Raw genomic sequence first — 67,000 nt, 5'->3', positions numbered from 1 at the left:
TGTTACAGTGCCCCCTCTCCTTTATACCCGATTCTCGGGTTCTGGAGGGGGCACGCTCCATTGCCTTGTCCCTGGGCACCCAGGGGCAAATTCCACTATCCTGCCAGACGCGAAAAATTCGCGTCTGGCAGGTGAGAGAGGTGCCTGGCAGGGTGCGTCCGCACCCTGCCAGTCGTACCTCTCTCCTTTCTTTTTTCATTTCATTTTTTTTTTCATTTTTTCATTATTATTATTTTTTTAAAATTTTATTATATATATATTTTTTACTCCATTTTTTTATTTGTAATTTAGTGTCTACATTCCCTGTTACAGGTTTACCTCTGTATGCAGCACAATTGATTGGTAAGACCACCTTTATAAAACAGAAAAACTCGTACATATGCACATCATTATCTCTATATTATTGTTAAAATTGTCTATTGAGTCCAAAAGAGAAATAAAAATATCAAAACACAGTAAGTACATTTGAAAGACAAAGCTAAAAAGGAGACAAAGAAAATGAAAGCTCCTCTTCGTCTAGCTTATAATATGACATTGATCATTGGTCTGAAGCACATTTATGTTTGTCAGTATCTTCATTACTTTGTTACGCATACAGGCTGATGACTTTACGATTAAGTGGAAATGCAAGTAAGCTAATTTCCGGATCTTATATGCTATGCTTTGCATATTTATATAACTGTTAGGGTTATTGAAATTATCAATAACTGTATGTAGGAGTTAAGGCAAAATTAGATTTAAGGCTGTGCTCTTCCTTCTGGATCTTCTCTTTTAGACGGCTTTTAATCGGTAAAATTCATTGTAGTAGGACTAGGAGTGAAGAGGGGATATAGTCATATTTATATGAAACCCTAATAGGACTACCCATCAAGGCTTCTCTTGATAAGATCTACTTGTACCTCCTAATCACCATGACCCAAATTAGATGTGCAAAATCCATAATATTGAATATAAGAGTATTTGGAGAAAAAGAAATGAATAGTTTAATTAATGGCTGTCCATATTTACACAAAATTTCAAAAACTGGAGGGTCAATATAAGTGTAAAATAGGTGGGTGACAGACTTAATTATAATTGTATTTGCAGAAAATGAAATGAATAGTTTTAGTGAGACATTGTATATTACCAACACACTATCAGGGAATAAATGTTGTCACTTCATTAATAAATAAATTTAAAAATTAAAAATATTTAAAAATAAATTCTCATAATTTTTAAAATATTTATTGTGGAGAACATTTAACTTTTTATCTTTACACATTTATAAACAGACACTTTGTAATTAAGTGACAGTACATAGGCATGACAATACACCAAATATAAATCCTTTGAAAAAATCTAAGAAAAAGAAGTGAATGGTATTAGTGAGGTATTTGGGTATGTGGACAATATTGTAGATGAAGAATGAAGAATTACTATGCTATAATTTTTATTTTCTTCAAACTAGGAAATCCAAATGAATTTCTAGATTGATAAATTTATTTATGACTAAAAGTTACAACTTTTAGGGTAAAATTAGTACTTGTTGACACGTCCCATGTGGATACTTGTTCTTTTATTTTGTTTTAACAATTATATATAAACACAAGTGAGCACAAAGTTTGAAATATAAATAATTAAAATTTTATAATATTAATCTATAATTATTTAATATTATTAGATTTAATAAAAATATTTTTTAATGAAAGTCATTTCAATACAATTAAAGTTTTTATTTAGGAAATGGATAAATCTTATAGATATTTATAATAAAAATATTTACAATGGTAATTTAAAAATATAATGAGTAAAAATACCCCATATTTATCATAAAATATTTTTCTAATATTCCTACTTTTATATATCTTATAGATTATAGATAAATGAAACATAAAAAAGATAGAGTAAAATATGCATTAATAATTTTTAAACTTATAAATATGTTTATTTCGGACACATTAATTCAAAAAATTTCAACTTCAACTTCTACCATTTTTACTTCAAAAACCAAATCAGAATCTTCAAACTTACTAAAATATAACCAGGAAAATGATCCCCAAGGGAATATGTATTTGTTAGAACATAGAACTTTGAGGCTTCAGTTGGAGGTTTTAGATTTGAGTCTTGGCATTAGAAGGGTTCAACGAGCCAGTTTTGGTCCACCCAGCCTCGCTCTGTAATAGCCAAAAACTAAACTTGACTTGTCTCATCCATTTACCAACTATTTTGTTATTATAATAACAAATTATTACTTTATATTAATATCTTAAAATATATTTTAAAATTAAAATTAAATAAAAATATATCAGTTAAAATAAAATTAAGTTAGGCATACAAAAATTATGCCCAAGCTCGCCAGCCTGGACAGGTAGCCCAATCCTTAGACACATCTACTTAAAATCAGAAGGGTAAAGATTTTATGAAATAAAAGAAAATTACCTTTAAAGTCCTATGTACACAAGAACAAAAATATAAATAATTAGAGTACCAAAAAAAGAAGAAGAATAAACTACATGAATAATCACTTAAATTTGTTAAATATGTGTTTTGGTCACTAAAATATGAAATTTTAAATTTTGATCACTAATGTTAGCTGGAGTATTTTCCAAGTGTTTGTTAGTCTATATTAACACTATGAAACAACAGCTTATCAAAAAAGAAAAAAACACCATGAAACAACAAATTTTCACAATATAAATATGGCAACAAATGATCAGATCAAAGTTACTTTTATAATAAAATAAATTGAGAGATGCATAACATAACATTCTTTTTCTGTTTGATCAACATCAGAAAGACTTCAATTCTATACCTTTTGTTTTCGCATTATCTTCTATAAAAGATTAATTATAATCCTTTCTTTTACATACCCATTTTCTTTACTTGGATTGTAGAGTTAAAGCCCAAATTATGAGATTTTGGTTTGTTATTAATTAAAAATTTATATATATATATATATATATATTATATTTTCAAAAAAAAGGTTAGTTTGAAGTTTGACAAAATAGCTAGAAGCACTATCCTACCAGCGTAACCAAATATCTAACATAAGATCAACAAACACCAATTACTACAATACTTTAAAGCAAAATATCCATACACTTGTAGTGCATATATGAGAAAACTAAAATTAAACAAATTATAATAAATTATTATGGAGAAGTTCGTCCTTCAAAATTTGTTCTCATTGCCAAAACCCCACACATATTTGAGCTCTCATGTTATATGTCGTTTCCTGCAAATGGTAATGTTTTACTATATTTAAATGCAGTCCTACTAATGTTTGCTGAAAGATTATGTGGGCTACCATTGGTGATTGCATTCTTAATATATAAATGGCGAAGAAGACATTTATCAATGTTTGACATGGTGGAAGATTTTCTTCAAAGTCAGAACAATCTCACGCCTATCAAGTACTCATTTTCAGAAATCAAGAAAATGACTAATGGGTTCAAGAATAAGTTAGGTGAAGGTGGTTACGGCTCTGTTTATAAAGGAAAGCTTCGAAGCGGCTGTATGGTAGCCGTAAAGATATTGGGCAAGTCCAAATGTAATGGACAAGAATTCATCAATGAGGTTGCTACCATCGGGAGGATTCATCATGTCAATGTAGTTCAATTAATTGGATTTTGTGCTGAAAGGTCTAAGCGTGCTCTTGTATACGAATTCATGGCCAACGGGTCTCTTGAAAAGTATATATTCTCAAATGAAAGCAGTACCTCCTTGAGTTGCAAGAAAATGTACGAGATTTCTATTGGCGTGGCTCGTGGGATTGAATATCTACATAAAGGTTGCGACATGCAGATCTTACATTTTGATATCAAACCACACAACATACTTCTGGATGAAAATTTCACTCCCAAGGTGTCGGATTTTGGACTTGCAAAATTATATCCAATAGAAGACAGTATGGTTCCTCAGACAGCGGCACGAGGTACAATGGGTTATATGGCTCCTGAGTTATTCTATAAAAACATTGGAGGTATTTCTTACAAAGCTGATGTCTATAGTTTCGGAATGTTGTTGATGGAAATGGTTGGTAGAAGAAAGAATTTAAATGCTTTTGCAGAGCATTCAAGTCAAATTTACTTCCCTTCTTGGGTTTTTGACCAATTGACTTTGGGAAAAGAAATTGAAATTGGAGAAATCACGGATGAGGAGAAGGAGATAGTGAAGAAGATGGTGATAGTATCCTTGTGGTGCATACAAATGAAGCCTAGTAATCGTCCTTCCATGAACAAAGTTGTTGAGATGCTACAAAATGAAGCTGAATGCTTACAAATGCCTCCAGCGCCATTCAATCTGGTGTAAATGGTATCATTAATTTATTTTGATTTTGTAGGGCATATTTGGTTTATGGAATAGAAAAGAATTGAATAGAATAGGTATTTTGTAGTAATAGAATACGGTAGGAATAAAATGAAAATGTTATTATATAGTTTGATTGACGGATTGAAAAAAGGTAGAATTGCTATTATAACTTATTACAATGCTTAGTTAGTAGAAATAATTTTAGAATAATAAAGAAATAAATGAAAACAAGACAACAACACCTTTTATTATAATATATGATTATTTATTTTTATATTATTTTCTTTTTTAAATATTAATAATTTATAATATAATTAAAATATTAATAATTTATTTATAATTTATATATTATTATGATCAAAATTTTAATAATTTTAATTAATTTTAAAATTTAAAATATTAATTTTTATAATATATAATTAAAAACTTAAACTCTTTATTGAAATCAGATTTATTTTCATGTAAAACAAAAATACTCTTTATACAAATTTAGAACAATTTTTACCAAAAGACAAAATTAAGTAAATTTTTTTAATAATTTAATTTTTATTTTCATTAAAATTTTGAAAATTTAATAATTTATTATTAAAGTATTAGTATATTTTTTATTTTTCTCTATTTGCATTTTTCATTTTTTGATTTATATTTTCATTTAATAACTTAAATATTAATATTTTATATATAATTTAAACATTATTATGATTAAAATGTTAATAATTTTTTATTTTTAGTTTAAAATAGGTTAAATACCCAAATAAGCCCCTGAACCATGTAAAAAAAAAAAACAATTCAACCCCTATCGTTTTATTACATTCAAGTAAGCCCCTAAATTTTTATTTCGAGTCATATAAGCCATTTTTCCTAACTGTTGACTAACTTCCATTAGTCAATGGTACATGTTGCACTTTTATATCATATCATCTGCCACATAGATTTGTGTGCTTTTCGTCATTTTTGGTTGTGGTGTGGTGCATGGACGATGGTGAGTGGGTTGTTGAAGGTGGGAGAGGGTAGGTTCACTAGTGGCAGTTTATTTTTAGGATTTTGGTATATAATTTTTTTTGAAAAGTACACATTTTATTGCTTGGTGTCAAAGCCAAAATAAGTTTTGGACTTTATGACCACAAATAAAAATAAAATAAAAACCCTAATAACTAAATATTCAAATTTGGGAACATTTGGATATATTAATGTAGATCGCACCCTTCATGCCATGCCCTTCGAAAATAATTCACTAGTGTATGAGCTATACTCCCCTTATTCATCCTAGAATGTTGTCAAATTCAGGCATTATTTTAAATGATATCCGAAACCAAACCATGCTCTTATCAGTTGTCCTAATCCAAACCATGCTCTTATCAGTTGTCCTAATCCAAACCATGCTCTTATCAGTTGTCCTAATCCAAACCGCACTATTCAAGCCACAAATAATTATGTCTGAATCGAATTAAACATCTTTAACTGTCGTAACGTGCGGGTCCGGGAACCCGTCTGTCAGACGCGGGCGAAAATTAAGATGGTTTAGGAGTCGCCACCAATCTTTTTTATCTAGGTGTGATTGGTCACCTATTAACCCGATTCTAATCGACGAAGTCCTAAATTAATTTTAGGTCCGTCGAAAGAACGAGAACTAGCCCACGTTTTTTAGAGATGGGTTCGGGAGTGCGGTCATGCACGGAGATGGGTTAGCACCTCCGTGGCGCCCGTTCCACGAACAGTACCATTTAATCTTAAGTTATCTTAATATAGCCTACTTTTAATTTAATCCCTTAAATTTTTATTAAATTGGTTGACTGAGAGTTTTTATTTGGTTTTACGTATGCACATGATGTAAGAATAAAATGATGTCATGACTTGTTTATTTTAAATGATGGAGTCGGTAATCTTTTATTGAAAAATTATTCGAAGACCATTCCAACGCTTTGGTGAAGTCTCGAAATTCTCCTCACCTAGAGATATCTCCGGAAGAACTCGTCTCTACAAGCTCTTCGGGGAAATCCCATTATCAGGACTCCCGCACCATTTGCAAGATAAATATGACAAGCTATGACAGAATAAAATGATGATATCTACATGCACGCGTTTATTGATTTTGGTGATTTATAATTCACCCAATTATATGTTTAATGAAAATTTTTGGATTATTTATTATTTTTTTATATATATTTTTTATTTTTTTGGTTTTCTATTTAAATCCATATCCTTTATTTAACGTTGTTGGTTAATTTTTTACTTGATTACAAAGCTTATCAAATAAATAATTAATTAATTTTTAAACGATTAAATTAACTTTATTTAGTAATATTTATTTAAGCTCATTAACCAATTACATTAATTCGAATGCAACAAAATTTTCTTACATATATTATTTTTTAACAACGACTATTAGACTTAACGGGTTTTGAAGTTTAGAGTTCAGATTTATCTCGACGCTTCGGTGAAAATTCGTCTCGAACTTCGCACCCGAAAAACATCCACCCGAAAGAGGCAACTCTTTGCCCCTTTTAGGTAGTAATACTCAAATAATTGTTCCAATTATATTATTTATTTTTTATATTTTTTTTATTTTTCTTATTTTTTAAAAATATATATATTTGTATCATGAATTATTATTATTATTATTATTTTATTATTTGCAAGCCTCAAATATATTTATAATATAAATATTTCTTTATTCACTTATTATTGTTATTGTTATTATTTATATATTATTATTTTTTATATATTTTTTTATTTTTATTTAAGCTAAGCAAATAATTAAATAAACTAGATAAGCCCAAAATAACAAGCCCAAATCCACAATAAACGGGTAAGGCCTCACCTTGCTTGGGCTAGAATGATGGCCCAAGTTGTTTGGGCTGCACAGAGGCATCCCAAGCCTGCTCCCTTGGTTCGTCTGGCTTGCCCCTAAACGCACCGTTTTGGGGCTCCGGGGACTCCCTCAAACGACGTCGTTTAGGCGTTGATCCCTTTAATTCCCCACCCCACTGAAACGGCGTCGTTTAGACCCTAAACTTGGGTATATAAATCCCATTTTTGGCCTTTCCTTTTATTTTCAGATTCTATTTTCTCTCTATAGTCGACTACCCTCTGCCTTCTCTCTAAAAACCCTTTCCTCTTCCCGTCGACGTCGGCGTACTACCCTTTTTGCTTCCCTCCGACCGGCGGCCCAAATGTTCCTATGTCTCTCCCTCAAAGCCCTCTTCCCTTCCGATCGATGGATGTAATTATGTCTGAATCGAATTAAACATCTTTAACTGCACGTTTAGTACAGGGTATAGCTAAATTATTCCTTATCTATTCACATGGTTTTGCTTTACCTCCGTTTGGTACAACAATGCCACAAGGAATAACTATTATCTAATAATAGCTATTCTTTAAAATGGAGTAAAACTCAGGCATAACTACACCCGAGCTTTCCTATTAGCATGTTTGGTTTACTAAAAAGAATAGAATGAGAATAGAATAGTCATTCCAAGAGAATAGAATAGAGAAAGAATAACTATTATATAGATTGATTCATGAGAATGGAATAGAATAAGAATTGTTATTATTACGTATTTCATTATTTGGTTGACAGGAATTATTTTAAGAATAGTTAAGGAACAATGGGTAAATGATAAAAATACCCTTTATTAAAATTTAAAAATTTTTTAATTAAAAAACAAAAAAACTATGATGAAAAAAAATACTCTTTATTAAAATTAAAGAATTTATTTTGTTAAAAGATAAAAATATTCTGAGCAATAATTAAATAATATTTTCACCAGAATACAAACATATTTTTATTATAATTTAATAATATTTTGTATTAAAAGCTAATTAAACATTTTATTACAATTAAATAATATTTAATATTAAAAGATAAAATATATTCTTCATTAAATTTAAATAATACTAAATAATATTCTTTATTACATTTATTATATTCAAATAATAATATTAAATAATATGCTTTATAATATTTATTATAGTTAAATAATATTAATATATTAAATAATATTTAATATATTTTCATTTCCTTTTTTTTGAAAATGAAGTAAAAAAAATTTTTTTTTGTGCTTTAAAGAGAGAAGGAGTGAGGAAGAGAGAGAAAAAAAATAGGTTTAGTATTTTTTATAAGGTAATTTTTTAAATTGTAAAAAGATATATTTGTCTAATTAATTTTTTTTCTTATTCCTAACAATTTGGAATAGCCATTACCAAGGGGGGCCTTGGTAATGGCTATTCAGGCTTCTCTTGGAATAGCTATTCTTCAGAATAGCCATTCCATTGAACCAAATGCAATTTTATCTTAAGAATGAGAATAGAGGAGAAATAGTTATTCCATTCCCCTCAACCAAGCATGCCCTATGGGTTTTGCTATTCCATGATTGAGGGAATAGCTCTAAAATGTGATAAGACTAAAATGCCCCTTATAACTTAAAAATATTACAATCCTAAACCTATAAATACTTTTTTTCTTCTCATTTTTCCTTTTTTTTTTCTCTCTCTTCTCACGTTCTTTCCTCTCTCATTCTCTCTTTAATTGGCACTTAATATCGAAGATGATGTTGGTGGCGGCGAAGACGGCGACAGTAGCGTCGGCGACAACGGTGTCACTACCGAATATGGTCAAAAAGCATCGATCTAGTCATTTTCGACAAGATTCAATCGAGATCTAGCCAGATCTGGCACTCAACTGCCAAATCTGGTTGCGGGAAACACCAGATTTGGTGCTTCCCGACCAAATCCCACGGTTAGATCTGACACTCCACGGCCAGATCCAGCTTGGGGGAAGCGTCGATCTGGAGTCATAGTGGCCAGATTCGGCCACCTGGTGTGCCAAATTGGAGTTATTACACCGATCGCCTTTCCGGTGACCAACCTATGAAGAAGAAAAAAAAGAAAAAAGGAAAAAAATAGAATAAAAAAGAAAAAATTATTTGTAAAATTTAAAATATTAATATTTTATATATGATTTAAACATTATTAATATTAATATGATTAAAATATTAAAATATTAATATTTTAAACTATTAATGTTTTATTTATTAAATTTTAAATGAGTATAAATAAAAAATAAAAATATTAATATTTTAATCATAATAATATTAAATTATAAATAAAAATATTATTAATTAAAATATTATTAATTAAACTATACTAAAATATTGATATTTAAATTATTAATTATTAATATTTAAAATATAAAATAAAAATAAATAATTATATATAAATAAATGGTATTTTTCTCTTTTTATTTTTTATTTTTTTCTTATTCTAAAGTTATTGCTACCAACCAAACACTGTAATAAGTCATAATAATTATTCCTACTCTAATCCATTTATCATACCAAATTACGTAATATTTATTTTATTCTATTCTCACCTTATTCTATTCCTATGTAATAACTATTCTATTCTATTCTTATCTATTCCGTGAACCAAATGTGCCCTAAGTGCCAATTAGCTAAGGAATTTGGTATATACTTGATATGGTGTTTGTTGATAAAGGACCGGATAAAATCTAATTCCAAGTTTTTACCAAGATTTCTCCTTAATTTGATTCTTAATCAAAAAACAATACAGCAATTTTGGTTAATTGATGGAGAGGATTAGGGTTGACTTTGTAAGAACATGCTAGTTTGTGTAGGATTTTGGGGTTGCAGGGTAACTGAGGATGTGTCTTCTCTTGAGGAAGGGCCCAACATAGGTAGGCTCAAAACGAAATTGCAATAGGGCCCAAGATTATCCAAATTATAAAAGCACAAGTTATGTTCAAAAATATATAAAAAATGACAATAAATTTACAACTTTTTTTTTTTGGAAAGAACTTTGATTTATAGTTTCATCTAAAAGCTAAAATAGTCTGCTTTTTAATAAAAAAAAAAATCTTTCGTAAACTGAGCCAATTACCCACAAAACTCCATATATAAAACATATTATTTCATTTTTTTCTTCTTCTTATTTTTTATTCTTAATAAATTACAAAATATATAATTCTAATAGATGAATAACAATTTAAAAGTAAAAATTGAAGTTGTGTCACAAATTGACGAAATATGCTCTTAAATAATTTAATTATTAATTAATATTGATAAAATCCGACTCCACATGAAAAATATTTACATATTCACTCCACAAGTTGAATTGAATCAATCTAATATTTCAAGCAAATCAACCTCGAAATTACTAAAATCGAAAATGACACGTGTACAAATAACCCGAGCCAATGCGACGTAATGTGAACAAAAGATGATTACCGAACCGGACCGTCCAATCGGCTTTTTGTGCACTTTGCCGCTGCCGCAAAATTCGTTATCAGTAATAAAAAGAAAGTCAGCATCGAAATCCCCGTTCATTTTAAAAATATTAAAAAGAAAAATAAAAAAAGGGGGAAAGGTGAGGGTCCGACTTTCTCAGCGACTCTCAGGCTTTTCATATGCAATAAAAACTACTCTGTTTCTCTTCTCACAAATTTTAGAAGAGAAGATCTTCGCTCTTCGAAGGATCTCTCTCTCAGATCTCATTGATTCACAAATGAACTCTACGATCCCGCCGAAGCGCCCTTCAGATCCCACTCCCATCTCTCAGACCTCTCTTCTTTGACTTAGATCCTTCTCTTTTCCCTTTTCATTTTCTCTTCTTTTTTGTCCGATAAAATCTCCAGATCCCCCAAATTTTCTCTCCCCACTATTTTCGTAAAATGGGTTCCACTTCCATTCGCTTTCTCTTCATTGCTACTTTTTTCTTCTTTGCTCTCTCTTCCATTTCTTTAGCTCAGGTTTTGTTTCCCTCTATTTTACTTTGCTTATCTTTTTTTTGAAGCTTATTCTTTCAAATTTATGTAAATAAAGTGATGGGCTTTTTTTTTTTGTCCTTTTATGATTTATTAGGAGTCTGGACTTGAAGCTGAGAAGGAGGAATCTGGTGGGTCAATTAAAGATCTCGGCCGCCGTGGCATGGTCAGCTTTTTTTTTTTTTTCTTTCTTCCCGGTTTGACTATTGAGACACTTAGAATTTATAGAGGTCATGTGGTTTTGTAATAGTTATTTGGAGGAGAAACAGTCATTAACTTCTTTTCAGCTGGTTAGTTATTAACCCTTGGTTTTTTGTTTTTGCTGCTTGCTTATTGTTTTCAGAAGCACGTTTTGATACATTATCAAACCATGTATTGTAAGAATTAAAAATGGTCAAAATGTAATTTTTTTTTGGATAAAAAATGCATGATTTTACTTTAAAATTGAACAATAATGTTAGAATTGGTATTACATTTTACTTGTTTTTAATCAATTATGGTTCTGTTTTCCAGAAACTGTTTACGAAATAGGGAGTAAGTAGTAATAGAAACAAGGAAGCAGAACGTTGTTAAAATCACATTAAAGTGTAATATTAGCTCTGCCTTTACATTTAATTTCTTAATTTGCAACCTACAATATTATGTAACTTTTTGATGCTTGAAGCTATGTATTTTATGGTTCATTAAAAATGTAATTTGTGTTGGTATTTTGGATTATGTTGATGAATGGACTTTCTGGTTACAGATCGTTGCAAAGAATTTTCAGAATGGTGCTCTAGACGAGAACGCTGATCTTGATTCCATGGGTCTTAATTTCGGTTTTGATTCAGCTGGTCTTGGCATTTTCGATGCATTCCTCACAAGTTTGTCCATGATACTTATCAGTGAGGTTTGTACATTCAATTTTATTTGTTTGTTACAACTTTACGTTTGACATTTTGAAATGATAATGGTTTTCCACATATCTTACTGTTATGTGCTTTTCAAGGTAGTTTCGTTTATTGCTAAGAAACGTGTCATCTGGCTACTTTGTTACAAACTATTTTGCTTCTTCAATTCATCGCGTAGTTTCTATTAGTAATTCTGATTAGAGGAAATGCGTAATTGGTGTGTTGTGAATGCAATGATAGATTGGAGATGAGACGTTTATAATAGCAGCTCTTATGGCAATGCGGCACCCAAAATCAACTGTTTTATCTGGTGCGCTTACTGCCCTGATTGTTATGACAGTAAGTTAGCCATTTTTTATTGTTTTTATATTTAAAGTCTTTTCTTTGACCTATGCAATGTGTTAGGCCCCTGCTCTTATTTGTTCCTACAATATAATGCAATTTGCATGGTGTTGTGATGAAATGCTTTTGGCAGAACATATACTGCCCAAGGCATTTTTGCTTATTCTTAATGTTATGAAGGTTTGAATTTCTTTACTTGTCAATTAGGTACTTTCCACTGGACTAGGTAGGATTGTGCCGAATCTGATATCAAGGAAGCACACCAATAGTGCGGCTACTGGTATATATAACGACTCTCTTTTTCATGTACTTTCTTCATGTTTCTATACGATAATTTCATATCAGGTTTTGTTGTTCATTTTGTTTTTCGCTCATCACACAGCCATTTCTTTTTCTGACTTCATTTATGGTCATTCAGTTGTGGATCCTTTGTTGGAGTGTCTTCGAAGTGATTGTGTCATTCCATGTGCATGGTTTTGGATTTGCTAAAACCTATTTGAATTTGGTATTTGGCATATAATTCTCGATTTAAATTCTGGTGTATGCTGGTGAATTCATGTCCTTACATTTTGCCCTTTTATCCTTGGTGCTAGTTTTAGAAGTGAGAATTGCCAATGATTGAGCTTCATACTGCCAGCGTAATTTGACTGTTTTTATTGTTTGGTGCCTTTAGAGTGTAGAAATTAGAAACCTATCTCTTTGATTGGTAAATCCATAAGTTGTAGAAGGGATTATATATTAGTTTCTTTGTAAATAGATGCTACATTGTATACATGCCTTTGGATGGTACACCGAAGGTGTAGTTAGAACTAGGATCAGTTATCTCATGTGTAGAAATATAGACAGTGAAAATTCACTTTTAAATAGTAGAAACTTTGGAAAAGGGTTCCTCGTTAATAGCAAAATAGTTTCTTGGTTGCTGATTCTGATTTAAGCATCTGAGATTGAATTGTCCACCTGTTTCTTTGCTTTTTCCTTATGTTATGCTTTTCTATTAAAGTTATCAAATACAAAGAGCAAGTTTGCTTTTGAGGCTAAAATGACCTAAGTGCTGTGTTTTTCCCTGATATACAGTTCTCTATGCATTTTTTGGGCTTCGGTTACTTTACATTGCGTGGAGATCAGATTCAAAGGCATCTCAGAAAAAGGAAATTGAGGAAGTATGTCTCCCTGGCGCTCAATTTGAGTTTCACATTTGCTTCTATACATCCATTTTAGCATATTTGGTTACGAGAGATGCTTCTCGCAACATAAAAGAACTGAAACAGATTATATCTTGAGGCAGTTTTAACTGGTTATTCTTGAAAATTTAGTGAGTTGGATGAGGACTCTCCTTTCTCTGTTTTCTACATTGTAAACAGTTGAAAAAGTGCCTTTTCCTTTTCAGTGAAGTGCATAATTTCTTTAAAAGGATCTTGAACTTTTCTAATCCATGTGTAAATGTATGTGGATTCTTGCACATAACTATTCTTTGAATTGTAACCTATCCAGTATCAAGCAGTTAAACTATATTTAAAGAATTGCATCATATAGCATCTGAAGCTCTTTCATATTTTTTTTTATTGCCAAAATTTTCACATCACCTTCATACTGAATTTGCTTTTGGTTATCTCACATGTTTAGGTAGAAGAGAAACTTGAGACTGGGCAAGGGAAAACATCTTATCGGCGCATCTTCTCCAGATTTTGTACACCAATATTTTTGGAGGTTTCATTTTACTTCCTCATTGCCACTCATCTTAATTATATATATGTAGTTGACTTTCACGCATTATTTAAATAATCTATTATCAGTAAGGTGTTTTTGTTTTTGTTTTTTTCTTTCCTTGCAGTCATTTATTTTAACATTTCTAGCGGAGTGGGGGGATCGAAGTCAGATTGCTACAATTGCTGTAAGATGATTCTACCATTGACCTTAAGTTATCTCTATGATTCAAATTTGTCTCTTCGTTTGTGATGGTTGGGTTCTTTTACTTGTGAAGAAGTTTGTAAGAAACAACAGCTTACATGTTTTCTTCTCTCAAAATGCAATTCATCCTGTTGCAATGAAAGAATGCATGAACCTCCCTGATCTTAATCGGTTAGGTGAAAACGTCCTGCTGTTAGCGTACAACCTAAGGCTGATATCTTATTAAGAGGAACAGAAAAGACAATCATTTGCAACAGATACTGAGAGGAACTGATAACTCTCATATGAATGATGGTAATATTAATAATCACCATTAAAAATGAGGGGGAAATGATTAAAGGTAGATGTTTGAGGGCAGTGGCTGTAATTGCTGCAGTACCATGGCTGGTTTTTGGTATTCCTGAGTGTCCTCCTTAAAACTAATCCAGCCATGTAAAATAGCCTTTTGGCTCTATCTTATCATTTTCTCGGCAGGTTGGAAGTGGGAATTATTGTGTTTGTCTCATTTTTTACATGTTACCACCCTGTATAGCATGAATTTATTTGTTTTTATGTTTATTTGTGAAACTTTGCTTAAAATTGAGTAAGAATAATTTCACTTAACTGCCTCTTTTGTTCAATGCACCAGCCATAAAGATGAGATTGTTGTTGAGTTTGCTTATTTCCCATTCACATTTGCATTTGCTCCTTAATAAGGAGATTGGACGTTTTCCCAAGTCTGACATGACTTTTGTAACTGAAGTGTGCTTATATCAATCGTTAAATTTCTTTATCTGTTTGTGTGACACTTATCTGCAACAGTTGTATTTGACGTGGCATCACATTGTTTATTTTCCTTTCATTGACAAATTTGATTATGATGAATTTGCATGAATGATATGCAACTGACTTGGGCTTTGTTTATTCGACTATAATACTGTGGTTGAAAATCTTTCCTTCTGTTAAATCAAATATCAGTTTGAGCTAATAATTTTGAATTGTTTGGTATTGTGGCTGATTTAAACTACAGTTTTGCAACCCAACTACAATGCCAAATTCAGCCTTAGATTTAGATTTGTGTTGGTCTGCGAAAACTCTTTGCGTACAAAATTCAATACCAAGTATAACTTCAAATTTTAGAAGTCTTAGTTTTCTAAACAATGGTTTCTGATGCTGCAGCTGGCAACTCATAAAAATGCACTTGGAGTAGCTGTAGGAGCAACATTAGGGCACACCATCTGTACATCATTGGCTGTGGTGGGAGGAAGCATGCTAGCAGCCAAGATTTCGCAACGAACTGTTGCTACAATTGGAGGCGTGCTCTTCCTTGGCTTTTCACTGTCTTCATATTTCTATCCTCCCCTATGATTGTAGGCTAACATGATTCTTTTGGAGCACTAGTGCTCTTCACTTCAATCTTTCTCTTTTGTTTTTCCTTTTGGTTATTTGAACACTGAAAAGGGTTATCATACTAACTGGTTGAACGCCAGATAGTTGTGCTTATTCTTTTGTATACATAACTTTGTTATATATAAGTGCTTTCTTTGCCTTGGACTTTACTCTTGCAGATATTGGAAAATGGTTTTGAAAGCAAAACGTCATGGTGGCTCATTCTTTATTTTGTTGGTTTAATGGTTTCTTTTCCATTCCTTTATTCACAAAGAACTGTTACTTAGATCAGCATTCCATCACATAGTATCCCTCTTATGTTCACAGGGAGAAAGAGGAGTAAAGGGGCTTCTAAGCGTTTGATTGGTTAGGGGTTAAGGGCAAACCCAATCTTCGCCATGAAAGGAACGAAGCCAAAACTAAATTTGTATAGCTATGTTCATTTGATGACTTCCAACATCCCCTTTGTGAGCTTCCTTTATCTTTTCTGTTCAACCAGATGCCAACAATTACGCCTCTAACAATGCAAACTCTACCACGGGCAGCAGTAATAAAATGTGTTCCAAAATCCCCACAAATCTCCTGCCTCTTAAAGAAATTACCTCCCTTCAATTTTCATCAATGCAAATTCTACTCCCGCCAACCATTGCTTCTATCCGCTAATGATTCCCTTCTTCACGCTAAGGCCATAAAAAATGGTTCCTTTCAAAACTTAGACGTGGCTAGCTACCTTTTACGTTTGTACGGGAAGTCTAAATGTTTAAGCGATGCACGTAAAGTGTTTGATGAAATGTCCCAGCGAGATGTACGGACCTGGACAATACTAGTTTCTTCTTTTGCACGTGCTGGTTCTAATGGGATTGTGTTGGAACTTTTTAGGGACATGCAAAATGAGACTGTTAAACCAAATCAATTCACTTTGTCAATAGTTTTGAAGTGTTGTTCTAGTTTGAGTGAGCTTAGGATAGGCAAAGGAGTTCATGGGTGGATTTTAAGGAATGGGGTTGTTTTTGATGTTGTTTTGGGGAATTCCCTTCTTGATTTTTATGTCAAATGTGAGGATTTTGGATCTGCCAAATGGTTGTTTGAGTTAATGGAAGAGAGAAATAGTGTGTCTTGGAATATAATGATTGGTGCACATTTGAATATTGGAGATGTGGAGAAGGCTGTTGATATGTTTAGAAGGTTGAGTTCTAAGGATGTTGCCAGTTGGAATACAATTATAGATGGTTTAATGCGAAATGGGCCCAAACGAATGGCTTTGGAACTACTGTATGAGATGGTTAAGAATGGAACTGTGCTTGATGAAGTCACTTTTTCTATTTCTTTGGTTTTGGTTTCATCGTTTATGGATATAGAATTAGGGAAACAGATTCATGGCAGGGTGTTGAGGTTGGGATTTCATGTTGACGGGTTCATAAGGGCTTCACTTATTGATATGTATTGCAAATGTGGGAAAATGGAAATGGCACTGGAAGTTTTCAAGAGAATGAATAGCGATTTTGGGAGGAAAGAAAATTCCATTGAAGAAATTGTTTCTTGGAGTTCGATTGTTTCTGGCTTTGTTCTGAACGGTGAGATTGAAGATGCCTTTAAAACATTTACCTCTATGATTTCTAAAGAAATTGAAGTTGATAGATTTACTGTTACAAGCATTGTTTCTGCTTGTGCTAATTCTGGAGTGTTGGAACTTGGTCAGCAGGTTCATGCCCTTATTCAGAAAATTGGGCATAGAGTAGATGCTCACTTGGGATCCTCATTAATTGACATGTATAGTAAATGTGGAAGCTTAGATGATGCTCAGATGGTGTTCAAGCAAACTAATGATAAGAATGTTGTGTTGTGGACTTCAATGATATCTTGTTGCGCTTTACATGGTCAAGGGAGGGAGGCTGTCCGGCTATTTGAGTTCATGATGAGTGAGGGAATTAAACCAAATGTGGTAACTTTCATTGGGGTTTTAACTGCATGCAGCCATGCAGGGCTGATTGAAGAAGGTTGTAGATATTTCAGGCTGATGAAAGAAGTATATGGTATCAAGCCTGGAGTTGACCATTACAGTTGCATGGTTGATTTATATGGGCGAGCTGGTCAGTTGAATGAGACAAAGAATTTTATTCATGAAAATGGTATCGATCACATGAGTGCGGTATGGAGGTCGTTTCTATCTTCTTGTCGACTTCACAGAGATATTAAGATGGCGGAATGGGTTTCTGAAAAGCTACTGCATCTGGAACCACCTGATGCTGGAACTTATATCTTGCTGTCGAATATCTATGCCACAAAACAAAGATGGGAGGAGGCTGCAGAAGTGAGAAGCTTGATGCAAAGCAGAGGGGTTAAAAAGCATCCTGGTCAATCTTGGATCCAGATCAAGAATCAGGTTCACACTTTTGTCATGGGAGATAGATCCCATCCACAAATAGACAAGATTTATGCATATTTGGACAAGCTAATTGGAAGATTGAGGGAAATCGGGTACTCATCTGATACCAAACTGGTGATGCAGGATGTGGAAGAAGAGCAAGGAGAAATGCTACTTGGTTTCCACAGTGAAAAACTTGCCACTGCTTACGGCATCATTAGCATGACATCTCAAAAACCAATACGGATAATGAAGAACCTTCGAGTTTGCAATGACTGTCATACCTTTATGAAATATACTTCTCAGCTTCTGGATAGGGAAATAATTGTGAGAGATATTCGCCGATTTCATCATTTTAAGCGTGGTTGCTGCTCTTGTGGAGATTACTGGTGATTGAACAGGTGCTTGTCAGTAGTTGAAATTATTTCACTGGTGTAAAGAATCCAGTAGCCTTAACCGGTCAGATTTCCTCAAACAAGCTTCCTGAATGGAAGTTGAAGATTTTGTCAATCCCATGTAGCGCAGCCAAGGGGATTAGCATGTCATGAATACCCATGTTCAAAACTCTTAGGCTTCTCTTATCATACTGTAGGGATATGCTGAAGTGAAAATACAGGTATGTTCTATTTGGCAAAAACTCTTCTTTATCTTTACTCTGTTTTCAAATTTATGCATTGATTAGTTGATTTATTGGAGTTTAAGTACAGCCAAGAAAGTTGCATTCACCTGGAAGACATCTGTTAAGGATCTTTACCACTTTATACCTGCAATGTTTAGCTAAGGTTTTTGTTTTTCTTTTAGATGCAAATTTGCTTCAGTGGCACTTCTTCATGGTTGTGTGCGATTGGAATTAGCTTTGAAATAGCACTCATCTGTGAGACATATTATGCCTGCAACTTGCAGCTGGTCGCAGGTTTATAGGATATCATGTATTTCATGACTTCTATTGTTTTCCTGGAACTTAAAAAAATATTTTGTGGTTGCTAAAATTTAATAGCCAATGTACCTACAAACTTTACAACATCGTTCTTTTGTCTTCAGTTTCTTCTTCTGAGAGTTGGATCGAGCACTTCATGATTGAGCGGCAGTACATAAATAGGATTGGGATGTCATTTAGACATGTGCTAATGTTCTCATACAATTTAACTTTCAAACTCTACTGCATTCTATTCTATCTGTATGATTAAAAGAGATTAGTTATCTGATAGATAAATGCTTAACTTATTCTACAAGTTCATCTCAAGGCTGTTCCTATTTGTCATCATCTTACATTTTCTCCTGACTGCACTTGGGCAACTGATAGAAGCGCTTTGCACTTTACTTCAAGTTTTACCAAGCTTTGCTTTTCAGCAATACCTTTTTTTTTTCTTTTGTTTCTGTAAAGCATTTTCTTTGGGGAAAATTCTCCTCATTCTGATGTTTATCTGCAGGTGGTCGTTGCACAAATATCTCCCCTTTGCACTAAATCTAATGCTACCTTAACTATTTTTTCATTCATAGTTTAATAAGAATGTTATATTTATAATTCATTTATAAATATTGGAATTGTCTTTTACTCCATGTAATATATATTATAGCAACAATGTACTAGTCTTAACTCTTTAATATTAATGCACATCTTATGTAACATACTGTACATATTCTTGTGTTAAAAGTTCTACCATGTGCTGGTTTACTTCCGTTTGATGTGTAATTTTGTTTGGTTTATTGTTTGTTTGCTTCATTTGATTATAATTGTAAGTTTTAATTTCAAGTTTAAGTCTCATCGTATGCGAGCTTATTCTCACTATATATTAATTTTGTTTGATTTATTTGGTTTATTTATTGATTTCTTTCGTGAATGAATTAAGTCATACATATTGAAAAATATTTATGCGAAAAGGACAGCTCGAGTTCTCTATATAACATATATAAGTAATTATTATAAAGATTTTTAGAGCAAGAAGAATATCATGAGATTCTGCTGGGTTTCAAACTCAGCAATGAGTAAATGTACTTTACACACAAAAATTGAAAGAACAAGACATATGAATGACAGATTAACAGATCAATGCCTTCTTTGTTTGGTGTTTGATTTGAGGGCAGAATGTTGGTCGAGCTTAATTTATAAAGTTGATTTAGGCCTAATTAGGTAGGTGGGTTCAATATCTTCCTATCTTTAAATTTGACCATATTTATTGAACCAATCCAACAACAAAAACCATATACCAAAATTAAAATAAAATAAAAAAGAAAAATTCTAGTATTAAACTGCAAAATTTCTTGAGCATTTAGGTGTAAAATTCCGATAAAATTATCAAAAAATTAATTAATTTTTATTCCCCAAAAATTCAATCCTCAATCATTTTATTCTCCTTTAAAATCAAGAAACACCCATTTGGTATCCATCACCAAGAGCTTGGTGTTTTGGACGCTAAAGATCACTTGTGATGCACTTCTTCAGAGGTAGAGTCCAAATTAAGTAAACAAAAGAGAAAAAATTTCTACTATTAAAAATATTTTGGGGCTGAAAAATTCACAATGGAAAAGAAATACATATTAGAAAAATGGTAGCTTATTGTATAAGAGAGGCAAGTGAGGGTGGAGAAGGAGCCCACTATGGGAGACTTAACACAGTAAAAAGTTTTTTAGGGAAAGCGACAGAAAGTTAGAGATGGGTTCATTTTGGGGTTTGTAGCACCCTAAACATAGAAATTTCACCTACTTTAGGTTAATGCATGACCAGAAAAGAAAGATGGATACGTTGGGTTAGGCCTGTTTTTAGGCTTAAGCTTCAAAATATATCCTGTTACTATTAATTGATACACGTCCGAATGTACCTATCAGATCAGTTGGTATTTTCAGGCATTTCTTTTTCTCTACCAAACTAAACTCGAATGTATCTTGACCTTTTTTATACAATAGAATTATTGTAACTTGATAACAAAGCCATAGCCACCCAATATAACAAAGCAATTACACTTCCATGGGTTGCATTTCCTCAACAACCGATTTACTTTGGGTGTCTCACTTTTCCACTCACTCACTCACCTTTTTTTTTTTGTTTTTTTCTCTTATTCTATTCCTATCATTAGTTGTTTAATGAAGAAATGAGAGACAGAATGGAAAGATTTGTTATTCTTCCCTTCTCAGTTGGTTGCGTCTCTGAATCAAGTGTGGCTGTAGCTGTGCAGCAGCCTAGAAGATCAAAGCCTGCAGACACCAATCCAACTGCAACAAGTCTCTTTCTTTATTTCCTTTTTCTTGTTTCTTCTTTCTTAGCATTTGGTTTCTCTTAGTGGAGACTAATTAGGCTTTTTTAGTTGTACTTCTTGTAGAAGCACAACGAGAGGAAGACGAAGAAAGTTTATCGAATGAAAGCATGAAGTATTCATTGAAATTCCTGCCCCTTCCAAAGCCTGACATATCAACTGGGTTTCATAGGCTGTGCAAGAGTTTCAAGACCTTTTCTCAATTATTTGGTAAGTCTAGCCAATATTGTTCTGTGTCACTTGTCATTGCCTTTCTTCTGATGCTTAGACCAAACATGCATGCTAACTATCCTACTCAATTTGATTAATTAGTTATTGCCAGTATTTAATGGATTTAGTAATAAAATTAAGTGCCACTTTCGATAAGTACTTTACAATTTTGATTAAGTACTAGACAAACTCAAAATTCTACACCATTATTCCAACAGGTTTCAAGGTCTGATGATAAGTTGAGCAAGAGCCATGTTCATGCTCGATTGTCATGTATCCCTTTGTGAATATTTTCATTGTGGTTTAACTTTGAATGACATTATATTTCTTGCTCTTAATCACATTCTTTTTTTCTCTTTTTTTGGCTATCTGACTGGTCAGCCTACAAGGAAGACTCGGAGAAAGAAATGGAAATAGGATTCCCAACAGATGTGAAGCATGTGACACACATAGGATTGGATGGCTCTGCATCAAGCAGCCCCAGCATGGGCAGCTGGGAAAATCTTTTCTCTCCTCATGAGCTTTTCACTTTCCCCTCTGTTCCTTCGGGACAGTGTGAACTCCCCATGGAAAAACAGGCAGCAGCTGCCTCACCTCTTGTTCAAGCCTCTACTTAATTAGACAAAAAAAAGGCGCCTAAGAGATCATGATTGCTATGCTGGTGAGACTGGATTGTCTACACCAGAATGGATAATAGTGGGTGTTGGTGATGCTAATAGGTATATTTAACTGTCAACAAAAGTTAAAATTGTAATGGGGTTCTCTCCCCTTGTTTGTCTTGTAGTTGTTACAAAAACTTCCATGGTGGATGTATAAAATTTAAGTGCTAAAAATACAATTTCATGGTTTGTAATTATGTGGTAAAAGAAAACATACTCAGCATTTGGATAAAATACTTTTGACTACTTTTAACTGATTAATGCTAACTCCACAATTCCTTCAAATATGGTTTAATCCAAACAAGAATTTATACATAATCATGAAATGATTGACAATCCCAGGAAGGAAATGGAAATATAACAGTCACACAAGTAAATCAAAGAAAACATCACTCTTACACAGTCCTAATTATAATCAACTGGGCATCTCAAATCGACAAATTGGACAAAACTTACTCATCCCTAGCCAATGAACAATGCAACGGCCATGGAATAAATGTGAGCAAGGCATCCGTTTGGCTTCAGAACCGATCGAGAGATCATCCAAGCAAATTGCACAAGCCATGGGATTTTCAATCACCACCTTCTCCAACCTTCGGATTGCTTCCTTACTCGCAGGCGTCGTCGTAGGCTTATCAATAGGAAATGGCAATTCACCAACCATAACATCAATACTCACACACATCCTCAAAACCTTTCGGTTCTTGTAACAGTCTTTGGTTGACATGCGACCAGCACATTTTGATATTTCAGCGATCATGAAGTCCTCGACCGGCACGTGCATGGAAACAAGCATGTCGCGAATGGCAGAACGAGGATCGCTATTCATGTAATCGAATTGCACCTCGTGAGTCCTTCGTATAGTTACACTGTCGTAACACTCGATGTCAAGGTCGTCTTCCTCGTCGTCGCAATCTTGGTTCGGGTAGGTGAAGGAAGCATGAACATCAATGGAGAAAATAGAGCTCTCCAGCAACTCATCTTCAACTCTTGTCTCGTCCACTTCCCATACCTGACAATAGTTATCAAAGATATTGCCTGACATAAGGAGGATAGAGAAGAGAATAGGACACAGAAAACTTGAAGGTGATGGTAGAAGAAAGAGATATTTGAGGTTATCTCTATCATCTTAGTATAAATAGGAGAGTATCCCATTAATATCTCTCCTTCAATTTTTCTTTCTTCTCCTTCAAATTTTATTTCTCATTAAAACAATTCTCCTTCCTAATACGATTTTTCTTATTAAAGACAAAATTATTTATTTTTAGAAAAAAACCGGATTCGAATCTAACATTTTCAATTTAAGAAGGAAAAATACCGAATTTGAATCCAACTCTTTCAATTCAGGATGCATTTTAATTTTTTTTTATATAAAAACAAACACGATGATAACATATAATATAATTAAAACTTAAAAGCAAAAAGAAAATTAATTGATATATGTTGACCCAATATTGTTCAGGAAATTTCACGATAATTAAGAAAAAAAAAATGTAACGTCCCCTAGTCACCTAATAGACTATGGCATCAATTTACCTCAATTTAAGGCTAATATATAGGGTTTGTGTTTGAATAGATTACTCTTTATCAGTGAGTTAAAGTGAAATTATTTTGACATGATTTTTGAGTATAAACTATATTATATATCTCCTTGATTTTCTCATATTAAGTACTGACAAAATCTTAAAACTTATTTTGGTACACAACCAAAATTAAATTAGTAAAAAGTTTAATAAGACAGCAAAAATACAAAAGGATTATCAGCCAAAATTAAACAAATAGTAAGAATTCAATTATCAGCCAAAATTAAAGTAAACTCTATTGTTACAATAAATAAGAAAAATTAAAAATTAAACAGCATATAAAAAGAAGACCAAGGAATTCTTATAAAATAGTGCAAACAAAATTATATATACGATCAAAAAAATTTATCTAGAGTCAAATTAATATAATAATTATTGTGTTAACTCTATAACCATGTGCTGTAATTCAAAAATTTCATCGTCAGATGTGTAGTTTAATAATCTATAAAATAAAATGTCCAATAACATAATTCCTCTCCTATATCTTAAACTTACTAAATAATTAATACTTTATTTGGTTAATATTTTTTTATTTATTTTTTTATAAAAATAAAACATTAATAATATAAATATCGAAACCTACTTTGCTAACAAACTGTGGTTGGGAAATGCACATAGCAAAGAATAATCATATCTCATTGTAGTACCCAAACATTTAACTCATTAATTAGTATATGTTCTTTTACTTAAAAAAGTAAAGTTCGAATCTCTTTCTTAAAAAAAAAAAAAACACCACACCTCGTCGCAATAAATTAAATTTTGATTGACTCTTCTCCCACGTATGGTTGAGAAGACATATGATCATTAGGAACGTTGCTCTGGCGCTGCATGCAAATTAATCAATACGATTATAGAATTAGTTAAGGATTGATTTGTTTAACTCTTTTTCTTTAGTGAGATTATATTTACAAGTAAATTTTATAATTATAGTTAAACAGTCTTCAATGTATATATCATAAACGATCTTCAAATTAGTAAACTAGCATGAAGAATTGATACTCTACATCGAAATAGACCAAAGCTGTAAGCAAAAGATATAACAAGTGCTATATCAAGTCTGAATTGTTACAATGTAAACATCTACTTGAAACATATAATATCAAACGTACATACATTGATTTTCAGAAGAGAATTGAAAAGGAGAAAAAACTCTACTTGAAGAAGTAAGGAAGGTTTAGGACATAAAGGAGGAAGTAGGCCCACGTGACACCAGAAATTCCCCCAAAGAAGAATCCTCCAGTGAAACTAGCCCATCCCTCAGCTGTTTGCAGCTGGTCTGGCTCCTTCTTCCGCCCAGTCAAGGTTAAAGAAGGTGCGGTGGATGGCTCTCCTTCCTTAAACGATGCAACTCCGTACATTGACAAGCAAATGCTTAGTATAACCACAAGACCAGCAGCTGCCAGGCTTCCTGCTCCCCCAGCGACGGGGGTGCTCCTCAAAGGCCCTGCCTTAACAAATGGTCCTACAAGGAGGAATCCATGGGCCAGACCCACCTCGATTCCCCTCAGAAGTGGGCTCACTGCTGTCCTGTAAGCCGGGAGGTTGGAGAGGTACCAAGCAATCAATGGGCTTGATGTGATTGGGGTTTCTAGGCTTCCAATAAATGGGTCACCATTGATGGGCTGAATTACTTGGTACGTTGGCTGAAAAAACCAGACCAAGCCACATTTAGTCCTAAGCTTTCTTCCCAGAAGCAAACAAATTTAATAAAATATAGTAAAAAAGACAAGGCCTTCCAAGTGGACAATATTGCTTGTGACCTAGAAAACGTCGTCTCTAAACTATCATGCCACATCTCTACCCATCCACATTTTCGAAATCTCGGGAAAATCTTATGGGCGAGTCAATTTACCTGTTGAGCACTTAAGCATGGTGCATGCCTTTTCAGCCAATTGGATCATATGACATGGTATAAGTCATAATCAATAAGCTCGAGCATTGACCTTACTTTCCCTTAGAGACAAGCATCTTTTTTTCAAGAAATAATAAAAAGAAGAAGAAGAAGAAAATTTAGAGGTCAAAATCCTCCTCCATTAAAGGTATACTTTTTGTAATGAGAAAGAGAGTGAGTGAGTGGTGTGTGGGGTTAGTGAAGTGAAATATAAACAAGATCAAGTTGCCTTGGGACCTTTACGTGGGTAACAAATTATATTCAATGGCCACCCACATGCTTAATGCTTGTACACCAAGCTTGACTTCTCACTTTCCAGCACATTTTGCCCAAAGAAATGGAATTCGGAGGCCGCCAAATTGCCCATCTGTCTAGCATCGTGGTTTTGAATTAACTGCTCTTGATCATTTTTATCATTACCCTTTATTGATCTTGTCTCTCAGTTGGTCAAATGACTGCAAAGATTGCATAATTAATCATTTTTCCACTGTCCCTTTTATATAAGGGTTATTGCTTTATTATTGGTTAACTAGGTTTCAAAAATGATACACTTCGAATTCGGCATGAATATGACATCGACTTCATGGAATTCAAAGGGACTCCTAAGGTTCTGGGTAAGGCCAACGAAAGCTTCTCTTTTTTGTTTTCAATGGTTAAGAGAATTCATGCCTTGAAATTTTTAGATTATATATAAATTCAATTATATGCGCACCATGTGCAAGTTAATTTATTCTAATTATTAAGTAAAATCCCAACAAAATATATAAAAAAAATATTGCATTATCGTTACTTTGAAAAGTGGCTAGACGTAGTGGAAAGAGTCGGCTGAAATCAAAGGGGATAACTTGAGCATTGCAAATTCCAAGGGGAATTATCCATTATGGATAGGAGACCATACTTGACTATTTCCCATTATCTTGTGGTCCATATTTGTTCTTTAAACCAAAGAGGGTTAAAATTTCCCATTAGTATACTGTGCTATTCTTAAATTCTAAAGTTCAAATAACTTTTCAAAAAGAAAACACACACACACACATATATATATATATATATATATATATATATATATATATATATATATATATATTCAAATTCATAAATAGGTTAACATTAACATACCTTTTCAGATTGGACGGCTCTGATGGTGAAGGAAGATTGCCTCCTAGAAGGCAAGACTCTAAGTGGAGAGGCAAAGGGAACCTTGGGTGAGACCAATGCCCTTGAAATTGGTGAAGTGAAGCTGGACTTTAGGTGGCTAGCCATGGGAGAAGCAGCTGCCATGGCTTTGCTTTCAAACAAGGTAAAAAGATTGGTAACGACAATGGAAGGAGAGAAGAGGCGATATAAGGTTTTTGAGAGGCTAAGTGCAGTCCATGAATGAGATTGTGTTTAATGGCTATGTGGCCTGTGGCTCTTGATGCACAGTCTTTTCTTTGGACCAAATGCTACCAACATCTTATCTCTTATCCAAACTATTGTGTGTATGCTTTGTGCATTCACAATTTATCTCCTGTTATTGCAACATTGATAATCAGTTCTTATTGCTTATAAAAAAAAAATTAGTTCTTGATTTGTTTTTGGATTGGATTATAATTCTCCTCAAAGGCCAAGGGCGTACATTGCATAAAAATTTTGAAAGATTGACCAATAGTTGATTACACAAAATGTAATTGGTCAATTTAGTAAGATTGATTTGGTAAATTATAAATTTTAGGTAATGTAGAACATGTAAAATAACACTCAAAGTCACATATGGCTGTCTAAATTTTTAAAAAGGTGTCAAGTTAACATGACACCAATTCAACTACTACCATTATATTAGTTTGATTAAATCAATAATTCAAGGTATAGCATCTTTATAGGTTATTACATAATATCATTGGTGTATGTTTGCCTAGCCTAGATTAGTTCACTAGTAGGGCTCACACCCTCTATCAGAGAATGTCTCATCTGTAACAAAAAATTTTCTCTCCCATACCCCAAAATTGGTCACTAAATAATGAAAAAAAAAAGGAAATTTCCGTCACTAATTAACACCCTACTCCCTTGTAACCCAAAGAGAGGCCACGTTTTTGGACATGTCTAGTTTGTTGGAATAATTACTTTAATTTCTCACTTATTAACTAACTTAGTAATATAACAACCAATGCTTGACCCTATTTGCCTTAGTAATGTAACATCCCTCCGCCCCAAACATCCTCATTTGTACTGAAAGCACAAAACCGAACTTATTAATATGTTTAACTAAACAGGTGAAAAGAGTTTTTTTTTTTTTCCTAATATGTTTTAAACACAAAACATCGTCATTGGGAAGGACAAGATTACTTGTTTCCCAAATTAACTCTATTATTAGAATAGGGTAATTTGTCCAACTAAATTCCACGTCGACATGCATGATTAGTAATTATTGCTAAGCCAAGGAACGAAGGGAAGGTGTCCTGAGAAAGGCTAAGACTAGGGTCGGTGTCGGATTAATAAAACTTTAATTCCTAAAACCTAAACCCTAACTCTAAATCTTAATAACAAAAATAAATAATCTAATAGCAAGAATCATGTTAATATTAAAAACAAGTAACACAAAATTACAAGAAAATACTAAAAGGAAACATCAAATGAAGTAAAAAAAAAAAAAATGTTCCCAAAGGAGGCATGACATCATCTCTCTCTAAACAAAGTTTACATTTCCTCCCAAATAGAGAGAAAATTTTCCTTCTCATGTGAAGGGTAGGTAATCATCATCTGTCAAGAAATAAAAATGCACAAGGAGACTTCCTTTTATTCTTACTAGAAATTAATTTGTTTTCTTTTCTTAATAACATTTTAGTCTTGCATGATAGCTTCACGGATGAATATCACATAAAGGCGTGGGCGGCTGGGAAAGGAGAAAAAGAATGAAACAGAAAACAAGAGACAAGTGAGATGTTAATGGCTTATGTGGCATTTACACATAGGCTTACCCCATCTTGCGAAATAATAAAAAAATTTTAGTGCCTTATAAGGTCAAAGAATTCAACCTCATATCAAACGTGAGTAAGAGAAGTATGAGTTTGATTACTTCCACAACCATGAAGGCAAATAATCCCAGCAAAAGAGGAAGAGAATGTGTAATATATACATAAAATTAATAAGGTTAACTGAGATTGAGTTACTGTTGGTAGGTTTATATTATTAATTAGTTATGCAATTTTAAAAAGTTATTAGATATTGGATATCGAAAAACTCATTTTTTTAATATTATTTAGACTCAAAATAACAATTCTACCTATTTCATTTGTAGATTTAGCCAAATAATATATGTCAAGAAGGCAATGAAAAAAGTCACCATTGAATGTCTAGAGTCTAGATCAGCTTTTTTTTTTTTTGATAAATAAATTTCTAGAGTTATTAAAGAAATTGTTAAAGATCGGTCGATTATTTCAAAATATTAAACTGTTACGGGAGGTGACCTAACATTTCTATTTAAATTTGAGTGATGCACAATCTTACGTACAAGCAAAGGTGAATAAATACAAAGCCTTTTAAGTGTAGAATAACTATAGGTTCGAGAAAAGTTAAAAAGGACGTTGGATGTAACACAATCACTAAAACAGTGGAAGTGAAAAAATTTAATTTGAAGGGAAATAATAGATTAACGTCTTTACGTTAATATATTAACGAGCATATATCAAGTTTAGGATACTATAAGTCTTTAAATATAAAATTAATTATTTTCACTTATTATTAATTAATTTTAAATTAAATTATGGAAACAAACCGTACCATTATAAAATATTTATTTACAATATATATTGATAATAAGTGCATATCATTTCTTGCACCGATTCATTGATCATTCACTTTTCATAATCAATCACAAGATGGTATTGCTGATAGGGTAGGTGCTATGTTGGCACAAATGAGATTTAGTTGAAATTCAATAAAAATCAGTAAAATTCAAAGCGTATATTTCATAAATGTTATTTAAATATAAAAATGACGAGTTTTGTCTAAAAAGTCAATAGCCGGTCTAAATTAATGGGTGAAGATTAGAGGTTTTATGCACCTGTACTCTAACTTTAAGCGCCCACCTTTGAGAACAAAAAGTTTTAACCAAAAAGTAGGATGAATTTCTTGCTTCTTTTGTTTGGCATTATCCTTTAGGATTTATTTCAGCCTCACTATTCAATGTGCAAAGAGGAATTACGTGAAATTACGTGGATAGCTTAGGCATAAAATAAAATCTATTGTCTTACATTTATGAGAGTAGGACCTTAGACACAATCGAGAATTGCAAACTTGTATGGCTTTAGAGTCTACGTTTTGCAATAAGTAGATTATAAAGAATTTAGATGGGATCTCAAGTGTTTATATTTATTTTTTTAATTTTTATTCAACACATAACACTTCTTTTGTTGTTGATTTTTTATTCTTATCTTGTTTGTTTGGTGTGTGAAAAAGGTTGATAGCAAATACTTTATATAGACTTCTTAGTGTCTCTTTTTAAGGATACAACCCTTTCATCAAGATACTTGTAAGTCTTAAAGACACATATGCCTATTACAAGATAAAATCTTTGGATGAAGGTATTGTTCCAATAATTACTTATGAAAAAACAATTTTTCATTCTATAAAGCAAAACCTTTGAGTTACAATATGTGAAAAATAAAATAACTCAAAAGAATGGAGTCAGAAAAATCCTACTATTCATTAACAAGATAAAGACACACACACACACACACATATATATATATATATACATGGCTTAGTTGGAGTACAAGTAAAGTAAATAATATAAAAAGAAGTTTTCTAATCATATACTTCCTTGTAGTGCAAGTAAAGAAAAAGATTAACAAAGAAAGATTATATAAAAGAATAAATCTCATAAATAAAAAATCCTCCAATACTCCCCCTCAAGTTGGAGCATGAAGAGTAGAATGCCTAACTTGACCAATAGTTTATGAAATCGATCGTACCCAAGTGCTTTAGTGAATATAGCCAATTGGTTTTGTGACGAAATAGTTCGAGTAACAATAGTTTGTGACTGAATGAGCTACAGGATGGAATGACAATCTATTTATATGTGCTTTGTTCGTTCGTGGAAGACTGGATTGGCTACAATGTGAATAGCAGCTTGATTGTCACAGAACAAGGGAATCAGTGTAGTATGTGTCACTCTAAGATCTCGTAAAATTTATATCAGCAAAATGATTTCACTAATGGCGGCGGCCATGGCTCTGTATTCAGCTTTAGTGAAAAAACGAGAAACCACCATTTCTTTCTTAAATTGCCATGAGATGGGAGAAGACCCAAGAAAGATAATATAACCAGTAGTGGATCTGCGTGTCGTCGAACATCTTGTCCAATCATCATCACAATATGCTTGCTAAGATAGTAAACTATTCGAAGGAAGCAAAATGCCTTATCTTGGGGGTTCTTTTGAGATAACGCAACACTTTATGAGTAGCATCAAGATGCGGTTGTCGTGGGGCATGCATAAACTAGCTAAGAATATGCACTGCATAGCTGATGTCTAGATGGGTGATGGTGAGATAAAGTAAACGACCAGTTAGGTAACGATAATGCCCTAGATTAATGCAAATTTCACCAAAGTCAAGTGAAAAATTGTGCTGTTGCTCAGTGGGAAAGTTGGCCGGCTTACAGCTTGTGAGACCACTCTTGGCTAAGATATCAAGTACATTCTTACGTTGGCTTAGTGCAATACCTGCTGCAGAATGTGCCACTTCAATTCCAAGAAAATACTGGAGTTTGCCAAGATCCTTGATGTAAAATTTTGCATCCAAATAAAGTTTCAACCGAGAAGTGCGATCATAATCTATTCTCATAATGATGACATAATCAACATATATGAGAATTACAATAAAAAATACCCTCATACAAAAAGAAGTGAACATAGAGTGATCTGCTTGTGATTGACAAAAACCAATGGCAAGAAGAGAAGTGGTAAACTTATGATACCAATTTCGAGATGCTTGACAGAGTCCATATATAGATTTCCGTAATCGACTAACCCGCTGCTCTCCCTATTTAGCAAACCTTTGCGGGATCTTCATGTAGACCTCTTCTTCCAAGTCACCATGTAAAAAATGCGTTATTCACATCTAGTTGATGTAATTCCCAATGCTTAATCAAAGTAAGTGTCAACAATCAATGTACAGTGACTAATTTTGCAACAAGAGAAAAGGTCTCATGAAAGTCAACACCCTCAATTTAAGTGTAACCTTTAGCAACAAGTTGCGCCTTATAATGCTTAATACTTCCATCTGGTTGATATTTGACTTTGTAAACCCATTTTGAATCAATAGCCCGTTTATTAGGGGGTAAGAGTTGCAAAGTCCAAGTATGATTTGCCTCCAAAGTGAAAATTTCCTTCACCATGGCTTCCCTCCAATGTGCATGTTTGACTGCTTGAAAAAATGATTTCAACTCATCAATGGATGAGATGGCTGCTAAGAAGGCAATGTGATTGGGAGAAAATTTAGAGTAAGAAATAAATTGTGAAAGAGGATGTAACTTGAGTTGGCCGAAAGAAGAGATGGGATCGACGGATGCTTGGAAGCGTGAGAGAGGGGGTAAAATATAATCATAATCAAATAAGGAGTGTGAAACTTGCAATTGTCATTTGCCTAAAATAATAAGAGTTTTTGAAATAATATTTTCAGACTCATTAACAAAGTTAGAACCAATTAAGTCAGACGAGGAAGCTTTTGTTGCTGACAAATCGGATCTAATTGACTTTAACTAAGCACTGGCAAGTGAAAAGGACTCATGCGAATTGGTGAATGAGGTGGACCCAATTGGAGTAGACTCATGTGCAATAGCTTGCGACATGGGTTCGTCTATTGCAAGCCTATGGTTATGAGACGCAGGTCCAATTGTGCTTGTAGTTGGGTTGATGCTTGTAGATGACTCGTTAATCCTAAGTTCAGTGACATTGGGCACTACATGGTTGGATGGATTATCCAATTCAGTAGTCCAACCCAAATCAATTGATTGTACAAATTTTGCTGCCTAGGAATCTGTAAATGGAAAAATGGCTTCCAAAAAATAAACATCCCGCGAAACGTAAATCTTATTACTTTCAAGATCATAAATTCTATATCCCTTTTGCCCACTAGGATACCCAACAAAAACACTTGGTTTAGCACATGGAGCAAACTTGTCACGTGGCTTGTTAATTATATGCCCATAACAAAGACATCCAAAGCTTCTTAAATAATCATATGTGGGACTTTTTCTAAGTAAAACCTCATAAGGAGTTTTATTTTGTAAAATAATGAGTGGCATGTGGTTGATCAAGTATGCGGCAGTAAGAACACATTCACCCCAAAACGAAATAAGAAGATGAGCTTGAAATCTTAATGCTCGTGGAACTTCTAAATGATGCCTATGCTTTCGCTCAACAACTCCATTTTGTTGCAGTGTGTCTGTACAGCTAGATTGATGTTCTATGCCATGATCAAAATAATGAGTCATTAAATCATCATAAGTAAATTCGAAGCCATTATCTGTCCGTAGAATTTTAACTCTCAAGTTAAACTATATATAAACCCAATTAAAAAATTACAGTAGATACGTTCTGATTTTTTACTTGTATTTCATGAGAAAGACCCATGTTGTTTGACTAAAATCATCCACTATGGTTAGAAAATAGTGAGATCTAAAAAATGATTTTGTTTTGTATGAGCCTCAAATATCACAGTGTACTAAGTCAAAGGCATGCATAGTCTTATTTATACTGATGGGAAAAGATAATCGTGTTTGTTTTGCTTTACAACAAGCATCACAAAACAAAGTCTTCTTGCAATCAAAAGAAATAGATAAATTAGGAACGAAACAAATGCGATTTACTGGTAGATGCCCCAAGCATCAATGCCATGAACTTGCATTAACCGAATCGCTAGCTATCAATGCCCTCTTCCCTCTCATCGGTTCCAAGTAATAAAGAGCATTTCGCTGTCTACCCACTCTAATCGGCTTCCTCGAAGGTAAGTGTAGACACTACAAAAAATATAATAAAAAATCTAAAACAACAACTAATTTAAAATTAAGCATTAAATCTCAAGTGGCACAAACTATGAATTAATAAATATTATAAAAAAATGTGAAGACAAAGATAAAAAAAAAAATTAAATATAGATATATAAAATAAGATTTTAGGCTTTAATAAAAGTTTGCTTATGAAAAAATATAATAATAATAAAAATATATAAAATATAAGAAATAGTATAATAAAAAAATAAAAAAAAATAAAATTGTTATTCATTAAAGTAACATGGAATCATAAACAATTTATCTAATAATAAAAGGAAAATATAAGAGTCACTTAAAATAAAAAATGTAAAGTATAAAAAAATAACAATTAGAAATAAAATAGAAAATATGATAATAAAAAATAAAATAAAATGAAAGTAATAATTAATAATAAAAAAATGGACAATTGTATTAGCATGGTATGTACATATATATTGCATCATGCATATCATTGCATATAAATATTTTTGTTTTCGAGTGTAAGCCCCGATGATGGGATCTTTCGAGGATCTTACGAAGGCGGGTATTTCTCGAAAAGTGTCCTAGGTGAAAAGATGTCCTCGAGTCCTACCAGTATGATGGGAGGGCTCGAGAAACATCTTTAATAAAAGGCTTTTATCCGAATTAGGTTCATTATGCACAAAAATATTATTTTAAAAAGAAAACGTATGATGACCCCGATGACGGGAATTATTTGTCGAATTTGTAAGGACGAGTTTCTCGGATAATTCCCTAGGTGAGAGAATATCTCGAGTCCCACCAGTATGTGGGCGTATTCGAGAAAATATCCTCGATAAAAGGTTATTCGTCCGACATTTTTATCTCACGCCATGCATTTCATCTTACTTCACATTTGCATTCCATTTTAGGATAAATAAAGGATAAAATAAGAGAATCATAACTAAGAAAATATAATAAAAGTCTAATAGGATAATCTAAAAATGGTACCGTTCATGGAACGAGCATCCCGGGGGTGCTAATCCTTTCTCGGGTGTAATCGTACTCCCGAACTTAGATCTAGAAAAACGTATACCAGTTTAAAGTTTTTTTTTTGTGGGCTTAAAATTAATTTAAGGCTTCATCGATTAGAATCGAGTCAATAGGTGACCAATCGCATCTAATAAAAAGATTGGTGGAGACTCCTAGTTTTTAGAGTTTTCACATCGCGTCTGGCGGTCGGGTTCCTGGACCCGCACGTTACGACAGTAAGTTCTGAATCAAAAAAAAAATTAAAGGCCAAAAGGTTACCATACAATGTAAAACATGTGTCAATTTACTAACAGACAATAAATTGAAACAAGAATCAAGAACCTCAAGGACTCATTCAAGGATTAATCTTTTTTCAAAAGCAACTTGGCCCAAAGGATGAACCTCTATTGTTTCATCGTTAGGAATTTGTACTAATGATATATCAAGTCGAGATACCACATTTGATAAGAGTTTATATTATGGGTTATATGATTTGTGGCTCCTATATCTACAACCTATTCATCATTTCTCTTACCAAAAGCGTTGGAGGTTGTCATGTTTGCAGATAGCTACCGATGTTGTGCAGAACTCAAACTTGGGATAGGCGATCCAACTCCATCCACTGTGGCAGCACAAGCAGCTCTTAAAGACATGCTTGTCGCTATGCTACTGTCCCATTCATTTCCTCGAGAATGCGATTGATCACTATTAGTTTGTTTACCGCTCCTCTTTCCAAATTTGCGCCAATTTGGAAAACCAATCGCTTTGAAACAATATTTTTTGCTATGGTTTGTCTTCCCACAATGGATACAAGATGGAAATTGGTTACGACTCCCATCATCATTTTTTTTTTTGTCGCAAATCATTTTCTTTAGTCAATAAGGCAGTAGCTTCAATGATGGGTGCACTAGTTGTAGCAACCGAACGTTGCTTCTTTTCTTGTGCTGTAATGGAGTAAGCTCTTCCAAGATTTGGCAATGGGTTAACACTCAATATTTGTGATCGTACAATTGAATATACTTCATCAAGTCCCATCAAAAAATCAAAAACCTTTTCTTCTTCATTGATAGATTTCATCCTTTTCGCTACACGACAGGTACATCCACATTTGCATGACGGGATTGGATTGAGACCCTGTAACTCACCCCAAATGATTTTTAATTTACCATAATAGCACGATATCGAGGATTTCTCTTATTGTAAAAAAGCTATGATGCGCTTTAACTTGTAGACTTTCGAGGCAATTCCTTGCATAAATCTTTCTTCCAAATCTACCCATATTTCTCTTGCAATTTCAACATGAGTAGCACTACCTTGAAGCTCTTTAGCTAGTGCATTTGTAAACCATGAAAGAACCACTGCATTGCATTGTATCCATAGTTGTAAATCCAGAGAATCAACATCTGGTTTTTTATCGTTTCATCCATAAAACTTGCTTTGTTTTTGGAATAGAGCGTGTTCATAAAGCTACGTCTCAATGTGAAATAATTATCTCTACTTTTACTAAGAAATGCTTTACAAAAATCAGGCCTGGATGATTAAACGAATACAAGTAGTATGAAGAAATGGCGTCAATGAACTTACTTTGATTAGCACTCTTAATCTCCATAAATTCTTCAATACTCTTGCCTTTGTCATTATTCACATCATCTCCTACCATTTTTTTTTAAAAACAAGGTTTGTAACCTGCTTTGATACTATGAAAATAAAATTACTCAAAAGAATAGAGTTAGAAAAATCCTACTCTTCATTAATAAGATAAAGACATATATATATACACACAAATGACTTGCTTGTAAAGCAAATAATATAAAAAGAAGTTTTCTGATCCTTAAAAAAAAAATTAAAAAAAGACTATATAAAAGAATAAATCTCTCAAATAAAAAATTCTCCAGTAATATAAAAAGATTACTTTTCAAATCAAAACTTTTAAACAATAGTATTTTTCAATTATCTTATAATTTTTTAATTTAAAAATATTTTTTTAAATGTCACTTTATATATAAAAAATCATATTCAATCTAATAGTCATAATAAAGTCACACCATGTGACATAATTTTTTCAATTGATGTGACTTTCAAATAATCACAATATTTCATATAAAAAAACACAATATTTTATCTATAATTTTTCATATAAAGAGATATAATTTTAAAAATACACTAACACAGTTGTTTCACCTATTTAAGAAACTTTAACTCTGGAATATCAATGAATAAATATAATTTTATGACCCAAAGCGACGTGATTGATACGCTGTCCCTTTTCACATGAAAAACAAACACCCTTATCCTACTTTTCTGGAAGAAGCACCTAAAATCTTGCACAGAAAAGTCTGATTTGACAAACCCGAAACCTCTGTTTGACCAAATCGTCTGTCAGTCTTTGATAAAATATACTGGTGATGACTATTTTTTAATCATTTTTCAAGGAAAACTCTATTTCTTTTGGAAGAGAAATTGAGTTTCGCGGTTAATTATATAGTGGCTTTCGTTTTTTGACTTTCGCTACTTTAAAAGTAAAATCAAATAGTTAGCGAAAACAAATTTTTGTAAATGGTATATGAGCAAACACAAAAAAAGCCATGAATCAAGCCTAAATTAATTATACTTTTGCTATAAATTACTCAACATAAATATTTTTGTATTTTTTTATTAAAACAAAGTTCTTTTTAATTAATTATATATTTAGCATTTGAACTATTGTAAAATAATTGCCTTGGTATTGGAAGAAAAAAATTGTTATTTAGGTACTTGAAATATACTTTTGTCAATCAATTTGAACTTTTAATTAATTTCGTTAGTTGTGTCTAAACACAATCAATAAAATGGTGCAAGCTTGGGATGCTATGGGTCCAGAACATCAGAGATCAAGACAGGAGCTCGCAGTAAGCTGGTTGAGACCGAATTCAAATTTTGTTAAATTAAATGTGGATGGCAGTGCTAAGAGATTATGAGCCATTTATTAAGGTTTATTACTATGTTGCAATAAGGAATATAGAAGAGTACAAGTTGAGTCAGACTCCCTACTTGCTATTCAAAAAATTTCAAGTACAAATGCTGCTCTACACTTGGATCTTAATGGTCACTTGATTTCAAAAATAAAAAATTTACTTTTTTGAGAGATTGGGAATGTTTTATTTCTCACGTTCATCATGAAATTAATTAATGTGTTGATTGGATGATAACACATTATGAAAATCTTAATTTAGGTTTATATACATTTATATCTCCTCCATATGAGATTTCATCTTATCTTCGAGTAGATGCTTTAGCAATAGTTTAGACTAGATTTGCCTAAATAAATAAATAGTGTTACGTGTTTAAAAAATTTATTTTATTTTTATTTTTTAGAAATATTTTTAAAATATATATTTTGAGAATAAAAAATAAAAATTTACAAATTAAAAGGTCAAAAAATGAAAAAAATTATAAAATTTTACTGAAAAGAAAAAATTCAAAAAAAAAAAGGGAAAGAAAGAGGAAATTGGAGAGATAGGAAGGGAAGAGAGGGAAATAAAGGAAGAGGAAGGGGTGTTTGACGTCAATCTACCAAAAGTTAAGTGGATTTGTCCTGTGTCCCTTGAATTATTCAGGCGGGATTCCTTATCTATTTTCTTCCCGAAGTGCTAAGTGTCTAGTTGTTCCCTTCTGAAGGTGCTTAGCCTAAAATTGAATCAAGTTGAGTTTATTTTGATATTATTTATCACGGGAATATTATTTTTTTTTCAAAAGATTAATTTATGAGATATATAACGCCATCATTTATAAGTCATTTAAAATTTATCTACTTGCTTGATGTGAGATTTTTGAAAACCTCTCTTACTTCCTTTCTCTTTCTCTCTTCCATAAGTCTCTCTTTGATATATTTTTTTAATTTTTTAATTTTATTTTTAATTCAAAAATAAAAAAAATTAGAAAATTTTTAAAATGGAAAGAAAAAAGAGATATGGTTTTTTTAGATACATGACAAGTATTTTGATTATGTGTTTTTTGACATATCATACATTTGACTGAAAAAGTTAAGTACCTAATTACAAATTTTTTTTCAAGTGCAAAATGTATACTTTCATTATAATTTGAGAACCAAATTAACTATTTTTTTCCTTTGCTTTCTATTTTTTCTGCATAATAACAAAAAAAAAGCACGCCTTAAATAAAAAAAAAAAAGAAACAAGTTGGCTTTAGTAATATCCTACTTAAATTAACACCTCATTTTCTTCAAATTTGAAAATATTAAACTAAACAATTTTCTAGAAAATAGTCAAAATAGAAGTGGGATTCTTCTTGGTTTCAGTTTAATAACTCAAAAGCCCAATTTTAGGGAGGATCTCGTTGACAAATTAGAGTGTTTTTTCCCACTTAATTTATCTCTTTTGAATAATGGATTAACACTTTATTTTTTTTGAATTATTATTTTATGCATGAACGATAGACTTTTAAACTCTTCCAGTAAAATTAGATAATTATCATATGTTGATTTTTAATTTTTATATAAATATTTAAATAAGACACGTATCAATCCTCTAATCTCAATAGTAAAATTTAAAATCTTTAAAGGGATGTATAGGATAATATTTTAATAATTTTTTTCTCATATTCTCTAATGAGAAAATTCTGCCGCTATAATTATCCAAAATTAAAAAATTCTCCCACTGTAAATAATTTTTATCAAATTATAAAGAAAAATAAAAAGAGGAGATATTATCACATGTGAGAATTAAAGAACATTCAAAGAATATTCACAAAATCCAAATCCAAGTCCAAGTCCAAGTCCACATGGCAGTCCTGAAGACCACTTCTAAATCGAATGACTTTCTATAGCTTTTAAGCCGCCGCTGTTTTTCCACTTTTACCCCTAGTTCTTATTAAAAAGCATAACGTTTTGTTTTTAACCTTTTGGTCAAATTAATTTGTTAAAAATAAATTAAAAAAAAAAACCAAACCCACACCGCACCCCCCCCCCGCCCCCCCCACCCAGGACAGACAATTCCCTCGGGGAAAAGGAGTTTCGTTAAGGAGAGGGATGGAACTACTAGAATCCTAACCGACAAGGAACACGTCGTCGTTTTCAGGCTTAAAAGAAGTTAAACCGAAACCGTCTCTATAAAACCATTAACCATACAAGGCTGTTCTTCGTTTTCCATAAGTATATGATCGCTGCATTCTAGTTGTTGGTTTTCTTAATTCTTTTTTTTATTCCAAAGAGTTTGATAGCAAGGGCGAGGGGAGGAGAGATGGGGTTCATTATAGAAGGAGACGAAGAGAACGACGTCGTACTGGAGCCGCCGGCTAATTTTTCGATGGTTGAAGAAGGCATTTATAGATCTAGTTTCCCTCAACCCTGCAATTTCGCCTTCTTAGAAACCTTAAAGCTTCGATCCATCATGTAAGTTCTTTCTGTTTCTTTCTTTTTTTTCTTCTTTTTGGCTGTATTAATGAAACGAATGAAGTCTTTCTGTTTTTGTGTCGCATTGATAATGGTGTTTTTTTTTCCTATTATTTTTGCACTTTTTGGTGGTTTATTTTTTGTGGTTAATGCCATTGGTTTTCTGAACAATTAAGAAGTAAAAAAAATACTTTATTTTTTATTAAATCTCAGTTTTTTTGTTCTTTTTCTTTTCTTTGTTTGGTTGTTGAGAAAATTGAGAGGGGAAAAGAAGAAAGAACATAAAAAGTAATAATAAAGAAACAGGTTGAATGGGTTAAATACTTAATTTTTAACATGCATGTTTTATCTTGTGTTCTGAAAATGGAGGAAATTAACCTTTGCCGAGTGAATTCTGAATGTGCCATTTTCAGTTGGAAAATAATTTCTTCTTTTTTTTTTTTTGTAAAACTTGAGCAGATATTTGTGTACAGAGCCATATCCAGAAGAAAATTTGGAGTTTCTTCGATCTCATAATATCCGGCTTTTCCAATTCGGGATTGAAGGGAAAACGGTATTTCCCTCTACGCTTTCTTTTCTGCTTTAATGGCAATTTACAGAGCTTTTATAAATAAATTTTTTATACATATATACTTAATATTTTGATCAGTGTTATATACTTATTGAATTTGATTAGTTTGCGTCTTTGAATAATTGATCACTTACACAGTCAAAATTAGTTGCCAGTCTAATACAGCTTTGTTTTGAAGAATTTTGTGGAATTTTAAATATTTCACAAGAGTTTTGGATCACTGATTGGTGAAGGATTTAAGTGCAGAGTTAGACTATCCAGCATATGGAAATTTGGTTGAGAATATATTAATTGTTTAATTCTTGGACTTATTAGGTGATAACAATTTCAACAACTTGCCGGTCAAGAAGAATGTTCAATGTTGAAAATTGATAAATCATTAATGATTCAAGAAAGTCAATTTTATCTTATCTTAAAATTGAATGAAATTTTTTGCCAAGTGTGGATGTGGTATTTCTGTTGTTAATGGTACTTTTGGTTCCCTATAGAGAATTGGGGTTCTGTTTTTGCTGATGTTTTTGTTTATAATCCTTTGTATTCACAGGAGCCTTCTGTTGCTACTCTCAAGAATTCCATCAGGGGTGCTCTCAAGATCCTAATTGGTACTGAATTCATAAACCATGGAATTCATGTCTTTCAGTTTCACTTCTTTGTTCCTTACCAGCATGTTTGACCTTTATGGTTTTCTAAGAGTCTTTTTTGGTTGTTTACAGATGTGAGAAATCATCCTGTTTTGATCCATTGCAAACGTGGAAAGGTAATAGTTCAAATTCAGCTATTACACGTGCTTACTTCCCTGTGTAAAGTTAGCGTTGCTGAGTGAACTGAATTCATAATGGGTGTTTGCTTGTCGATATTAGGCATGTATGATACATGTGTGTTGTCAGGCATGAGTTTCCTTTAAAAGTTTAGCTTAGCTGATAAGAAACACCTATACTTGATCAATTTGCATCAACTACACTATAAAGTTGAATTACATGGAAGTTTTGTGGAAACAACAGTATGGGTTTTTGTGCACTGATTGGTTGGTTTGTTGAAAGAGTAAAGATAAAGGAAAAATAAATCTTATTTGGATTTGAAGCTCATTTGTGCCCTTAGTTTATAATAATAGATGAGTACCTTAATGGGTTTAAGACTGAAATTTGTTGTTTTTCTCTTGAAGTGACATCATAGGATTGGTTTTTCTTGTTTACGTTGTAATTTCTGTATATATATTTTTTTCGTTTGTAAATTATAGCAGTTCTGACCTTTTTTTCTTTTACTTAATGCAGCATCGCACAGGTAGCCTTGTTGGTTGCTTGAGGAAATTGCAGAATTGGTGCTTGTCATCTGTATTTGAGGAGTATCAACGTTTTGCTGGCATCAAATCCAGGACTACAGATTTGAGATTTATAGAAACATTTGATATCATAAGCCTCAGGCAGTGCCTTCACAGCCTCATTTATCAGTACCAAGGATACGGTTCAAAGAAGAGGAGGTTGCTTTACAGCGAAGAGACTGTACAGAAGCCCCAAATAACCTCGGTTTAAACAAATCCACACATTGGTTATACTCTGGAGTTCAAAAAGTGGTTACTTAATGTCAGTTTTGCAGTCGCTCATATACAACTTTTAAAACACATTGTGTAAAGTACTTTTCGCTTTCGCCTTCTTGGTGTACTTCTCTCTTTCAATTTTAGTTCATACACATAGGGGAAGTAATTTTGCACTGTAGTTCTATTCCACCATAAGAACAATTTGCATTTCATTGAAATTTTTACAGGGAGGATCAATCAAGAATTTGTACTCTCTCTCTCTCTCTCTCTGTGAATGTATTTCAGTCTGTACTGTCTTTACAGTGAAGTGTTGGGATAGCATTCTTTGTTTATTGATTCATGGGCAACCAACATCTTCCATGGACAAGATCTGTTTAAATTATATAATATATTTATTTATTTATTTATTTTATTTTTTATAAAGATACAATCTTTGTTTCAAATTGAACGTTCATGTTTTAGTTTGAGATTAGAAGTGCGATGGCAGCGGTGAGATTAGCAGCAATGAGGTTGTGACTGTGATAGCAAGTCACCAACTTATTTTTAATTGTGTTAAGAATTTGTGACTTTAAAAATTGAGGAAAGGGGAGTTCGAACCTGGAACCCTGTGATTCAATTGTATGGTTTTTGACAGTTTTGGGTGAATATGAATGTGTAGTTTGCATTTCAAACGGTTCAACCTTGCCGCTCACGACGTCGAGGCATACAGTTTATCTATGGTCCAACTGTAGATTGTCTTTTGGTCAAAAGACCCTTTTAGTCCCTATACTCTTCAATTTTATTCAATTTAATTATTGTACTCAAAATTGAAGCAATTTAATTCTTTAATTTTGAAAATTACGTCAATTTAATCTCTGCATCTAATTTTATCGTTAAAGGGTAACGTCAGTACTGACGTGTCACATTTTAATGACGTGACGTTTGAGATAATGACGTGGTATGCCACATAGTATCGAGTGATGACGTGGTAATGCCACATGGCATATACGATGACGTGGTAGCGTTGACGTGCCACTGACATGCTGACATGTCAGTGCCACGTGGTAGATTAAAAAAATTTTCAAAAAATATCTATCAAGTCATAGGGACTAAATTGAATAAAAATATATAATATAGGGATTAAATTGAACAAAATTAAAATGTTAAAGGACTAAATTGAAAAAAAATATTTGAAAAGTACAAATATATGTTTATCAATAAGTCAAATATTTAAATGTAAAAGGTGTTAAAAAATATATATAAATATTTTCTTATTTGATTATTAGATTCTAAAATATGTAAATTAATTTATCTTTTTTACAAAAATTAAATTTGAATTCTCCTTCTATAAAAGAAATTTTGAAAATATCATACCTAAAGTCAAATTCAGTTGAATAACTTACATTTTGTTAAAATAAAATAATATAAAATGATTAAATATTTTGATTTAGTTTCAACTTTCACAATTTGTAAATGCACATTCTTCTAAAATTATTCAACTCTTAACCAATATACTTTTTATTTAAATTTACTCAAATTAAAAAAATATATTGATTTAGTCACAACTTTCACAATTTACAAATACACATTTTTTTGCAATTATTCAACTCTTACCTAATTTACCTTTTTATTTAAATTTACTAAAAATTTCTTATAAAATGTTTTTATTTAAACTCAAATACCACAATCAATTCTACTAAATTTAAATTTAAATTATTAATTTGGATCTACAAAAAAATTGTTAATAAAATAAAATGATACAAATATCTAGAATTATATTTAACTTTATCAACCATAAATGCAATTCTTAATCTAAGAAATTCCAACTTAAAAAATATAACTTGAAATATTAAACAAAATAAAAACATAAAAAATAAATAAAAAATTAAAATGGTGGAGCTTAGATTCTATGGTTGTAATAAGAGATTTGTCATGTCCAAATTAAGCAAGTCAAAACGAAGAATTATTTTTATAATCATTGCTAACTCTATATCTCCGTTCTTCATTTTTTTTGAAAAAAAAACTAAATCAACATATTTTGTTAATTTGACTTTAGCTCAAGTTAAAAATTAAGTTAAATAAATTTCAAATTTTTATACTATTATAAATAGAAGAAAAAAGAATTTATTTAGTCATTTTACATTATTTTATGTTAATGTAATATAAGTTATTCATCTAAATTTGACTTCAGGTATGAAATTATTTTCAAAATTATTTTTGTAGAAGGAGTATTCAAACTTAATTTTTGTAAAAAATATAAATTAATTTACATATTTTAGAATCAAATAATCAAGTAAGAAAATATTTATATATATATTTTTAACATTATAAATCTTTTACACTTAAATATTTGGCCTATTAATAAGCATAGTAATAATTTACTTAAATATTTATATTTTTTAAATATTTTTTTCAATTTAATCCCTCAACATCTTAATTTTGTTCAATTTAGTCCCTCAATATATTAGTTTTGTTCAATTTAGTCCTTGTACTATATATTTTTGTTCAATTTAATCCTTATAACGTGGCAAAAATTTTTTTTTTGAAAAATTTTTTGATCTTCCACGTGGCACCTACATGTCAGCATGTCAATGTCACGTTAGCACTACCACGTCATTGTATAGTGCCACGTGGCATTGTCACATTATCACTCGATGCCACGTAGCGTGCCACATCATTATCTCAAACACCACGTCATCAAAATGTGACACATAAACACTTACGTCATCGTTGATGTCAGTACTGACGTCATCCTTTAACGATAAAATTAGATGCCGTTAGGAGGAGGGATTAAATTGATGCAATTTTCAAAATCGAATGATTAAATCGTTTCGATTTTAGTATAGCAATTAAATTGAATAAAATTAAAAAGTATAGGCACTGAAGGGTTCTTTTGACCATCGTATTTTCCTTTTCCATTGTTTTTTTACAAAAAAGGAATGCACAGTTTGCGATGGACAACTTTCCCCTCCATCTCGATGTAGATGTAGGTGACATGATTATGTTACTTTTGTGAAGTTAACTAGTGTCATGTTATGAAAATTGTTTAAAAAACAATAAAAATAAATTTAAGAGAAATTAAATAAATGAAAAAACACAAATTTATGTGATTCGGTCTCTAGCCTATATATGAAATAATTTTTCAACTATTGAGAAATTAAAATATAATAATACCTCTCTCTATAATTTCTCAAACCAACCCAATAGACTCTTTGTACACTTTCTCTCAATAACCTTATAAGAACACACTAACCCACACCCACTTTAACTTTAACTAGAGCAAAAGATAGATGATTCTTCTAGGACTCTCAAAAATAGTACTTCATTAGAGATTCACTTTTATAATACAAAAGTTTAAAATAGAATAGGATTAATACTCAATATGGGACAAGAAAATTAAAACTGCAGGATTAATACTCATAATATTATACACAAACAAGAATTGTAATCAAATAAGATTTTGAATTACAATCAACTCAAAACTCAACAAATCTCCACCTATGATTTGATTTTAAACTCTTTAATTTTCTTCTATCAATTACACCTAATTACAATTCTCCAATTCCGCTACTTTCCAACAGTTTCAACAACTCTCAAAACATAAAACTTTCCTAATCATTGGACTTCATAATTACCATATTTACACATGGCAAATCGAGTATGGTCCAACACTTGATTTTATAAATGGTCAATGCACATGTATACCAATCGGGTGTTTTAATTCCAATTTGAGCGATAACATATTTATTTCACTTTTGTGAAGATGTAATTTATACTTTTATTTAGTATAGTGCAACATATAATGTGCAAGAACATGAAAAAAAAAACTCTAAAGTATATATCGAATATAAAAACCATATAATCAATATATACGATATAATTATATTACTGATTAAATTTATCTCTTTACTTGATTTTTAGTGATTTTGTTTCCAACTATCATAACAAAGATCTACAGATTTTGTTCATGTGATTTTAATGATCAGAAATTGTAGTATATACTTGACGCATATACACCAAATTTCTAGCTAGACATAGCCAAATTTTCTCTATCCAAACCATGCAAATTCCTCTTTGATCAGTTTATGGGTTTCACTAATTTCTGTGATATCAATATTTCCATGTTTGGATTGCAAGAAAATGCTGGATTACATCGTAAATGTGTTAAATATTGAATGGATTATCAGGTCTTATTTATACCCTGCATGGACAAGGGCTAATTTAAATCACAATCATTTTTTATTCCTTAATCTCATTGGCAATAAAGGCACAAAACTGGCCAAAATTCAATACGTAAAGGGCAAGCCCTCATGCTCCTTGGCATTGATCTAACAAAATGCAAAAAGGATACTAAATTTGTGTTGTGATAATTACTTGTAATCTGTTTAATTGGTATAAGGTACTATAATTCTATATTTAATTGGTATGACTTTTTTATTTTTTATGTTGTTTTGACACTTTTCTTTCTTCATCAAATCAATTAAAATAGATGAACATCTATCTTATATATGTATGTTATTAGCATTCATTAACCAGTTGTTAATTAGCTGAGCTAATTAAACCATATTGCCTGCCAAAATTAATACCTATTCATTAAATATGTTGTAAGGTTCATACTTGGTAGCCATGTTTTAAGCAGCCTCGCATCATGATAAGTATACTTTGCTTTACTTTTGGGTGGGTTTTAATTCTTGTTTTTGGATTGTGTTTTTTTTTTTAAAAAAAAAAGTTTGGGAGAAGGAGGTTTTGACCCTATTCAAAGATATGAGATCGTGTATCAATTATTATTGATTTAATTAATAATATTTTAAATTTGGTAAATTTAGAACAATTAAGAGTTCTCAAAGCAATTGAAATAAAAAGGAAAAATCAATGAACTATATTGAATATTGGAAGAATATAAGTCGAGCTAAGCATTTATATTGTGGAACACTTGCAAGCATCGATGTTAATGTGAGAATCCTTTCTTTCTTTCTTTCTTTATGTTTTTTGTCTGGGATGCCATGGACTGAGATGGAACATATGCTATTTCTAGCTGGTTTGAAGGAATATGGACGTGGTAAATGTAAACAAATTTCAAAACAGTTTGTAAGAAGCAGGAGCCCGGGCCAGGCTGGTAGTCATGCTCAAAAACATCTTCTCTGGAAGAAAGCACCCAGAATGATCAGAAAAGAAGGCAAGTGGAGAGAATCCAGCATCTTTGAGATGGCATTTGATGAACTCATGAACATATTGTAATTAATCAATAATCCCTTTTCCTTTCTCAACACAAATTTGTGCATATACTCTCATCATTATTGATACCACAAACATGGCACTACACTTACAGATTCCAAATGTTAAGGTTAATTAGGGCACTGCTACAGAGGTCTCACCAATTTCTGGACTAGGTGCTGGAGACAAAATGTTTTTTTTTTTTTTGGCCAGTAGGAAAAGACTGGGGATAACTTTCTGAAGTCCTTGTAAGGAAGGAAATGTAATAATAGACATATGCCCATGTATAGTGAGATCATAAAGCATGGATCAGTATGTGGAAAATACCTTAATATGTTTTATAAGGGGTTAACAGTTAACACCATTCCAAGTCATGTCCCCAAATCCCCTGATCAATTCCTTAACAAAACAATATCCAACGTCATACTTGCTCGAAGAATTGCAAATAAGCAAGACTAAGAAAACATGTTAAAACAAAATAACTTAATGCAATTTGCTTGACTACTTCCATATGTCTGGCAGGGGAAAATGAAGATGCCTGCCAAAAGAAAAATGATATGGTCCTTACCCAAGAATATAAGCTTGTAGTAAGATGAAAGTGAAAACAGAGCACAAGCTGTACAGCAAGATCTTCAGCAAAGTTTTCCGTCAAAGGCATAAAACCCAGAGTAAAAAGGGAAAGCATGAGCAACCACTAAGAAATAAAACCTTCCTGACCATCGTTAGATCACAAAAGAAAAGAAAAAGGTGAAGGGCATGATCAACCTCATTCTAACATTATCCAGTATTATAATAAACTCGTTCATAGGTAAATTAGAACGTTTGAACTTCTCCAAATAAAGCTTTAATCTACCATCAGCAGCAACATAATTAACTCATGGAATGACATTAACTACAACAAAGATCACTGCCAGGGTTTTGCATAAAGCGCTATGAGTGTAAAACTAAAACTCACAGATCCAGTAAATAAAATTCTAACACTCAATTACTAGTAGTAATCTAACTCAAGCATAACACACATTTATAATTCCAGTTTTAATTATATTAAAAAGAATGCCCAAAAACAGCAATTAGACACATTTGTTCAGTATCTGCATCCCATAATAAGTTTAAACTACTTAATTACCCAAATATACAATCTTCGAAACAATAGAGAAACTAATATGGCAAGTGCATGCATGATTCACTTTCATAGAGGCATCACAAAGCATATATACTTCACAGAAACAACCTCTTTTAGCACCCTAATTCCTACATGTATATACTTTGCAGAATCAACTTCTTTTAGCACCCTAATCCGATAAAAGGATCAAAGTCAAGCTCTTTGTACTTTAGAAATCATCTTACCAATCTTGAACTAAAAGATCCAAGCATTTCAACATGTAGAAGTTCTCATTCTTAAGCATAGCTACAGAAATTAAGCTACTTGCTATTAGACAACGAAGAAAGAACCTAGAATCGGTTAGCAATCATAGGAACCTGCTATTCAAAGCTACCAAAAGCCTCCAAAAGAAATTACAGTCCACCAAAATTAACAAAGCATTAGGATTTAAATGTTTCTAAAAACAAGTTCTTGAACTATCAATATAACCCAAAAATATAATGGAAAACAAGCACACAGTGATACAAGATAAGAACCTTATATCCCACAAATACTTCATTACGATTAATAAAGAAGGTATAACATCACCATCATCATCATAATCAAGATGGATTAATATACATCATCATCATCATCATCATCATAATTAAGGAAGGCCTTACAAAAATATCCAACCTTCATTCACCAAACCCCCCTTTTCTCTTTCCCATCTCTACTACCATCACAAACAATTAAAAAGACAAAGGAAAAAGGAAAAAAAAGGAACCAAACCCAGAATCCAAAACATCCCCAAAACACCAAATCTTAACCAAAAAGACAATATTTTGTTTTTTACTTTTTAAAGCTACCCCTAACACCGGGACGAGACTTGGAACAATCAGCCACATGACCAGCATGACGATTCACAAGCTTTGATTCTTCAAAGGGAATCTTCGGATGCTTCGCATCATGATGAATCTGCATCGACTTCAGATCTGGAGCCGTTGTTTTGCAATGAGGACACTCATACTTGGCATGTCCACCCTTCTCCACACCCGAACGGTCAGCTAATCCGGCCTTGCCGCCGCCTCGGTTGGTGGTTGCGGCGTCGACCTTGGTCGCGATTTCCTTGGCCGTATGCTTCTTGGGCTTGGCTTTGCCTGTCATGATTGATAGATAACAAAGAAGAAAAAAAAAAAAAAGCAAAACCCTAAATGAAAGAGGAGCTTTTGTTTTTTTATCTCTTGGGTGGACTGGCCTTCTGGGGGACGAGGGGTAATGTTAGAATTATTTGGGGTAAGGGAGAGGGGAAACGTGTGGCAATTTATAGGCTTATCTAAGGAGTGGGCATGGCGTGTGGGCTACAGCTATCAATGTGGGTTAAGATGAGGTTTGATCAATAATCAATTATGAGCTAGAGTTCATATCCTACCATTATGTTTTAGGGCAGGGGTGGAGGTGCTACTGCTATATTCATATTTGATTTGGATAATCGCCAATTTATTTTGAGTTGAATCATTTTGGACTTGACTTATTTGATTTATATTCACAATATCATGTCTCAATTTAATTATATTATATATATATATATATATATATATATATATAGAGTCAATTTGATCAAAATTGGTGTCAATATATAAATAAGTTGAAATTGATTAAAGTATTTACATTTGGAATATGAATCTCAATTAGAGATGGACAGGGATGCAATTTTCTTGCGGTTCAGTTTGATTATGTAAAGGATTTTTAAATAGTTTTAAGTATTTGAGTATTCAAATGTAAATCAATATGTGTTTCTAATGTCCATATTCCTTTCCCTTGCCCTTCCTATATTACTTCTTTTTTTCAAAAAAATTATTTATTAATTTTTTATGAATATTTAATTAAATTGTTAATTAATAAAAATAATTGTGTAACCTTACTATTACTTTAATTCCAATAACTACAAAATTTTCGTCAAGAACAAACAGCAAATTCAAGTTTTGAGTATCCAACTGAATATCAATATGTTTCTAATGTCTACTTTTTTTTAACAAATACCGTTTTGTGCCCCCTTCCTTGTTTCATGTATAAAGTTTTACCATATAACTATGCATGTTATCACGCATCTTACATCAATAAAAAATAAAGGTAGATTTTGAATATATAGATATGAATCTTTCACCACTTAACAAGCATGTCTTTTAAGTTAAGAACGGAAGCTTGTGATTTATAAGCTTACTTAAGTTTTAACTCTTGAAAGCTAAATATCATAGTTGATCCAGATATTTATTGACGTGAGACCCACATGAGAAATACAAAAGTCGAGGTAGACTCGGACTAGTGTAAGAGTCATTTTTCTCTACGAGTAAATGTAGAATGTCACATATCTCATATCAATAAAAGATGAAATAGGTCTTGGGTAGACTTGATAATTCGTGTTTTCGTATCTTAAACGTGTCAGACACTATTACACACGAAACACGTTAAGGTTAAACACAAACACGACACAAATACAATTCGTGTTTTAAATCTAAAACACGTACACATATATGTTTAATAACCGTGTAACACGACATAACATGTTTAGACACGTTTGTTAAATGTGTAAATATATGACACGACACGATTAATAATACGATTAACACGTTTAATACGATTAAATAAAAATATTTACTATTAAATATAATTTTATTATTTAAATTTAAAATCAATAATTATAAAAACAATTATAACAAAACAAAATAACAAGAACATCAAATATAACAAAACAAAAATTAAAATTAGGATTTGGGCATAACATAATTACATTACTATCTTTATAAAATTTAAAAATCTTATTAAAATAATTGTTTAAAATTATTTAAGTAAGGCTAAAATAGCCTTTTGACTATTAATTTTTAACAAGTTGATAAACATGTCATGTATACATATTTAAACACGATAACACGATTAAACACGTTTATACGTTTAAACACAATAATGTGAACCTGTGATTTAAATGTTGACTTAAGCTTTATGTGATTTATAAGCAGACTTAAGTTCTATTTTCAGAGCTTAAGACCGCATTTATCAAGCATGTCTTTTGAGTTAAAAACGTGGACTTGTGATTTATGCACTTACTTAAACTCTATTTTTAGAACTTAAAGTTGCACGGGATTGGGTTCAAGTTTCGGTTGCGACACATGTAGTGTATATAATAATTTATCTAGTTTATAAAAAGAAAATCGGAGAGGGAATACAAAGGAGGGAAACTGAAAATTGGGTTAGGAACGTCACCTGTGATTTATAGACTTACTTAAGTTCTATTTTTAGAGTTTAAAGCTGCACTGAGTTGGATTGAAGTTCTAGCGCGTGATACACGTAATGTATATAATAATTTATCTAGTTTATAAAAAAAATCGAAAAGGGAATACAAATGAAGGAAATTGAAAACTAGGGTTTTTGTTAAATTTTTTTTGTCTCAAAAAACAAAAACAAAACACTACTTAATCGTGGAGTCTTTTGAGTATATTAATAAGCTGGTATGTTTAGTTCATGGAATAAAATGTAATAAAATAAAATAAGTATTTTATGGGAATAAAATAAGATAGGAATAAAATAAAAATATTATTGTGTAATTTAGTTAACAGAATAAAATAAGATAGTAATTGCTATTATGACTTATTGTAATGTTTGTTTGGTAAAAATAATTTTAAAATAAAAAAAAATAAAAAATAAAAAGATAAAAATACTCTTTATTATAATATATGATTATTTATTTTTATTTTATTTTATTTTTAAATATTAATAATTTATAATTAATTTAAAACATTAATAATTGATAATTTGAATATTAATATTTATTTATAATTTAATCATTAATATTTTAAAATATTAATATTTTATTTATAATTTAAATATTATTACGNAATTTATTTTTATTTTATTTTACTTTATAAATATTAATAATTTTTAATTAATTTAAAATATTAATAATTGATCATTTAAATTATAATTTAAATGTTATTATGATTAAAATATTAATAAATTTAAATTAATTTTCAAATTTAAAAATATTATTTTTTATAATATATAACTAAGAATAGTTTTTATTTTATTTTTAAATATTAATAAGTCATAATTAATTTAAAATATTAATATTTTTATTTATAATTAATTATTAACATTTTAAAATATTAATAATTTTTTTATATTTAAATGTTATTATGATTAAAATAATAATAATTTTAATTAATGTTTAAATTTAAACTATTATTTTTATAATATGTAATTAAAATTTTATTTTATTTTAAATATGAATAATTGATAATTTATATATTAATATTTTTTTATTATTTAATTATTAATATTTTAATTTTTTATTTATAAGTTAAATGTTGTTATGATTAAAATATTAATAATTTTAATTAATTTTTAAATTTAAAATATAAATTTTTAAGATATATAATTAAAAATTAGAGAGAAGGAAAGGCTAAGGAATGAAGGGAGAATGAGAGGAGAGAGAAAAAAAGAATATTTTTATTTAGGTAAGATCATAATTTTTCAAAATTGTAAGGAGTATTTTGATATTTATCATTTTTTAAAACCATTCCTCAATTATGAAATAGCTAATTGGTATTAACTATTCTTTAATTTTAAATGACAACCAAACAAAAGAACACATGTTCTTTCAGGAATAGAGCCAGCCAAACACGCAGGGATACTAATGAAGGGAGAAAACAGAGCAGACCACCCCTTGGGCTCCTATAGGAGTAGAAGCCCCAAATGGTAACCATGTTTCAAGAATCACAAAACTGCAGCAACTATCTAAAACAACATAACATGATGAATTCAATTACTGCCTTACTTTGAATATATTAAACAAGATATTTAAAAATGCAAATGGAGAAGGATGGCATTCGAGGATGTAACATGCTATAGTCATATATTTAACCATCCATGCATCTACTTACTTGTCAGCAATCTTCTCTAGCAACAGGCATATGAGAATCCAGTCACAGCTGATACATTCAAATCCATGCCAAGCTCCATACCTGATTCTTCCATAAACTTAAAATGAAAAAACACATAATAAAGAAAAAAAAATCAACTACTATAGAATTTTTCAATGGCCTGCCACATTGTCAAGGAGAGGAATGGAGAACAACGCATCCCTATAGTAGGGTGGGGTGGGGACATGAGCTTAGACTTTGGTTTGAGCCTCAATGTTTTCCTTTCATATATGCATAATGATAAGTAATAAAACATTAAGAAACAATTTCACACTCATGCACAAAGCATAAGATGCAACCAATTTTTAACCTGTAATATTAAATTTCTATTGTAAAATTGAAAATCATAAAGGATTACATACATATATAGTTGTAATCATTTTGTATAAGAAACAGCACAGATTTGAAGGAGAAAATAAATAAATATATGTATATATATATGACAATTAAGCAACATAGTAATCGAAAGTCAAGTAGAATCCAACATCTTAAAGACTCTATGAAGCAAATAAATGTGATCTAGGATGGAAAATTTCCGTTGGCCTGCTGAAAGACTGATGATAATGATGATGCACTTGCATGGTCAACAATGGGTAGGCAAGGATTATAAAGGTTGTCATCCTTTACCTCCTGTTTAATCCCAAGGAACCTTGTAGTACTCTCTTTTAACTGTTGCCCTGGAAGGAAAGAGTGTGTTGGACCAGTTGATTTTCCACCGTTATTAATATCAAAACCAGCCAATGATAGATTTGCTGATGTTGGGTGATTCAACGGCAATGACATTGGAAAATTCGGAACTGTTGAGGCTAGTGAACCAGATTGATGAGCTGCAATGCAGTTTGGATTTACTCCAAAAGAGCCATAAGGAATAGTATTCTGTATGGAAGGAAACTTCATTTGGTAAACAGAAGCCAGTGAAGCTGCCCCAAGCTTCATCTCATTGCTGAAATCCCTAAGAAAACTAGGTCTCAGATATTCATTTTTAAATTCAGGCTTTTGATCAAAAGGAGGTACAATATCTTGAATTGGTGTTTCAGGCTTCAGAGCATTGGTATTTCTGGCTAATGCCAGGGCAGCTTGAGTGTTAGGCACGGTTGGTGGTAAATTACAACCACTTGAATTAACATGACTGCTGCTTCTGGCAGCTGGAACTTCATGATTGTGTTTTCCGTCATACGTCGTGAGTACACATTTTAGATTATGGGAGGCTCTTTCCACATGCTTTCTCACAGGACATCCAGGAGTTGTGCATTTGTAATAGCTCCTACAAGACAAAAACAACAAAAATTTTCAATAGGTCTTTATATATGAGAGCACCAAGCTTTTTGGTAAGATTGAGAATAAATAACATGAATTTGACCCTCATAAAACTAACAGAACTGTGCATGCTTGAAGCATAAACGTATAATTTAACCCTCCATCTTTGGATGATTCATTTAGTTTTACACACAAAAGAATTGTGATGGAGCAAGAAAGAGAGACAGCTGACAAGTTTCAGTACCTAGGATTAGGGTTTCCTTTGACAACCTTCTGCCCATACTTCCTCCAACGATAGCCATCATCAAGTATGTCCACATCACTTTCTATTTGTACAACAACTCTTGGTTCACGAAGAGCCCCAGATGTCGCATTCATCTCCGTCAAGCAGCTCTCTGTCTTCCTGCAATAAAAGTGGATAACAAAGCAAAAAATAAATGTTAGTAAAAAGCGAACAGCAGTGGATACACCATCATTGAGTCACATGTATAGCAATATAGAAACTTACCTTCTTTTTGACTCAGACTCATCATCATTAGCTGCATCATCACAGAGTGATATACTTCCCTGGGTAGCCCTATCATCATTATCATCATCATGACTAGCAAGTGTTGATGAAAACTCTGGAGTTTCAGCCAATTCAAATGCACCAAAAGATTTCCCTTGGGCAGTTGACAGTGGATCAGAAAGATCTGTTACAACAGATGTTGAGGATGTTCTTTCCAGACCATCAGCTCTCCAATCAGACCCAAGCTTAATATCCCTGGACCCTGCTTGGGCATTTCTCCAAATTAAACCACCTTCAACTTTGACACAAGTTCCACCACCTTCTGCAATCTCGGACATTTCATCAGATGATAAAGTGGACCCAATGGATGGCCGACGACAAGGCAAAGGCTTTGGGTGATTATGGGCACCCTTGTAGATGATTTCAGTAATTTGGCCATCAAGTGAACGCTCTACCTTCTTCTTCACCTGACAATTTGGATGGGTACATTTATAGTAGCTTCTTGGATATTCACTACCCTTTACCTGTTTCTGTCCATACTTCCTCCAATTATATCCATCTTCTGATGTTCTTGCCATTCCCATTGCAGTGTTTATCCCCTTCTGATCACCTTCAGAAAGATGCGTGTTAACATCTTCTCCAAGAAGAGGTTCTTTCGGCATAGGCATTTCATCACTAGCCAACTCAGAAGGATGGAATCCCAAATTAGCATTATCGTTCACAATGTCATTTAAAACTTTGACATCAGCAACTGATACTGCTGCAGAATTCGTTGAACTAGCTTTTTTTGAGAATTCTGCAGGAAATTCAAAATCCAAAGGTGGTTCCAATTTGGCAAGACATTGACAATGAACCTCAGCACTCTGAACAAGATTAAAAGAGGAAGAAACCTACAAAAAAAAAAAAATTGATCACTAACTGAAATAGTGTTTTATATGAAACACTTAAATATGCATGTGACAGGGGATAGGGACTGCATGTTTGATACTCTGATTCAGAAACTTGTCCAAATGTATAAAACTTGGCCATCGAAAGATACTCTTGAACTATAAATAATCTAATTCTGCTGCTTCCCAGGATGATGCCACTCCCTTTTAAAAATGCCCTTGACGGTATGATAAAACATATAAACCATAATAAAGAACATATGTGAACATAAAGAACATAGTTTTCCTACTTAAGCCTAAAAAAAATGAAAGACAGATTAATCACAACATAAACTCTGATGATAATGCATATCCACAAGCAAACTGAATTCTGACCATTGAGTGATGAACAAAGATGACATTCTGAACTATCTACTTACAGTAGAACAAGGTTAATAGAATTTAGGAATAACTTGGATTCCACTTCAACCAAACTTCTCAAAGAAGGATAGTTTTACCAGCACAATTAGCACTGCATATTCCTACTTTAACACCCTTAGAGCATTGCATCTAAGAAGTTCAGGACTAACCCCCAAAACCCAAATGAACAAAAAGCTGAGAATAATAGGGAAATTTCGTCAACTATAAAAGAGAAGGGATTAATCTCATGGAGGGCTGTAGAAATCTACCCAAAAGCAAATGTCACCAGTTCTATAGTAGAATGAACATAAAAATGTTGTTGTAATATCCTTCCTGATCTCTAAAACAGGCTTGCTTAACTGATTTTGCATCAAAAAATAAAAAATATGCCAAAGGGAACAACAAAAGGGATGGACAAAAGAGGTAATGTGCAATGAAGAATATTATATAGACAAATAGGTCAACTAAGGTTGAAATGAATTTGAGTTACAAATGAAGGCTGAAAAACAAGGCATAGAAGTCATAGTTATACACGCCAAAGTTTAGATAAGTCACTGTGAATACAGTTTGTATATAAACACTTGTGAAGGATTAGGAACATGTCAAGTTTATGAATCTGGCAGCCATCAGCAGGGGTTTAAACTTTATGACAAAGTACTAATAGAATAGAAGAAATCACCTGATCTTCTAAACTAGAAAAGCTTGGCTGAGAATCCAAATTCTGCGGCTTGAATGTGAAGGAAGAGACTATATTGCTGCCTCTGTCCCCATTGCTAGGATTCAGCACTTGACTATCATGATTGAGAAAGGGTACTGGAAATGTTCCAGTGGTGGGAGATACCTGTTCCAGAAAGAGAAGCCATTAGAGAACATGCTAGTGAAAAACTCCAGAGTTATGCATTAAACACGAACTTTGAGATATAAATTCATCTATCAGTTAAAAATGATAAAAAAAAACCTTTTTTATTTCTATATGATATTTTTCTTAAACAGCGTAGATAAACAAATTTAGATAAGACTGTTGACTAAAGGATTTTTCTCTTTTAAATATAATAGACAAAACACAAGGCAAACTAATTTACGATCCAGTTCATAAAGAATCAATACTTATTAAAGCTTACTAGCATGCTTCACTTAATTCAACTGATCTGCAATATTGCCGAACAAAAGAACTCGCTTTAAATGTACTTGAATAAGGCGTTCAGATTTAAGATCCAATATCCGGAATCAAGTAAAAATATAACCAACAGCACCACAAGCTAAGAACCCTTTATTAGCATTCAATTCAGGGGTTTCAATAGATTGTTTATAATCCATAAACTTTTGCGGACCCTACTTTCTAGTTTCCTTCTGCAGCTAACTTGTAACCAGACAACTAAAATAGGCTAGATTTTAAGGCTGCCAATGACAGAATTGAAAATAATTATATGCTGATACAAACTTCAAAAGCTATAAACAAAAATAGTTGTGACTAGACAACTAACATCATATGAATTACCATTACTTTGCATTTATATATTTCAATTAAAAATGTAATAATAAATGCCTGATTCACAAGCACACATACACTACAATTTTCATATCATAAGTACAACATCAAACGTCCATCATCCTTGAATCTAATAAAAATGCCTGTAAGGGAAATAAAACCTACCAAAAAACTTAGTTGGGACTAGACAACCAAGGTTCCGCTCCTTTGTTACTACTTTTTGTTCACTTTCTGCTTCTTACGGATCAATTAAAAAGTGAAAGCAAATAGCATAAAGTAAAATCGCATTTGATTAGAAATAGACAAATTATAAAACACAACACCACTTTTAATATGATTATACTCCATATTTCAGTCAGTACCTTAAAAAAAATACTCTATATTACTATAAATTGTGTGCTCTATTACCGAAATAATTACAATTTTAATTTTTAATTCTTCAAATTTTTTCACATTTGCATCTAAACGAATTTTTTCGCTATTTGCTTCCTAAAGTTTTTTTTAAGAAAAAACAACAACAGCAACCAAACGAAGCTTAAAAGATGACCTTTGCCACTCAAAAAGAAGCATTGAAGATGACTTTGTGACAGTCAAAATAAAATACCTCATTTTCTCCAAAATTGTTTTCAGAGAATGTAAAACTTTAAACATGGAAAAATTATTAATTGAGAAAAAATTATAATACTTAATTAGAAAAAAAAAATATAAACCGGTACCTGAGCGTTGGGCAACATAATAGGAGAATCCAACAAAGCAGTGGGGCTAATCCCAGGAGGAATAGTAAGGTAAGGCGACCGCGCCGATGGGGAGGCCAAGGGGCTAGTGGACGCCCGGAACCTCGCCGTACTTATCCTCTCCGCCTTGAACCCGCACGTTGCAGCCCTCCTCTCCGCAATGCTGCCGCCTCTCTTACCAAAACCGCCGCCGCCTCCGGCTCCTCCGCCGTAATCAGCGGTTTTGGAATCATCATCATCGTCATCAGCCGTAACGGATTCTTGGCGGTTGGTGAAAACGGTTACATTGTGGTCCATGGATAGGGAAGGGAGAGATTAAAGTTATGCAGCTGTGATTTTGGAATCAGGCATTTGGTTTTTAAACTGAAAATTAAAATAAAATAAAAAAGAAAAGGAAATTTCGCTTTGGTTCGTTTCAGCTCCACTGACTGTTGGAGCTGAAATGTTGAGAGAATGTTTTTTCAGAGCTTTTCAAGTTTTGAAAAGAATTTTAGAAGGAAGAGCGACAGCAAGAGATTTAAACATTTTTTGGTCCGGTTTGCCAAGTTACAGCTTGTTTGTTCGGTTGTTGTCTTGTCTTACCATATTTACGAAAAAATTATTATTATATTACCTTAATTACAAAAAATGCTACCATATTTAGAATTTTAAAAAGGGAAATATTTAAAAAGCTTATATATTTTTGTATTTTAAATTTTGAATTTATGATAAATTTTTAATTATCATTTTTCATCTATAGTTTCAGAAGGGAAGAATATGAAAAAAGAAAATTTTTCTTGATTGAATTTCAAAATCTAATTTGATATAATTTTGTTAAGCAATTTGTTATATTCTTTCAATTTCTTTGAATCAAACGAAAGCAAGATAAAAAGGATATATATGTTAGGTAAATGTATCCTCTTTGAAAAAGTTGAATCCAAATCCTTTTTTTATTTTTTATTGAAATGTGTATTGCAATTATTTTATTTTCAATTTACAGGAAAATTATTACTTTTCTGTATATAAATATTTTTGCAAAAAACAATCTATTTAAAATTATGATCATTTTTTAAAAAGTTTTAATTATTGTTCAATCAATCCAGTTTTTTTTTCATTTTGGGTTTCCTTTTTTAAGTTTTAAAATTTTTAATTATGTGTATATATAAAAATTAATGATCAAAATTATAAATATTTTACTAACAGACAAATTTTTGTATTAAAATTTGTTTCAAGTCAAAATGAAGGTAAAGTGTAAACCAAAAAAAAAAAAAAACTTCACGTCCATTAATTGAAACACACATTCTGAATTATCCATCACTAGTTTACAATTATGCTTGCATTAGTGTTTTCATTGTTCTCTTTCATATTGATGTGGAGTAACTGTTTATGCTTTCGTGTTTCTAGCATTAAATATTGACTCAATAGGTAAAAGTATTTTTATTAGTGTCTTTTTATTAGTGTTAATCTTACAAGTTACAAAGTATTTTATTTTAATTTGAAAGATTAAATTAAAACTTTCATTTTTTTAATTTATTGCTTTTCAATCATTTATGGAAATCTTTGGTACCTAAAACTTACTTATAAATAGGGATATGCAAATCTTCACTTAAATCAATTTGATGTTAAAAATAAATAAATAAATAAATTTATTTATTTATTCAAAAATTGAATTCCATTGAATTTTTATAACTTAGTGAATGGATCGAAAACTAAACTATTTGCAGTTGATTTTGAAAAATTGAACTCAAACAAATTTTAACAATATTTTTAAAAAATTTCAAGATAATATATATAAATATAAATTTCAACATTTTCAAACAAATTTAACAATATTTTTAACAAGAATGGATCGAAAACTAAACTATTTGCAGTTGATTTTGAAAAATTGAACTCAAACAAATTTTAACAATTTTTTTAAAAAAAAATTCAANACAAATTCAATAGCAATTTTCACAAATTTATATTTAAGAAATATCATACACATATATAATAATTTAAATTTATATTCATTTAAGTTCGATTTTTCTATCGATTTGATTAAAAAATTTACCCACCAAAATAACCAAACTTTGAAATTAAACTCATCAATAACTGTTGTAATCGAACCGAGTTGACCAAACTCAATTCAATTCGATCGATTTGTTCAATTCAAAATAATTTTGTTCACTTTATCTATATAAATCATGAATCTAATGTGCATGAACAGTGATTACAATTATAGTAAAAATAATAAATAAAATAGTAACTATGAGAAATTAAATTTATTAATAACTTATTTATCTCAAATTTTATAAAAAAAGAAAGAAATTTAAAAATAATCCGTTACTTTTTCATTAAAAAAAAAGAAGAAGCTAGCGTTGGACACTTGTCTCTGGCGCCCTTTTTCTGGCGATGATTGCGTTTGCCATCGAGGAGCGGAGCCCAAACCGGAGGGTAGAGCCATAAAATCTTGAAAGAAATTAGATTTTCGTTCAAGCTTTTTCCGGCTGAAAAGACACCTGGAATGCTACATGAGAAATCTCCACAACAAAAAATTAAAATATAAAAAAAAAGAAAAAAAAATTTCTTCCCCACGGGTTTACAATTTATAGTAGCCTAACTTCCGAATTTAATTGCACGAATCTTGTAACTATATATCCACATGTGTTAAATTCGGTAGGATTTAGCAAATCTGTATCATTCCGAATTTACAAAAGTGATGACGTATACCTTTTAGAATTTTCAGTCTATCCTAAATGTTGAGAACACAATTTAGAGTTTCCCCAGCTTAAAATAAGAAAGATTGAATTCATAAGATTAGAGAATATTACTTTTAATTTTATAATCTATGACCTATTGAGCTTTCATATTTATAGAAAATAGTTTATCTTTTTAATAATATTTAGATGGTTAATTTTGAAAAATCACTTTTAGGGTCTTATACTATAACATTCATCCATATTTTTTTAAAAAAAATTACAATTTAAAAAAATCACTTTTAAGCTTTCTTTTGGATGGTTTTGAAATTTCAATGTGTTATTGCTTTAATTGAATTAAAAATTGAATCTGGAATCAAAGACATGCTCAAATGATGGAAATTTGATATTTGAGCCGTGGACATACTCAAGAAATAAAATTTTGAAAGTCTAGAAAACTCGATTGGATTTTCGTCCTCCTCATCAACTTCTTCTTTTGTTATGTATCTTAAAATTTCTTGGCGAATTTTCAATTTCAATAGAGAGAATCAAGCACTAACTTTGAAGTTTCAACGAGAATAATAAGTCTCTTTTCCCCAAACCTTACCAATCTTGGTTAAAACTTGTGTGGTCTCTTGAGTTGGTTGACTTGATTTGTGTGCCAATTTTGTGATATCCCATCACTTGTATATAGCTCTTATTAGAAATCTGTAAGTATTATGATAAAAACCGTTTGCTTATTACAAGAAAGTTCATCGTGTTCAACCAATGATCTTTCTGTCGACTTTATAAATTCTTTTAATGGAAATTTTAAAAACGTTTTGAGTTTTCTGAGCAAGTGAATGGAAGAAGCAAATTCTTTAAACCTAGAATAATTTCATCTTCCTTAATTGTCAAGGACAATTTCTTTCCCTTTTGCTTTGATGGTTCAACTTCATTAATTTTTTGATCATGTGTATGTTGTACTTCCTTTACATGCTTTCTAATAAAAGCATGCCTTTGTTATAGTAAATGGCTTAAAGTCTACAACAATTGTCTTCACTTGACCACTTCTAGAGTATTATAAGTATTGATGAAGTGCTGAAGAGACAACGCCATTTTGATGCATCCATGGTTGCCCTAACAATATGTTGTTCGTTGTCTTTGCATCAAACATAAGCCAGAGGATTTGAATCCATGCCATCAATGAAAAGTTGGAGCCTAACTTTTCTGAGAGCTTCCTTGATTGAACTCTTGGATTTTTAAGCAACTCTTGGATAGTTCATTCAAAAGAACTTCAAGCTCTTTCATTTTCTTTAAAGGGAGCATATTGACAGTAGATCAATCATTTATCAAGATTCGATTGATTTTTTATTCACAAATATGTCCTACAATAAAAAGAGACCAATAATGGGAAGTAAATCCTAATAGTAAATCTTCACAAAAAAAATTAATTTCTGTAATGCAAAAGAGATTAATTTGAACTTTCATTTGTCTTCACTCTTAACATCTTCATTGACTTAGTAACAAGATGTGGGAACCAAACTTTCATTTTTGAATTGAATTGACTTGAATTCAGTCAAAGTGATTAGTTGTTTAGAGTTTTACACACTAAAATTCTCATACCTAAATTAAATTGCCTTTAACATGAGTTTTTTCTAACTATTTCGGATCTTCTTTACGCTTACTTAGATTTAAGAAGATTCTTCTTTCATCCTTTTTGATAGGTAACTAGGGTTTTTCTTTCACTATCTTGATCCTCAATTGTTAGACCATAAGTATCGCCCCCATTTTCTTGATCATGTTGATGTGGGTTTTGATCATATTACGTGACGTTGTTTCTCCCAATCAAAGCGGTGCTAGTGCTCTACCATTCGAGCTACATCCCATTTAGCATTTGCCTTCAAAACGTATGGTTTGTAGTAATTAATCTTGGCACAGTCAGCAATCAGAGAATGCTTTTGCCTTCCAAACCATGTAACTGGACATTACGACCCATGTTAAACACCAGAAATGTCCAGACAATAGTAAGTTAAGTTAGGCTATTGCTAGACAATTATTTCAAAGTAGAAATAGTATAAAAAATTAGGCGCTCCTCGGACAAGTAATATTTCCATAACAAAAACCATATATAAAGTTCCAAGACAAGGAGACTCTCTCACACTCTAAAAATAGTCTCTAAAGTTGTTGTGAAGGCAATCAAATATCACCCAATCTTCTTTGGCAAGACATTCTGATAAATGTTAGCAATCTTTACAGTCCCCGAAAGATTGCTCAACTCTTCATCGTTCCTCACGGCCACTGCTACATGCAAGAAGCTGCAAACATTAGAGAAAATTTTACCTTTTAACTTTGCCATCATGTGGTCAAATTCCTCCTCCTTGTGTTAATTTACGGTCGGACATTATTAAAGTAGTTAGTTTTTTCATACTATTTCTACTTTGCAATTTTACGAATTATAATTTAACTTCAAAGGAAATCATAATTGCAACAACAAGTTCATATCTATTTTATGATTGAGAACAAACACATTGTAATCATATTATTTAACTTCAAAATTTATTTTATTTAACCAAGTTCACTTAAGAACATGGGTGGAGTGTTCCTAAACGCTAAACCCTAAACCTTAAACTCCAAAAATTTTAAAATTTATATATATTACATATATTTTTTAATGAGCCTCCAAAATAATTTTTAATTAAGTTATTAATACAATATATTATCATTCAAAAATAATAAAATGACCTTATAAATCCATTTAATTTTACGCTAATTCTTAAATTTTTTCTCTTTTTAAGTTTCTTCACACCTTTTTCCATCTCTTTCTTTTTCTCTTTCTCTTCTTTTTTGTCCTTTCATTGTGAAATTACAAAAAAGTAAAGTTTTTTTATCCTTCTTTTTCCATTTATATTATTATTTTTATTATTTGTATTTGTTTATTTTTTTCAATTCTATTTTATTTGATCATATATTTTAAGTTTTTATAGATTTTCTTCTCTAAATTTTTAGGAATCATCAACAATATACTTCTTTTTTCTTTTTTTGTTATATAGTTCTATCTTCTACTTGTCATATTTTTTTTGTTATGTTTTTCCTATAATTTTAGTCTTTAAGCATTAAAAAATTATTATATAATTATCAAATATGCGTTGTAGCATTGCATTATTAATTATTGCTTAAAATTTCATCAATATATCATTTTTTATTAATCTTGATTATATAAGATTTTTTTTACGTACTTTATGTTTTATATTTAGTTGAAAGAAAATTATTTTTGAGTGTTTAGTCTTTAAACAATATTGATTATATAAGAAAAAATTATTAATCTTGTATATTATATTTAATTATTTATATTTAATATATTATTCCTTTTCATCTTTGGCCTCCCAATAAAAGTTGGTTAGCTCCTCTCCTACTTAAAAATGTATTAAGTAGTTGAATCCAAAAAGCAAAAGTAAAGAGACATGAATAATTATATTATTATAGTAAAACTTATATAAATTAATACCCTTAGATCATGAAAATTTATTAATTAATCGAGATATTATTTAATCAATAAATTAATAATTTATACATTAATTAATAAAAAATTAATTTAATGAGATTTTTTTTTCAAAATATTGAACTTAATACATGTATTGTGTATCGTGATTATATGTATATTACCTAATTACCGAATTACAAATTATTATTATTCTATATATTTGTTTAACCAAAATAAGTTTATGAATGTAATTAGTCTTATTAAATATAAGTTATAAATTTATACATTTTTGCAACAAACTAAAATTATATTTGATATATACTTAATTAATATACTTCATGAACATTAAATCAAGCAAAAACATTTATAAAAAGAACATGCAGTGTCGCAAATGGTAAAACTAAACACAATGACTTCTTGATATGTAAAGAAATCAACAATGACAGATGAAATGTGTAAAGTATTACATGAGTATAATATAAAAAATCCAAATTATACCCAAAAGCAATTATAATAGTAGGTGTCACAAAGTTTAACTTACAATCGAGCTAAGCAACAATATTAAATATGATCAAGATGCACTTAAAGCAACAATCACATTGTATAATTTTCTCTTACAATACGAGAACACTACACTAGAGTTTCTTAATAGACTAAGAAAAGTTAGAGATGAAGTCTAATGAGATATCAATTTCAAGAAAAAATAAGTAACATTGAAGTCATGCTTTATAAAAATCTCTTAATTGAGTCATATATATATAAAATTTTGATGTATAAGGAGATTATTAATTTATATGTCAAGTGGAACCTATGAGTTTTTTTTTAAATGTATTATCTTATAAATTTAACAAATTATTAATTTACCATGTTGACCCCTAGTCGAAATCAGTAAAAAATATTACTTAATCGAGGTTATTAATTTATCGAGGTTTTACTGTACATAAAACAAGCTTTAATATAAAAAAATAAGATATAATATTTTTAAAAACTTCATTTATTTTAGACAATTTAAATAAATTTTTATTTTTTATTATATTTTTTTTAATTAGCGGAAGGAGATTCGAACCCTGATATTTAAGTAAAAGTATCATGTACTAATTAATTAGTCAAATACTCAAGTGTTTATTTTTTATTATATTTAATCAAATCTTTGTATTTTTTTTTAAAGACAGGTTTTTATACTTTTATTGTGAATCAAATAAGCTTTTATAATTAGAAGTGGATTAATTCTCATTAGCCAAAACGCCACTTATCGTTTTATATCATGTAGTATTGATATGACATATTGACATATCATACTAAATATTGATATGACATGTTAATATGATATGATGATATATATGATTACATGTTATTTTTTACTTTTCACATCAATATTATATAAATGTAAAATAATAAATGATTTTTTGATTAATTACAGTAATCAATTGTTAGTAATAAAAGCATACTTCATTTAATATAAAAATATATAAACTTATTTAATATAATAAAAAAATAAAAATTTATTTAAATTTTTTAAAATAATTCATAAACTTTAAAAGTATTATATCATAAATTAATATCTCTTTTTTGATCTTTTTGTGCCTAACTCTTTCTATTTTTTTTCAAATTCTTTAACTTTTACGTTTCAATTCCAGAATTTTTCTTCTGACGACGCCAATGACACGGGGAGTAGTAAACTACTGCCAGAATGCATGGTTCACTAACACTTGTCCATATCCCGCGTGCCTTTATCTCCACGTTTCACTTCTTCTTCTCATGCAGAAGCAGCTTCACCCAGCAGTTTAATCATCCCAAAACAAATTTGGTCTCATTTTCTCTTCAATCTCAATATCAGCAATGGAGGAGCAAGAACAAGAAGTAGAAGCCTACAGCGTTATACCAAAACCAGCTGACTGGCTCACCAGCTTAATATCTCTTCAAGCTGATGTCCTCTACAACTGTTTTATCACCCTTGCTTCCCCTTTCTCCACCTTCCTTTCTGTAGCCTCAGAGTCGTACCACCGTGCTGAAGAGACAACGGCAAGCGTCGGAACGGCCGTTCAAAAGGTCCCTTCTGAAATCACTCATGCTAGCATCATCTTGTTGAAGAGAGTTGCGTTGGGACTTCTGGGAGCTGCACAAGTGTGCATGTTGTTGGTTTTGGTGATGGTTTTGGCTGCTTTGGTGGGAATTGGGTTGGTGCAAACTTGGCTGGAAGAGCCTGTTTTTGTTAGAGAGAAATTGTACTTTGATTACACTGAGGTGAATCCTAAGGCAGTGTTGTGTTTTGGTGGTAGTGGGTTTGACTGCAGCAGTCATAGAAAGAGGCAAATGGCTGTTCCTGT

General features: G+C 31.4%; 8 protein-coding genes and 1 pseudogene across 9 annotated transcripts in view; 5 read left to right on the top strand and 4 right to left on the bottom strand.

Annotated features, from left to right (window-relative positions):
- LOC108661863 (rust resistance kinase Lr10-like) lies at positions 319-4,482 on the top strand. The gene is made up of 2 exons (XM_018120686.1): positions 319-342; positions 3,251-4,482. Exon 2 carries the CDS (start codon positions 3,259-3,261, stop codon positions 4,288-4,290), a length of 1,032 nt encoding a protein of 343 aa, XP_017976175.1. The 5' UTR covers positions 319-342; positions 3,251-3,258; the 3' UTR covers positions 4,291-4,482.
- On the top strand, positions 10,658-19,590 carry LOC18599379 (annotated as a pseudogene).
- LOC18599377 (CRIB domain-containing protein RIC4) lies at positions 20,902-22,261 on the top strand. 2 transcript variants are annotated; one of them, XM_018121350.1, is made up of 3 exons: positions 20,902-21,163; positions 21,262-21,405; positions 21,787-22,261. In XM_018121350.1, exons 1-3 carry the CDS (start codon positions 21,034-21,036, stop codon positions 22,020-22,022), a joined length of 510 nt encoding a protein of 169 aa, XP_017976839.1. In that variant the 5' UTR covers positions 20,902-21,033; the 3' UTR covers positions 22,023-22,261. The 2 variants fall into 2 exon arrangements, with proteins under 2 accessions (XP_017976839.1, XP_017976838.1); XM_018121349.1 differs by having other exon boundaries at positions 21,247-21,405.
- Positions 22,340-23,148, bottom strand: LOC18599376 (probable E3 ubiquitin-protein ligase RHG1A). Its single transcript, XM_018121347.1, has one exon. It carries the CDS (start codon positions 23,107-23,109, stop codon positions 22,480-22,482), a length of 630 nt encoding a protein of 209 aa, XP_017976836.1. The 5' UTR covers positions 23,110-23,148; the 3' UTR covers positions 22,340-22,479.
- LOC18599375 (photosystem I reaction center subunit XI, chloroplastic) lies at positions 24,659-26,971 on the bottom strand. Its single transcript, XM_007029319.2, has 2 exons — positions 26,658-26,971; positions 24,659-25,290 (listed from the first exon to the last, which is right to left on the bottom strand). Exons 1-2 carry the CDS (start codon positions 26,817-26,819, stop codon positions 24,799-24,801), a joined length of 654 nt encoding a protein of 217 aa, XP_007029381.1. The 5' UTR covers positions 26,820-26,971; the 3' UTR covers positions 24,659-24,798.
- LOC18599373 (probable tyrosine-protein phosphatase At1g05000) lies at positions 39,516-42,364 on the top strand. Its single transcript, XM_018121348.1, has 5 exons — positions 39,516-39,927; positions 40,387-40,480; positions 41,043-41,100; positions 41,212-41,255; positions 41,770-42,364. Exons 1-5 carry the CDS (start codon positions 39,776-39,778, stop codon positions 42,025-42,027), a joined length of 606 nt encoding a protein of 201 aa, XP_017976837.1. The 5' UTR covers positions 39,516-39,775; the 3' UTR covers positions 42,028-42,364.
- On the bottom strand, positions 48,850-49,620 carry LOC18599372. Its single transcript, XM_007029316.2, has one exon. The coding sequence runs from the start codon at positions 49,471-49,473 to the stop codon at positions 49,159-49,161; it is 315 nt and encodes a 104-aa protein (XP_007029378.1). The 5' UTR covers positions 49,474-49,620; the 3' UTR covers positions 48,850-49,158.
- LOC18599371 (probable WRKY transcription factor 2) lies at positions 53,699-59,049 on the bottom strand. Its single transcript, XM_018121345.1, has 5 exons — positions 58,539-59,049; positions 57,013-57,174; positions 55,048-55,937; positions 54,784-54,942; positions 53,699-54,546 (listed from the first exon to the last, which is right to left on the bottom strand). The coding sequence occupies exons 1-5, from the start codon at positions 58,851-58,853 to the stop codon at positions 53,802-53,804; spliced, it is 2,271 nt and encodes a 756-aa protein (XP_017976834.1). The 5' UTR covers positions 58,854-59,049; the 3' UTR covers positions 53,699-53,801.
- Positions 66,452-67,000, top strand: part of LOC18599370 (seipin-1) — a 2,426-nt gene continuing 1,877 nt past the window's right edge. The window contains exon 1 of the mRNA XM_007029313.2: positions 66,452-67,000. This exon is cut by the window's right edge and continues 76 nt beyond it. Coding sequence (XP_007029375.2) covers positions 66,513-67,000 — 488 coding nt within the window. The 5' untranslated portion in view covers positions 66,452-66,512.

Source organism: Theobroma cacao, chromosome 5 (assembly GCF_000208745.1).
Source record: "Theobroma cacao cultivar B97-61/B2 chromosome 5, Criollo_cocoa_genome_V2, whole genome shotgun sequence".
NCBI lineage: Eukaryota > Viridiplantae > Streptophyta > Magnoliopsida > Malvales > Malvaceae > Theobroma > Theobroma cacao.
The sequence above is the reverse complement of the archived record's forward strand: the minus strand, read 5'-3'. Positions and strand labels throughout refer to the sequence as shown.

Coding starts and splice junctions, on each gene's coding strand:
- LOC108661863 (XM_018120686.1), top strand. CDS start 3,259: ATGTTTGCTGAAAGATTATGTGGGCTACCATTGGTGATTGCATTCTTA.
- LOC18599377 (XM_018121349.1), top strand. CDS start 21,034: ATGAGAGACAGAATGGAAAGATTTGTTATTCTTCCCTTCTCAGTTGGT. Junction 21,164..21,246: donor CACCAATCCAACTGCAACAA/GTCTCTTTCTTT, acceptor AGGCTTTTTTAG/TTGTACTTCTTGTAGAAGCA. Junction 21,406..21,786: donor GACCTTTTCTCAATTATTTG/GTAAGTCTAGCC, acceptor CTGACTGGTCAG/CCTACAAGGAAGACTCGGAG.
- LOC18599376 (XM_018121347.1), bottom strand. CDS start 23,109: ATGTCAGGCAATATCTTTGATAACTATTGTCAGGTATGGGAAGTGGAC.
- LOC18599375 (XM_007029319.2), bottom strand. CDS start 26,819: ATGGCAGCTGCTTCTCCCATGGCTAGCCACCTAAAGTCCAGCTTCACT. Junction 25,291..26,657: donor GAGCCGTCCAATCTGAAAAG/GTATGTTAATGT, acceptor TGGTTTTTTCAG/CCAACGTACCAAGTAATTCA.
- LOC18599373 (XM_018121348.1), top strand. CDS start 39,776: ATGGGGTTCATTATAGAAGGAGACGAAGAGAACGACGTCGTACTGGAG. Junction 40,481..41,042: donor TCGGGATTGAAGGGAAAACG/GTATTTCCCTCT, acceptor TTGTATTCACAG/GAGCCTTCTGTTGCTACTCT. Junction 41,101..41,211: donor TGCTCTCAAGATCCTAATTG/GTACTGAATTCA, acceptor GGTTGTTTACAG/ATGTGAGAAATCATCCTGTT.
- LOC18599372 (XM_007029316.2), bottom strand. CDS start 49,473: ATGACAGGCAAAGCCAAGCCCAAGAAGCATACGGCCAAGGAAATCGCG.
- LOC18599371 (XM_018121345.1), bottom strand. CDS start 58,853: ATGGACCACAATGTAACCGTTTTCACCAACCGCCAAGAATCCGTTACG. Junction 54,943..55,047: donor GAGTCTGAGTCAAAAAGAAG/GTAAGTTTCTAT, acceptor CTTTTATTGCAG/GAAGACAGAGAGCTGCTTGA. Junction 54,547..54,783: donor AAAGGAAACCCTAATCCTAG/GTACTGAAACTT, acceptor TTTGTCTTGTAG/GAGCTATTACAAATGCACAA.